The following is a 72,089-nucleotide window of genomic DNA, read 5'->3' on the forward strand; positions in this document are numbered from 1 at the left end:
AATCACTCACGACTCTGTTTTGTAGAAGGAGAGAAAATCTTCCTTTATTTACGAATATAGGTAGTTATCTTCCTGTTTTTTTGCACCGAACCATAAATGATCCAAATCTCCCAGAATATCCTTGCCCATTACTTCACATATCTTCCCAGTTTAAACAAAATCCGAAGTATTCTTACTTTCCCGTGTCTTCGATATGTATGGAAATCTCCCTCTTTTGTCGACCCCAATACACATGATATTCCTGTTTTGATAAACCAAGCCCAAACCAATTCAGATCCACAAGAAACCCCGATCAAATCTCCATCAAACCAAATTCAGAAATTTCGGAAGTTTGAAAGTCCAGCTTCCCGCCAAAAGAACTTTTGATCGAAGAAGAAAAGGGTGTCCCCCTAACCATTCCTGAGGTGCCGATAGTAAAGGCCCTAGGATGCCCCTTAGCAATGAGGTGATCCTTATCCAATTAAGAGGTGCCTTTAGTGATTTTCTCCCACAAGGGTAACAACCACTTTTCGAGCCAATTTCGCCGCAAAAGCTTATTTTTCCAAAAACACCTACAAAAACATAAAAAACCAAATACGTACGAAATCAAGCACTAACAATACACATAATTGAAATCAAAATAGACACATAATTGTGTACATCAAATACCCCCAACCTTATTATTTGCTAGTCCTCGAGAAAATCTAAAATAAAATAAAATCCTAACACACTGTCGCAGGTATCGCGATTGCACTTAGCGTGTGCAACAAGCCTTTAAACCCCTAAGTAGCCCAAGTGGCCAAGTTATAGTCTCGGCCGGGTTAAATAGAGATATACCCACAAAACCTTTACTCCAGACCCTAGATATCTACGCAGAACCTTGGAATAGCACTAAAGAACTTCCTTGGTTGGCATACTCTCATTGACTACAGGAGGAAGTACCCTGATGTGAAATTATAATTGATGTACACGAGTTTGCACTCATATACTAAAATTCATATATAAGTGATAGAGCTCTACTCAGATAGTCGCACTATGGACATCAATATCCGGAGTCAACAGATCACATGGATAGATTAAGAAGATGGATATAAAGAAAAATATAGATGGTTTTGATGTTGACTAAGGTGAACGGTGTTTCCCATATCTGTCTGAAGGCCACTGCCAAGATGAACTTATCATAATGGACTGCGATACTGGTATGACTAATATCAACACAACAGACATATATAAGGGAACCAGTGGTCGACAATCCTAATTCTAGATCAACTCAGCTGGCATATACAAGGGAACCAGCGGTCAATTAAATTGAATAATATAAACTTTTAATTTTCAATTTTTTTTAACAACATGATTGGATCTTTCGGATCCAAGCGCATGATTCTTGTCATCATATTACATGTTAATTCCCGTGGATCCTGCGTTTCACGCTTGTTTAGGCGACGGAGACAAGGAGAACACACACATATTGCTATCCAAGTGTTATTTTATTTTTTTATTTATTCCAATTGGTCCAATTGGTCTGGTCTTTTTCTTTTTGAAACTCAATCACTCTACTTCATACCAGCAATGGTAACAACTCGATTCTTGTGCCCCACCAAATCACTTAGAGAAACATATTTTAAAAATAAAATAAAATATAAGGTAAAAAAGACTCAACGAGATATGGCGAAACTACCATGTTATTTCTAATACCTGAGCTTTGTGCTTTTATGAATATACTCTATATAGATGTTTCCATCCACTCAGATTGGTTCCTCAACTTCTACAACCAAGATGTTTCCATCCACTTAGATTGGTTAGTGCCACCCTTAATAAGCATAAATTTCTAGGCTTTGGAGTGTAATAATGCAACTAAAAAGTTTCTCCGATACCCCCAAACTTAAATCTAACATTGTCCTCAATGTTCTAAATATGAAATTAAAAGCATGAACAAGGAGAAATTGTTACCATTTGAAGCAAAATAGTTAAGGAAATATATTACCGTGTTGCATGAGCATGGGTTACCTCCCAAGAAGTGCTAAGTTTAACGTCTTCAGCCATACATAAGAAAGAATTAATCACCTCGAATCATATAATAATAGTCAGAATAACTGAGGGTCAATTGCATTAAAAAGTATTATCACAGACAAAAGGAAACTACAACAAACCAAGAATAAACATAGCATACTCTTGCCTAGTTTCTTGTTTAAGGTTCAGGTTCAGGTGCTATAAAAGAATCTAAATAAAATATTTTCGTGGGTTGCATTTCCTCATAAGTAAGATCCAAATTATCGGGTTGTAAAGTCTGCAAAAACTCAAATAAGAACTTAGAAGCACATAATAATAACCTGAATAGTTGAGGATCCTTAAAGTCAATCAGGTTTGACTCACACAGTTGACCACAATGAGAGTGATGGTCATTCTTAAGCAAATGTGTCGATTCTAATATCCTAAAGCACTTAGGCTTAGTCTCAAAATTCAATAATTGACACATTTTAAATTCAAACGTTCCCACAATTGGAAGAAAAGTTTTTGGTGGGAAAACAAAGTCAATCTGGGTATCATAACCTGGGTCAACCACATCAACCAGAGGATGGGTTTCTAACAACTGAACTTCTTTATGGACATCACTAGGTTCAGGAAAACGTATATGAAGATAATCTTGTAAAATGGTTGAGGCACATATGTCAAGTCCCAAGTGAGGGATCTTTCTAAGAGTCAACGGTAAAGCACAAGGAGAATGATAATCACCCCCAAACTTAGAGTTTTCAGTGTCTAGATAGACTAGTCACAATCTCCCTAATTTCTAGGTCATCAGATTCCTGAAAATGGGCAATTGATTCTTCTAAGTTATAATCGAGAGGTGCATCCTCACTCATACTTGAACTCTTCGCGAGTATATCTTCTTTATCTAAGACTAATGTTTCTAAACCGCTAGACTCGAAAACAGTATTCTCAGGATAAACCCGCTCTTCTAAACTATCACCGGCTTCGTAAAAAGGAAATACCACATCGTATAAAACGGGGGTATCTCTAGTCAAATCCTCATCCTTTTGAATAGGTGAATAATCATTAAAATTATTTGGATTTAAACTAGAAATAACATTATCATGATAAAGCTCAAATTCCTGATCACTATGCTTACGTAATTCATATTCTTCATCAACAATATCCTCGTCATAATCATCATTATAATAACATGAAAATGTTCGAACCTCATCTAAACTAGTGTTACCAATTCTATCCTCGTCATCTTGATTATGAAAATAACTATCCTCATTTTCAAGGGTATTATTGGAAACACTATATTGGAAATTAAGATTATTTTGAGCAAGTATTTCATTCGTATCAGCCATCAGCTTGAAGCATTCCTCTATAGAAAGTTTACTTATTCTTTCATCAATAACTAAGTTGTTCATCTCAGCTACCTTACGTGTCGACTCCTCTAATTTCCTGAGGGAGTATTCTAAAGGAGGAAGAGGAACAGAAGGATCATAAAAAGGACTGCTTTTCAAAATTTTGATTGTATTTTCCAAAGACGGGGAACTATTGCTATAGTCTTCTTGCTCGTATGACCGATGCGCGTGAGGATAGTAATTGGGCTCACCATGGTATGAACCATAACCTTCAAAAGGTTGATGTTCCCAACCACTATTCACACTATGGTTATGAATGGGCAAATGAAAAATATAATGTCCATGCTATGGTTATTCACACTATAGAATAATTTCCATGCTTCTCAGTCGAATAATCATTGTATCGACTATTACAATACCAGTTCGACATTCTATTGTGCACGTGCAAATGCAAGGTTAACTAAAATTGGTAAGCTCAGGTTACCATAGCAAAATATACCCAAAGGTACAAGGCTGAGGTTTGTGGATTTTCAGCTGGTAACTCCCATAAGGCCCAAGGCACGGGTTCAACTTACTAATCCACAAGTTTTCCTAAACTCGGTAGTATGATGATGCATTTGGTGTGTGCACGCGTTTTTTTTTTGAAGCATGCATTTATAAACTACTTAAAGGACTGTTACACTAGGGTATATATACCCAAGGATTCATCAGTTACATTTGGAATGATATGCCATGAATCTAAAAAAGCAAAGCGATGGAGCACAGCTTGAGCAGCGATCTTCGAATCACAATTGTATCGAGGGGAGATGTTGGAGTCGTTCAATGCTTTCCACAAGAAAAGTTATACTTTTGATGGACATAACAGAGTCCATAAGAACTTAGTTAATGGTAGAGGTGCTCGATTTGTTTGATTGAATATGGTGGTCATGCAGTCACGTCCATATGCTGATGTGCACCGCCGGATGATAACTGTCTATCTCCTTTTTGTTCGTCTTGATGATTCCCAGAGAAGACATATGATACTATTGCTGATAATGTTACTGGAAACCATACTAGAGACTGTTAAGATAAACATGACTAAGTAGAGTCCCTTGAAGGTAGCACTTACAACTAAGAAAAAAAAGTGCTTTATAAGATAGCACTTACAGAAAGTAATAAAGAGCTTGCAAAATACAACTTATGCTTCTTAAACTATGAGAGCTTAAAAAGTAATACAGACACTACAATTACTAGTACACCTTGAACTAGGAAACGAAATACAACGCCGAACGACAAATTACAGGAAAATTAAAGAACTAATTAAACAAATAAACGAACCCTTAGATAAAACCAAAGAACACTGCAAAGGTGTAGAATCCACCGCCCCGAGAAGAGATGCTAATAAGTTACAGAGCTACAAAGTTAAGAGTGGTGGAAATAGAACTCAAGATCTTCTATTGGAGTTCTTTTTGATCATGTTTCAAAAGTGATGGAAAACGCTCTAGTTGAAGCTTAATCGTGAGATCCGACGAGCAAGCCAATCTCAATAATGTTCAAATGAATATGGGGTACACTGGATATGGGTATTGATGGTTAAAAGATCTGTTTATGTTGGCAGGCCCTTAATAACATTAATAGAAACATTTTGTTCTGTAAGAAGGATGAATAAAGATATTTCAAAGTCCCTCCTAGGTAGCCGAAGATCAGTGAAGGTGAAATACGGTTGCATCTTTTGAACCTTTAAGATGTTACCAGACACAACTCCAAAAACACGCTAAGCTACTTTACAGAAAATATGTTGACCCACAAACCCAACGGGGAGAAGAAACTAAATTAAAACAACACGAACTTTCTGGAGAAGAAACTAAACTAAAACATGCCTCAAAATCAAAACAACACGAACTTTCTGGAAATAAATCAAGGTAGCTGAACACGGCAACAGAAAAACTTGCCTTACAAATACAGAGAACAAAATCAAAGAGAGGCATACGAGACCACAAAACCGGAAACCACACTAGTCCAAGACAAGGACAAAAAACAAGGATAACAACAAAACTAAAGAAAGGTAAAACAGAAAAACAAAAAAGAACCTAGGTTTTTATAACAAGGGTTAAACATGAAAGGATGAAAACGGAAGCTTCTGACTGGTAATCAAATGTTTGATAATAAAAAAATTAGGTGGGGTTTTTAAATATTTGTCGAGGGGTTACAACCAACATCAAGATGGATATGACAGCTTTGAAATAATCAATAGGAATACCAGAATAACAGATCTACTCCCCCCATCAAGAAGAAAATGGTTTCTCAAATAATATTTCAGATTTTGTGTTAGAAGAAAAACCATCAATGGGTTGAACAATGATACCTGAAGAAGCAGACCTAGGATTAGGATGTTGCAGAAGAGGAAATACGCTGGAGAGACTTGAATATCATCAGCAAAGTCCCAACAAGATATCTCCAGAAGAAAACCAAATCAGGAAAATTGTAACCAATCCATCAAAAAAATTGGGGCGGAAACACAACGAAACCACTCATCTAATAGCTAATATAACCTACAACATCTCAAGGGACGGCGGAATTCAAGTTTAGCTACAGAAGTTGCAGATATTCATGGAGGATTTTTGATTTAGGGTTTTGATAAGGGGGAAAAACCCAATAAAAAGCGAATTAAACTTGCAAGATTAATGCTAAAGAAACAAGAGGTGAAATACAGAAGGATTCTTACTCAGATCTAATCCCTAATGGACTAAATCTGAGTAAGAAGAGGGCAGCGACGGTGGTTCTCTGTTATTTCTGTTAGGGTTTCAAGAGAGAGAGTTTTTTTTGGTATTTTTCTAGTTCATTGTATTTTTTGTATATAAATAAAATACAAAAATAAAATAACAAACAATATATACAAGTCCAAAAATAAAGAAAATAAAAACTAACAAAAATAAATAAAAATCTCAGATTTTTTGTACTTTTTAGGCAAACTTTCCACTTTTAGCTTCAAGCAAAACCTGCAAACCAAAAATAAAAATACCCAAAGTAAAATATAACAAAAGTAAATAGAAGGACCAAGCAGGGGTTTACACCTCAATATAAAGAAAACAGAAGTCTTTTGGCCTTCCGTTGATCCCAGGAGCACAACTGATGGTGTTTTCCCTCCTGACATTGGTAGACCCTCTAATGGTGTTAAGCTTTTGGGTGGACCTGTGAGTTTGGATTTGGACTTTATTAGCGATATGATGTTGAGTAGGGTTCATAAGACTGTTCAATTAATGACCGTAATAAAAAAACTCAAGGATCCTCAAAGTGAGATGCTATTACTTCACAATTGCACTGGCGTGTCTAGATTATATTTTGCAATGCATACTACCAATCCTGCAGCCCTGCAACCATCCACTGATCTTTTCGATGATCATTTGCTTAAGTATTTGAGACTCCTAATTACTGATGATGGTGCGGGTTTTGGTACTTTACAACAGATATTAGCTACCTTGCCTATGAAAGATGGTGGACTTGGTATTTATACCATGGCGGACACCCGTGCCTACTGTTATCTTGCTTCTCAGAGCCAGACTGCTTCAGTGCAAAAGGTGATCCTTGGTAATTTATTCTCAACAGATAAAGGATCTGATTATCAGTTGTCTCTTCAGAATTTTATTCAGGTATGTGGATTACCTCCTTCTTACTGTATCGATGATACTGCCCCCCTTCCATGCACTCCCTGGCAGTTACCTATTTCGATGCCGTTAAGAAGCAAGTCCCAAACCAATTTTCTTTGTCTGCAAGAGACTCTATTTTGTGGAAGTGTAATAGTGTCAAGCATGGACAAGATTATTTACTTGTTGTACCTATTAGTGGGCTTAATCAGTGCCTCAGACCAAGACAATTCAGAGTTGTGCTTTGCTATCGACTTGGTATCCCATTATTTGTTGAAAATAGTTTATGCTCAAGTTGTAACAGATCTATGGAAATTTTTGGGGATCACGCGCTTCACTATGCTAAGGATGTTGGAATTAAGTTTCGACATGATGTTGTTCATGATGTTATTGCTGACATTTGTCACAAAGCTGAAGTGCCTGCGCGCAAGGAAGTTTATCTTGGTTTTCTGACAGATGATATTGACAGAGACTTGGGGCCAGATGATATCCTTGTTTTCAACTAGGAGAATGGTCAAGATGTTTGTATGGATGTTACAGGTGTCTCGTCTTTCACCGGTGAAGGTGTTCGCTCTTTCGTCCCAGGGAAGACTATTTCTACTGTTGTTTCACGAAAACGTACTAAATACCTTGACAAGTGTGTCTCACACGGCTATTGGTTGGGTGTCTTAGATTTCTCTACTTTAGGAGAACTCGGTGAAGATACTTTGTGTTTTTTCAAGCGTCTAAAAAATTGTTTGGTTAGCAACGACGCTAGTAGTGGCTTGGGTAGTTTTATTTTTCATACATTAGGCATTGTTATTCAAAGAGGAGTTGGAGCCCAGCTTGTTGCTAGGTTACCAACCAAGAGCTTTGTATGATTTTAATCTTAAAATAAAATTTTAACAAGAAATAAAATAAATAAACCTAAAGAATAAAATCTAATACCTAACCTAAAAACAAGTCCGCGTCGGCGGCATCTATGTAATTTTTACAGTGGTAAATAAAGTTCGTTGTTCGGACTCGTTGAGGTTTGATTTAAGACTTAAAAATAGAAAACACTAGGAAAATATATACACAAGGTTGTCACAAATAGCAAGAGATACTGGGAATTAGGATTTCACCAAATTTGATACTCATGTGGTTCACAAATCAATTTTACGCAATTATAGCTCGTATTAGAAAGGTGGATTGACTCTGATTATTTGCCTAGGTAGATCCTGAAATTAATTACTGTATATCTAAAGCGTGATACATCGAAACACTTAAGCTAAGCATGACCCATCAATTGAAATCACAACCATTCGATAGAAATCATAAATCAATTCAATTTTAATGCAAAAAGTCATATAAAGAATTAATAGAATTACCACAATGAAGGAAAATGGCTTCCTCCATTATCCCAGTGATGGGGTTTAGCTCATGATGTCAAACACTCGCTCAAAATAATAATTCATAACTCAAAAAGGTGTTTGTATTGAAGAAATATAGGAAAAGATTAAGCAGATCAACTGCAACGTTTATAATCGTGCAACGTTTATAATAAAACTGCTGATAGTGGCAGAAAGTCTGTAGCAAGCACCGTTAAAAACTACAGTTCCTGTGACAGACCTCTGGATTAGCGACTGAACGCAACTGTCTAATGTTCTTTGTCTTCTTTTCTTCTACAGTAGCAAAGATGATTCTCTACACTTCTTCTTATCGGCTATGTAACCTTCTCTCCTCTTCACAGAAACCACCCCCAACTCTCGACAACCCTTTTGTGACCTCCCAGCCACCTTATTTATATCAAACAGCGGCCAAAATACTCGAGGTAACCTTCCCTTTCTTTTCTCTCACGTCTCGGCTTATTTTTCTTCATTCATTTTCTTCCCCGCGTAGAAAACAGAACCTGAGTTATTTAAATCTCTTTCTAATCAAACAAAATACTAACTAGAGAATATATTTCCCTTAACCGTGCATAACTTACACAATAACTCGGCAAATATCCCGAGAATCACTCACAGCTCTGTTTTGTAGAAAGAGATAAAATCTTCCTTTATTTACGAATATAGGTAGTTATCTTCCCTGTTTTGTTGCACCGAAGAATAACTGATCCAAATCTCCCAGAATATCCTTGCCCATTACTTCACATATCTTCCCAGTTTAAACAAAATCTGAAGTATTCTTACTTTCCTGTGTCGTCGATATATATGGAGATCTCCCTCTTTTGTCGACCCAATACATATGATATTCCTGTGGGAAAATTAGGCGCAGGCCCAAAAAAAATAATATTTTCATTGTCAGACCCACAATTGACTTTAGGTACCGTGACACCCATAGTTATTTCCGTGACACCCATAATTATATGAAATTATTAAAAATGTTTGCATGACGGATTATGCATCCGCATGACGGGTTATGCATCAGGGGTATAATTGGCAACGCAACTTGGATATAACATATCTAAAAATCCGCGCCTTGAAATTTTACAAATTTTATATTGTTGGAAATCTTTTTAAGAGAGCTATGTAACGAGTACAAACAAGAATATCAAATTTTTGTTTTTCACGAAAAAATCGGAGGTGATCATCATTTTAGGCAAAATTTTCGAAAACTTAATACATAACTATTATGCAGCCATCAAAAAAGATGCATAACACATTCTGCAGATGCATTATAACAAGTTATGTAACGAATTATGCAAGCATTTTCTCCTCTGCATAACAAATTATGCATTTGGATAACAAAGTTATGCATTTATAACAAGTTATGTAACCATTGTTTTGGTTGATTTTAGTGCGTACATAAAAAATTGATACATAATGCACTATGCATCCATATTTACGGATGCATATCAGGTTATGCATCTATTTTATCGATGCATAAAAGATTGTGCAACAATTTTCTCGATGCATAATGCATTATGCAGTCATATTTTCGGATGCATAACAGGTTATACATCCATTTTCACGATTGCATAACATGTTATGCATATATTATTGTAGGTGCATCACAAGTTATGCAGTCTTTGTTTTTGTTGGTTTTAATAGTATGCATAATGTGTTATGGAACCGTTTTCTGGACTGCATAACAAGTTATGCAGCAAATTTTGTAGATGCATAATAGATTATGCATCCATTTTTATAAACACTTCCAAGTTATTTACTTAATCATTTGTAATCCTTCTTGTTAAGGTGATTTTGGATTGAAATGTATTTGCAGCTGCTGCACAAAACAAGGAACTTAATACGTCAGTGCTCCATCTCATAGCTCCACTGCCACTATGAATCACTAACTCAATCACCGTCACTTGAGTGGAAATAGTTTTCATTAGCACTAGGCATTAGCATCAGGTAATGACACCACTTGCACTAGTTTTATGCTTTAAAAAAAAAACTAGCACTAGTTTTCATTAGCTCATTCCATGTATAGATGCTAACATTACTGGCACTATATATTTTACCAAACACGTACAAGATACTTATTGCACTCCCCTGAGTTCCCCTTTTTAATGGCTACTTTTCATTTGTACAAATGGAACCAAAATCTCTTTTCCCTTTATATTTTCGAGTAGTAAGTTTTATGGGTCCTCCACCTCTTTTAGCAAAATTCAATTAAGAACCCATACTAAATTTGAGAAATTTCAAAGTGAAGAAGACGAAGAACGGGAAATCAGGGGATCTAGTAATTTGTAAAGAAGAAGAGTCAAATATATTACTCACATCTAACATAATTGAAATAATCAAAAACAAATAAAAACCCTAAAAGTCTTAGGATGTGAATTTTTTGTGAGATTAGGAACAGAAGTTCTCAGATCTAAAATGCTAAAAATTAAGAAGAGTCAAAAATGGATGCATACCATTTGTTACAGATGGGTTTAAATATTCTTTTTTCTACGAAACAACAGAAGAATAATTCCTTACCACGACCAGCATACACAAAGGTATTCTCAGCACATGATTAGAGAATAACATCATTTTTTTCTCGATCTGATTCTAACCCATATGTTCTCAATCTTAAATTCGAAATCAATTCCCACAACCCCATGAACCTCTCCCTTTTCTGAGTTTTAGGTGCCGCCATTCTTCTCTTGGTTTCAGACAGTGCAGGACTAACTATACATATCGACTAATTTGATTTCTAGGGTTTTGTCGATGGATAAGTTTACTCATCGGGTATTCACGGTATAGTGGAGAGGAAGAAGAAAAGGAATTGAAGATGAAGAAGAAGAAAAAAAAGACCCGAAACAGAATTTTATAAATTATGGGTTTGGGAGATATTTTTCATAGAAAATGGGTGCACTCGTGAGTTTTTATGGCCGTGGGTTTCATAGTGGAACAAATCTGAAAAATGGGTTTGTCTGTAGTTTTCACTATTCCTGTTTTGATAAACCAAGCCCAAACCAATTCAGATCCACAAGAAAACCCAATCAAATCTCCATCAAACCAAATTCAGAAATTTCGATAGTTTGAAAGTCCAGCTTCCCGCCAAAATAACTTTTGAACGAAGAAGAAAAGGGTGTCCCCCTAACCATTCATGGGGTGCCGATAGTAAAGGCCCTAGGATTCCCCTTAGCAATGAGGTGTCCCTTATCCAATTAAGGGGTGCCTTTAGTAATTTTCTCCCAAGAGCGTAACAACCACTTTTCGAGCCAATTTCACCGCAAAAGCTTATTTCTCCAAAAACACCTACAGAAACATAAAATAACCAAATAAGTACAACATCGAGCACTAACAATACATATAATTGAGATCAAAATAGACACATAATCATGTCCATCATATAGCCTTTCAAATCAGGGTTGCTTACAATCAAAGCTAAGATAGCTTAATAACAATGCATTTAATATTCACCGTTAGATGAACTCCTCCACCGTTAGATTGTATTAGTATACACAATTAAGATATACTTATATTTAGATATGGATGAACCGTATCCGAACATGTGTAACCAGGTGGCTCAATAATAGTTAACCGAAATTAGCCATATTAACACATATCACTTAGCCATATTCATCTAACACTTCTATATCAAATATGATGATCAATCAATCATGATAGATAATCAAATGAATCTAAATATATTTCAAGAGAGTTGTTCAAATGTTCATCCTCTTATAGGAATATGTATATGAACCATTTGAAACAAAATCGGTTTGGTTTGTAATTGTACAAAATACTTATACAAGAACCAGTTCATGAACATAATGCCATGGTTTGTAAAACTAGTTCACATACCTTAATACATTAAAGTTCCAGGGACTTTAGCTCGCAAACGAACCTGAGTTCATGAGTATGAAAATCACACTTTACCGATTTTATAACTGAACCACTTTGTTCGCAAACTGAGTACACGAACAAGAGTTTCAGACTTTGGCTTTGTTCAGCCGTTCGCAAACAAGGTACGCGAACACCAGCTCCGGACTCGGCCTTGTCTAGCCCGTTCGCAAACATGGTACGCGAACAATATCTTCGACCTTTTCAGGTAAACCAGTTCCCAAACAAGCTTCGCAAACAATAGTTCCGGACCTGAACTAGACTTACATAGTTGGTATACAAAGTACACAACCTATAATATATACAAACATGGTAGTCGTTATAGAACTCTCATTTAATCATCGAAACATCCTTGTAAGACAACAATAATAATATTACACATACCACTAGCTTCAAGTAATTCTCAAGTGATTAATCGATCAATACGAAACTTCCCAAGTTGACATCAAATGATTATCTTACACAAATCATATAAGATGTTCAAGGTAATTTTCACATGATCATCTTTGACTTAATACTTAGTTTCCAAGAAATAAATTGTCTCCAACTAAACTCGTCAAGAATGCGATGAACTTAGCTAAAGCTAAAAGCTTCCAACACATATTTCGAGAAATAGATAAGTGAGATAAACTAGGCTCGAAATATAAAATGTGTATAATGTAAAAGTCTATATATCTATACAACTTAGTCTCATTAGAAGATAAAATAAAATAGACTTTTGAGTGATATATAAGTTTTAGTCTCCACATACCTTTTGTTAATAAAGTTCCTCTAAGCTCTTCAGTAGATCCTCTTCTTCAATTGGTGAATGCCGTGAAGTCTATAGATCACCTACGCAGTCCTATCCTAATCCAAGACATAACTATAAGTAGACTAAAAATCAAGTATATAGTTTTGATCAACTAAACTTGACAAACAAGCTTGAGATATCAACGCTTGCAAGTTCGACAGAATAGTGCTCTCACAATTTCTCTCTTTTTCAATTTTAGTGACAAAACTATCAATACATACGGATTACAAAATAAATAAACTTTGTAGCTTTTGATCCATCATGCTTGATTTTCTTGGATCTTCAACGTCCTTGAATTCTTCGTTACTTCAAGTTCTCCATCGATTGTGAATGTGTTCAACTCAGTATCATTGTCGTTGAAGATCAGTACCATAACAATGTGAAAACGAAGGTTCTCAAACATTGTTATACAGTGTCATAGTGTTATTATATAGAATCAAAGTTCAATTGCATCACAACTTTTATATAATACTATGGTGATATGTATCATTCCCCCTTAGTCAATACTTCCATTCTATAATGAAACCACTCCCCCTTACATAATGATCCGTAAACCATATGTATTTAGTGTGAACTACCAAATAATTCTCCCCCTTTTTGTCAATATAAATTGGCAAAGGTACGAAAACTATGAGATCATAATGAATTCTCAAAAGATAATTCATGACTAAAAGAGAACATATCAACTTTGTTTCGATGATTTCACATAGTCGAAACTTAGTGTATTCATCAAGAAGTTTATGAATATACAAGTTAACTCCTACAAAATTCCACAACCCTCTCCCCACAAAGATATGGCAATTAAGCACAAGTTCATTTAAGAACTCTTCCCCATTTGATGTCACTACCAAGATAACAACATGAATGACTTTACTTTTACAAGAAAAGAAGGATTTCTTTGGACGTTAACAAATCACATGGATTCGTATCCAGTAAACTCGATTAAATTAACCACAAGAAGGTTTTATTAACTAATTTTGCCGGAAATCACTCAACATAAGAAAACTTACGGAGCCATACAATAATTTCACAAAAAATATGGATCAGGGAAAGATAAATACTGCGGAAATTCTCAACAAGTTCATTCTATCTTTTATCAATATTTGCATAAAGACATAATAGACTTAACTTTTAAGCATATATGAGATAAGCACAGTTCACGAATGTAAACACATATATATCTCATAAGACATTTGCAATATATAGAACAATAAGATTAAATACTGCAAGATCATCTTCCAAATAAATTAGAATTTAAATAAATAAATCTAAAATATTGCAAGATGAAAATCGTTGGAAATACCTATGTGTAATCACAATATTTGCAGTACTGAACCCTAATTATCCTTCTTAAACAAAAAAAGAAATTCTCATAAGAAGTTTCATATACAAAATAAGTTCGGACTTCTTTGATAACTTCATACCTCTCCATGACTCCATCATAAAAGGCTTCGTTGATATCCTTGGTTTTTTTGACCGTGGAAACTCCATGTTCAGGAGTTAGAACATTCACCTTTCGATCAACAATGCGAGAAAGATATCTGGCCTTAATGCAATCAGAGATGAGCTTCTTCTGGTTCTGTATCAAGACTTTTTGATTTTCAAGGATTTTGGTCTGACCGTCAATTAAATGATTTATTTGCAGTTGAAGGTTTGCAAATTCGACCTTTGAGTCATCTGATAATGAATTAAATCTTTCGGAAGGAGGTTGAGAAAACTTTTCAGTCCTTTGCTTATTATCATTATTTTTTAATTGAAATTTAGAAAGTGTTCGACACATGGTCACATGACGTTTTTAGAGGATAATGTACTTGCTGTTACAAAAAAAACACATCAATCAAGACCAAATACAATTTTATTTTGCATATGTTGATTTTTTTTTATCAAGATTCAAGTATGAATTATTTGTTTTCTGTTTTTGCGTCAAAAAAATAGTTTATCCAGTCCTAAGTATGATTTTTTTTTTTACTTTTATTTTTCTTGTGTCCAAATAAATAAACTTATGAAAAACCAAATGACGTTATTTCTTTCTTCTTGTGTTAAAAAATAGAAAGATCCATGTTTATATTTATATTCTTTAAATGATTATGGTGCCATCTTATTTTTTTTGAATGCACATGAGTAGGTTTGTCAATGAGTTCATTTCCACCCGGTCGTCGTTGTTTTAACTATGACGTTTACCATGATTAGGTTTCGTTTTACAATTCGTTTCTTTTTGGTACACATAACATTACATGCTTTTTACAAAAATACCTTTGTCAAAATGATATAGAGTCACGTCATGTAAGTTAACTCGGTCAAGAACAAGGAAAACCAAAAGAAAGTCTGGCATATAAGTTAGTTCAGTGGTAAAACAAAATAAGCGAAAAGAAGATTTCACCAGCATGTTCCAGCTCCGGGTGAACTGAGTGATATTCCTTCAGGACCCACAGAGAGAATTGAGATCATTTCCTAGGCACAACATTTCACGATAAAAGCAGGTAAGAATTTGTAGCGGTTCTCATCAGAAAAAATATTTAACGAGATGTATTTTCTCATAACCTACATTGAATAACAAAACGATTAATGTATAAAAGACTAACCACTACAATATTCCAAAACCAAGCAGATGGTAGTTCTATCCACTTGGAAAGATTCTCAGAGACGAATAATATTGTTATGCTCCATTTTATGTTGAATCTCATGTTCTCGAAGTGCATGCCTTGTAAAATGGTCCTTTTGATAATCACTCCATGCCTCATTCATACATTGGAATTTGCATACGACGTATCCGCTTGTTGACAAGTCAAAGGCCTGCTTGAAAAAGTCTTATTATTGAAACCTCAATAACAATTATGTACTAGATAAAATAAAGCATCAAAAGAGAAAAGAAAAATGATCAAAATAATCTACCAAATCACTAAAAAAATGACTAGCAAGGCGATAAGGACTAAATAGAAGAGTATGATAATTGTAAAAAAAGAAGAAGAAGAAAACAACATATATAGTAACGTATATCATGCAGTTACAGGGTTATAGTGTCGACTATACCTTTATAACTCATAATTTGGTTATCTAACCGAGTATTGGTCGAAAATACTTGTGTTCATGCACCACTTAAACAAATTGGTTTTGACAACAATGATCCACGTCTCCAATGTTATTAAAAAAATCTTTCATTTTTTCCGAGCCAACTCGCCTATTACATTACGACCAATTCCAGATACTAAATCTTTCACTTAGTAGGTTTGCCTTTCGTCGACCTCAATTCCCAACGAGTTCTTTAAATATAACCATTATATATAAGAATATCTTATTTTCACATATTTATTTGTCATAAATGTTGCACAAGCATTTTTTAGAGTTGTTTTTTATTGTTGCCAATTACGACTTATTTTTGCATGTCGAACACTCTAATTGAACCTTCGTGTTACTTATTCGCGTTTTTGGAGTTTATTACGGTGGTTTCAAGGTTAGTGAAATTTATGCCAGCTAGATTTAAGTCTCCTTGAGAAATGTAATCTTGGTTTGGGTATCATGGAGCAACAAGTTAATTGTCACCTTGTCATTTGAAATAGGTTACAAAAAAGAAATTATAATCGTGGAGTGAACATGAGTTCCAAAGTTCCAAAGATTCAAATTATTGGTGTTGGGTGTTAAGAGACTTGGCAATTTTAGGAAAAAGAGATTAAAAACAAAAAAGGAGCGTAGGTTGTTAAACACTCCAAAATTGTTAGATTTCAGGTGATGCTCCATCTTCAAAAATAAAATTAAATCAACAGGCATAATAGAAGCTTAATTTATTAAATGTTTTCTAAATTGAGAATCAAGAAAACTGACTCGTGTCGGCAAAATTAAATTGATGTCTTACGTAGGATTATGCCATCTTCCACAAAAATTTTAAAGATAGCTTGGAAAACCTTAAATGAAACCCAACCAAGAACTACTGGGTTCGTAGTGTGATTGGATACTACTTAAGAAGTTCTTTTCGACTTAAATAAATCGGAAAGTAAAAAATTGTTTAGAAATTAAATTCAAAATTACCTTAAAAAAAAAAAAAAAAGTTTTCTGAAGCGAAAGTATTTTATTTATAATTTCTTAGGCTGCTTTGATTCTCCAGCTTCTGATTTTCAATATATTATTTGTCTTCCATACTTCTTGTACGTTTTTCGTAACTTAAGATCCAATATAACACTTCCTCCTGGAAACATAATTTTCAAATCGTATTAACACCTACACAAAAACAAAACTTAAAACAAGCGCAACTATTATGAATTTTGAGATTTCAAAAGTCATCTCAAATTATGATTTTTAACATCTTCGAAAACGTACTTGTATCTTTTGTATCATATGTGTTTTTGTGATACTGATCCAAAATTCTTAATTTATATATGTCTTTAGGTATCAGCTTTTGTCACAATGCATGACTATCGTGATAGACTGGAATGATCATTTGGAGTTCCATTTGGTTCCTACACATATCCTCCACAAACACGATATTAGCTAGAAGGGCAAAGTTAGACATCTTCCTAGTATCCAAATTTCGAAGAGGAAGTCGACTAGAACTTTAATGTCTTTTCACATTATTTTTATAACAAGTGGAGGTAAGGAAATACACTCAATAATTTATTTGAAGCATCAGTGGTTTCATCAGTCAATATCTGTCGATATCACCGATACCACCGCATCATATATTATAAGTTACACATTGTTTTTTTTTCTTTTCTTCTGACTTATCTGAGTCGTCTGGATCTAACTGATATCACCTTATATTGATCAAAGATTCTTAGTTTATTCGTGCTTTTTGGTATTAGTTTCGTATCGCAATGCATGACTATCTAGATAGACGAGAAGGGTACTTTGAAGTTTCATTTAGTTCCTCAACATATCCTCCACAAATTGGATATTGCCTAGAAGAATAAAATCAGACATTTACTGATTACCCAAATTTTGAAGAAGAAAAAACTAACTAGAAATTTAATATTTTTTTGCATCATTTTTATAACTATTGGAGACAATGAAATACACTCAATCAATATCTAACATAATAATTTATTTGAAGCATCAGTGGTTTATTCAATCAACATCCGTCAGTATCACCAACGCCACCGCACCGTATATTATAGGTTACACCTTGTTTGTTTTTTCCTGACTCATCCGAGTTGTCTAAATCTGACTGATATCATCTGACTCATCTGGATCTGACTCAATATATTTGTTTTTTTTTGAGTCAGATGTGACTAGCCATACTCAAAAATATGTCAGTTAGTGACTTGTCCCATAAGTCAGGGGGATTTTATCCCCTGATTCAAATGAGTCTGAATCAGCGATTATGTTGAGTCACATCTAAGTCCAAATAAAAAATATGGTTCAGTCCAAAATCTCATCCAAATATATTAGTTAGTCCACACCCGTTTAACTAGGTACAAATTAGTCCTTTATTTATTTGAAATATGGAAAGTACACTACTAACCCTTCATATTTACAATTTAACCCAAATATTTTCAGTTTAGTCCATAGTGACTCATGATGGCGTCACCAATTTTTAAAAATATAAAAATAATTTAAAAACGATTTATCTTTCGAACCACTCGTCCAAAATTTATAAACTTTATATATTCGGAAAGCTCTTTCCGATAGCTACAAAAAGAGTACCCACATGACTATATGATTTTTACATTTAAAAAAAAATAATTTTCACTTCATTATTTGATGTGTACAAAAAAGTGCACCTGCACGAAAATTCAAAAGTTTATGCAGTCAGTGTTTTACATGTGCACCACTTTGTCCATGCCTAAAAAACCTGCATGAATTAGTCATTCATATCCACTCTCAGACCTACTTTTTCATGGAAATTACACTGGTATGTACAACCTTGTAAAACATTTATGAAACTCTTTATTCATAACCACACACAAACCTACTTTTTTACTGGAATTACACATATGCACCAATATGCACATCCTACAAAACATTCATATATTAAATCGACCATTCATAACCACACATCGACCTATATTTCATTGAAAATACATTGGTGCACATATATTTACACCCACACAAAGCATGGAACAAACAATTATATTCTCCTACAAACTAAACTATTTCATTGGATTTATACAGGTGCAGTAGTATGCACACAACTACCTGTTGTATAAACGTAACATGAAAACTCAGATGGATTTGAACCATCAACCCCCACAAACCTTGTGATAGGCTTGGGTACTCTACCATTTTGAGCTTGTGAGTCTCTAAATTAGATGCATAAAACGAAAAGAAAAAAAAATTGATGCCAAAGGTGCAACTATTTACACATCAACAATCTACATTGTACAATTATGTACACATTAAGAATCAACAGGTGTACAACTATGTACACATTAACAATCAACAAGCTACAACTATATACACATTAAGAATCAACATGTGTATAAACCCTGTGACCCAGGTTACTATCACCAACAACACGACAACCATTTTGGTATCCACACAAAAAAAATGTAAGCGAAAATACTATTAGGACTTTCCATAACCATCTATGTGTCATTTTCTCATATCTGCGTAACTTCGTACACCCTAATTACGAAAAAAAGAAAGAAGATAAACTCACCTAGATTAATAATTTTCCATGCCGTTTGTTGTACATCTTGAGTAATGTCTGCAGCTTTCTCTTTACCAATCCCTAACTGCAATAATTTTCACCCAGCTTAAAATCTTCAACATCACACTTGGAAACAAAATCATGTAATAACTATTCGAATTCTTAAAAAAGTAAAAAGAACCTCGACCGCTGCATCACATGATTTCACTCCTAAATGATTCACCGAGCATAAAAAAAATCAACAAACCTTAGAACAAATGTCATCAGATGCCCCGACGGTCAGAAAATCCCAATGTGAAATGGCACCATATCACTTACAAAAACTCTCCTCAATGTTTATGTTATGCTACTATGGAATATCAGAAAAGAGAGCAGCAGTAATAGTATACACGCTTACAAAAATCCATCATCTATACCTACAAAACATGCATATACTATTGACATAGCATAGTGGTGTATAACTATGTATACACCAATAAAAAAAATCCAACATCCATACCTACAAAACAAGTCATATATATTATTGGGATTGTACAATGGTGTACAACTATGTACACACCTACAAAAACCTAATAAATCCAACATACATACCCAGGAAGAGACCATAAAATAGTGAAAGAGCACAATGATGTACAACTATGTACGCACTTACAAAAAATCCATCATTTATACCTAAAACATGCATATATTATTGAGGTAGCGCACAATGGATGAAAAAAATCTAACAAATCCAACATTCATACCAGCAAAACAAGTCATATATTTTATTGAGATTATACAGTGGTGTACAAACTATGTATACACCTATAAAAATCAACCAAATCCAAGGCCATAAAATCATGAGAGAACACAATGGTGTACAACAATGTACACACCTACATAAATCCAACATTTATACTACAAAACGTGTATATATTATTGAGATAGCACAACATGTATACCACAAAACATGCATGTATTATTGAGATAGCACAATGGTGTACAACTATGTACACACTTATAAAAAAATTCAACAATTATACACATTAGTGATTTCCCTAATTTTTGGTTTATATTACAAATACAACTATATACACCTAAATTTTCAACACGTGGACAACTATGTACACCTAAATAATATAACGTACACATTAGTGCTTCCCCTAATTTCTTAGATTTCAAAATGAATAACACGTGTAAAACTATGTACACCTAAATAATCAACATGTGTACAAATATGTACACATTGATAATTCAAAAACAAAATGTGCACAAACTAGTAAAGTAAGTGTTTAAAGTATGTGTATATTGAGATGAGAACTTGGAGTAGTGGTTTCTTTAACATTTGATAAATATGTACAGATTAATAACTCAAAAAAAATGTGCACCAACTAATAAAATAAGTATTTGAAATGACAAGTGTTCAAAAACAAAAGATGGAAACTCAAAGATGTTAAGGAAAAAAAAACATTTGATGTATTAACCTAGTCATAAACAGGTAGCTAGGAAAACACTTGTAAATTCATCTGACAAGTGACAAGAGTATTAGAATCGTTTCTCCAATCAGGTAACAAAAGTACATACATCCGGAGACCACTTGCTCTAAAAAACCAAGGACGTTGATATAGAATAGTCTTACACTCATAATACACTAAACACGCTGAAAAAATAACACAAATACAATCTGGACTCACAAAGCCTTCGTACTAATTCATCATGGAACAACCAAAAAGACATGAAGGACTGACATCAAAGACCTGCAATTTATTCATTAATTCAATGTTCGCTAATGCCGCACTCACAAGGGAATTAATTATAAACAAACATAAATCGGTCTCATGCTACAAGAAAAAACCTATCAAGATAATTGAACCCTTATACTCGTGCATTAATTAATAATCACACACCTAGAATTCCCGGTGTTCATGACTGATGCAAAGTGGATTAAACCTCTACTAATTGGCATATAAAGTAATCAAGACACATTTTATAAATAAAAAAGTGATCTTGCTGCATTTGGCCTAATAATGAGAAATAATGCATGGATATTCTTGGCAGCTCAAGGGAACCTATCTCGTTTAAAATACAAACTATAGTGGATGCTCTATCTGAAGCAATTGAAACTACTAATAAAACCTATTGACTCGTTTTGTAAACCCAAAATTTCCAATTTAACAAAAAAATCCGCATTTATCCAAGCTGCATGAATCACAAGCACCACTCCATTCTGCCAAATTTTGTTCTAGAATTTCTACCAGATTTCAGTATTTTCAAAGGCAAAATGAAAAATAAACCTCTTACCCCCAAGCTCATAAAATCAATCAAACACAAAGAAACAACATTTCATTCAAATCTACATCCGAAATTTCCCATTATCAAAAGAACCACACAATTACTCAAAGTACATGATATCAATGAAATACAAATATCTTCAAATTAAGCAAGGAAAAAAAATGAAACCTAAATATTTAGGTTTTCGAAATCCTACATAAAATTCTGAAATCGATTCATAAATTAATAGTTGAGATCAAACTAAATGATAAGAATAGGTTATACTTATCTTTCCAATCGCTTTCAACGATGAACTCTTCAATGTTGAAATTGAATCTCATCAAGTTTTCCCCTAGATTGAGTATCTTGAAAAAGAAAAGTATCGTCGTATGATGATTACGAATCAAGTCGAATCAAGTCCAATCAATTGTTTGTTTGATTCCCAGATCTGTGTTTGGAGTTTGAAATTTCATTTGGAAGAGATTAGGATTAGGATTTTTTCTTCGTGGGAGAGTTTTTTTTTAAGAAGAAAAGGTTATATTAAAGGAAATAATACTTACAAGGCCAGTACAAAGTTAATCACATATATTACATGTGAATAACAGTGTCCCAATGAAAAAGAATTTGATTCACAGTGAATCCTCTAAAAACCTCATTCTCAAAACACCACAAAATAATAGTGTTATGAATGAGCAAAATTGTCTCATCAACCAATTTGTGTCTACCACCAAATACTCTTGAACTTCTTTCCTTCCACAGGTGCCATAGAATTGCATAGTTCACCAACCACCAAAGCTTCCTGCACTTTCCTTGTAATTCATTCATCCTCCAAGCCTCAAAATGATTCAAAACAGTAGTATGGAATGTCCAAGACACCCTAAAAGTCTTCACAAAGAAGTTCCAAACCTGAACAACATAAGGGCAGTGCAGAAAAATATGATCTGCAGTTTCATCCACTTGTTGACAGTATACACATAACTTGCTCTGCACATTCACACCTCTATGACTCAACATTGTTAATGTTGGTAGAGAATTGTGAAAATTAGTCCACAACATGAAGCTCACTTTAGAAGGTATATTCTTGTTCCAAAGAAATTTCTCAAAGCAACACACAGATCTATCCTCCAACTGCATATTGTAACACTCTTGCACTGAAAATTCACTTTCCATCAACAGCTCATCTTCTGCTTCTGAAAAATCTGGAACATGCCCTAATTCATTACAAAGGCTATCCCACTGCAGTTGCTCTTGTGTATTCAGTCTTCTTCTTGAGAAACACTGTAATCTTCCTTCATTCACCATTTCAGCAATGGTAGCATTCTTGTTACTGACAACCTTATAAATGTCTGGGAATCTGTCTTTTTAATGGACATTTGAAGTCCATTTATCCACCCAAAATCTAATGGACTTTCCATTTCCCAGTTTAAAAGATAAAGCATCATTCAAAAACACAGCAAATTTCAAGATATTCTTCCATAACCCCCTTTCTTGAGGTTTTGCATCATCACTTGGCGTCAAACTTTCACAATTATTTTTGAACTTTTGCTGCACTATCCTTCTCCAAAGAGCTTTCTTCTTCTTAGCATATCTCCACACCCATTTTGCCTTCAAAGTCTTACTAGTCAATCTTAAATTTTTGGCCAACCAACCAAACACATTTTCCTCTTGTCTTCTTTTGCATCCCAAAGAAAATTCCTCATTAACTGAGTAAGCTTCAATTCAATACTTGCTGGCATATGTATAAGAGATAAAAAGTAAATGGGAAAACTAGCCAGACAACTCCTTATCAAAACCAACCTCCCTGCTTTGTTGAAATATTTCTTATTCCAAGTTGTCAGTTTCTCCTGCATTCTCTGAACCACCTCCTCCCAAATTGAGACATTTCTAGAAGTAGCTCCTAATAGTAATCCCAAGTATTTTATAGGAAGCTGTTCCACTTTACATCCTAACTCCAGTGCTAACTCTTGAATAATCTCATCAGCACCAATACTGATCAAAGAACTTTTCTCCAAATTTAACTTCAACCATGCGAGCATTTCAACAGTGTTCAGAATAATAAGTAGCTTCCTCATCTCCTCCACATCTGCATTGATAAATAGCAGAGTATCATCTGCAAACTGTAAGTGAGAAATCACCAAACCTTCCTCCATTACTTGGAACCCATGAATCTGTCCCATGTTAACAACATCATTCACTAACTTGGATAACACTTCCACCACTAACAAAAATAAGAATGGTGATAATGAATCACCTTGCCTCAAACCTTTTGAGGGCTTAAATATCTCAGTTGAGCTCCCATTAACTAACACAGAAATATTAGTTGAATAAATACACCATTTGATCCATGAAATCCATCTCCTGCCAAACCCATGTTTCTCCAGAATGCAAATTAAAGTCTTCCACTTAATGTGATCAAAAGCGTTCTCCATATCAACTTTGCACAAGACTCCAGGCTTCTTTTTCTTCAATCTGCTATCTATACATTCACTTGCAATCAACACCCCATCCAAAATCTGCCTGCTCTTAATAAATGCTCCTTGAAAATCAGAAATCAATTTAGGCATCACAGTTTTAAGTCTATTAGCAAGTACTTTAGAAAGAATCTTATAAGCACTGCCTAACAAACTTAAGGGTCTGAAATCCTTTGGAGCACAAGAATATTCTTTTTTTTTTTGAAATTAAAGACAAAAAAGAACAATTTAATCTCCAATCCAAACTCCCATACCTGTAAAATTCCTCCATAAGCTTCATGAAATCCTTCTTGATTATGTGCCAGCAAGTTTTATAAACTCCATTGAGAATCCATCTGGACCTGGAGACTTATTTGTGCCAAAGTGCTTAATAACTGCATAAACTTCCTCTTCTGAAAACTCCTTCTCCATACAATCCTTTTCTACCTCATTCAAACAAGGAAAGTCCAAGTTATCAAGAGAAAAAGAAAAATCATTTTGTTCAGCAAACAAATTTGAGTAATAACTTCTCATCTCCAATTTAATGACTTCTTGATCAAAGCATTCCTCCCCATCAATTTCTAATTTTGCAATTGTGTTTCTCTTTCTCCTTGCACTTGCAATTCTATGGAAATATCCAGTATTTGAATCTCCCCACATAAAATCATTCTGCTTAGCTCTAATAAACCACTTCCTAGCCTCCTGAGCTTTAATGTTCTTCAGCTTTAAACAACAATCAATTCTCTCTTGAAACTGGACCTCATTCAGTGGATTTGTCTCCTCCATTAAATCAAAAGCTGCAATCTTCTATGTCAACTCCTTCTTCTGTCTTTTACAAGAACCAAATTCCTGCTGGCTCCATAACTTCAGAAAATGTTTTAAGTTTTGCAATTTTTTGAAGAACACATAACTTGCCTGCCCCTGATACTCCATTACATCCCACCATTCCTGCACCTTCTTCACAAATTCCTTATGTAAAATCCAAGAATTTTCAAACTTAAAGTGTCGATGGAAAATGAAAAAAACAAAAAGTGAATTACGAAGAAGAAATATGAGTGATGGGAGTTTTCGGTTGTGGAAAATATTGATTTGGATTGAATCGTAAAAAAAAAAAGACTGACCTGTTTTAAATTTGGTGAATTAGAATTTCCTGGTACTAGGCTTTGAAGGACAGGACTAAAGAGTGTAAGGCCCAACAAAAATGGGACTAAATATCAATTTCTAAAAAAAAAAAAAAAAAGCCTCTGACATACGACTCGAGCCATGGCTCAAATAACACTAAAACCGGATCATCCGCAATGACATCACCTGTGCGTGAAGCACGTGTAATTCTCCTAACATAAAGAATTTATGCTGTTTATCGGGACGGCGTATTTGAACTTTGTAGTCCGCTTAATACGACTGGCTAGTAATAAGAGAGAGAGAGAGGCTGCGTTGTTGTGGTGTGCTTCCTCGTGTTCTTTCTTCCCATTTTAAACAAACATTTTCTCACTTTCCTGCTCGTTTTATTTATTATTTTCCGGATTCCTTTAAAATTAGTTGTACATTAAATCTAGAAATGCCATTGGACTCAACTAAATCAGAATCTAGGGTTTCATCATCATCATCAATTTGTTCCGAAACTTTTATGGAAAATACCCCATTAGTGTTCCTACTTGCGTGTATAAATACTTCTCTTAAATTTATCAAGAACAGCTAATGATCATCAGCATCATTATCATCAACTAGTAATGGATATTTCGACGACGGCGAATGAAGAAGCTTCTTATGTAAATAATTTAAAAGGATTTATTCTTGCTGTAATTTCTAGTGCTTTTATTGGATCAAGTTTTATTATTAAGAAGAAAGGTCTTAAAAGAGCTGGTCATTCTGGTGCTCGTGCTAGTAAGTACTTCAAATTTTTGATGAGAATTTTTTGTTTTGTTTTTGAAATACCCTAGATTTGTAATTTGACTGTTCTTTTTGTTTGATATGTGAAGGTGTTGGTGGATACGGTTACTTAGTGGAGCCGCTTTGGTGGATTGGAATGATTACTAGTAAGTTTCAGTCTCTTAAAATTTAACAATTACAGTAGTCGAATTTTACTTTCGAGTCAAATGTAAAGTAAATATTGGGACATTATTGCAGTGTTTGTTGGAGAGATAGCCAATTTTATTGCTTTGATGTTTGCCCCTGCTGTTCTTGTAATTCCACTAGGTGCATTGAGTATAATTGTCAGGTACTGAAAATGGTTTTTCCACCATTTGTTTCTTTCATTAGTATATTTCTCCAAATTTTAAACTTGAACGAGCTTTGCTTGAGACCTGAGTTGTCATTATCGTTTCATTTTTGTAGTGCTGTTCTAGCACATTTCATATTGAACGAGAAACTACAGAGGATGGGCTTGGTGGGGTGCGTGTTATGTGTAGTGGGTTCCACTATGATTGTTCTTCATGCTCCTGAGGAACACCCTGTAACTTCAGTTTTGGAAATTTGGGATTTAGCAATACAGCCAGGTAGTTTGGTTCAAACTTGCAAAACTGTGTTGCATCTTTCCCTTTTCTTCTTCCAGTTATTACTTTGGACTAGTTTGAATTGTTTTTCCTTTTGGAGGTTCACTTTTGGATATTTTTTTTTCCAGCTTTTCTTTTATATACGGCTTCGGTATTGGTCACGGTGCTTGTCTTAATGTTGCATAGTGCCCCACGCTATGGACAGACAAACATCATGATATACATTGGAATATGTTCTTTATTTGGATCTTTGACGGTAGGTCACCAGACTCACCTCGTATCTGATATCTTCGACTAAAAAGATATTCACTGCTTTAAATGTGTGTTTCACGTGATTTTTATAGACGAGCCTCACCCAGTGTTCTTATTCTCGACCTTCAGTTGAACTCCTTGATAAATAACCTCACCGATCAGGTTTTTTTCCTTCCAGGTCATGAGTGTAAAGGCTATAGGCACTGCCATAAAACTTACATTGGAAGGTTCAAGCCAGGTTGCGTACTTCCAAACATGGATATTTGCAATGGTTTCGGTTACTTGTATAATGACTCAGTTGAATTATTTAAACAAGGTAATTATCCATTCTTGAGCAGTTTCAATATTGTTTTGGGGATCATAAAACATCTTAGAATGTGTAACTCATTAGTTTGTTCGATACACTATCTCCATGTGGTGCAAGTGAATGCAATCTTCTGAAGACATCAGCCACGTTCCTTTTAAATGTTGCGCTTAGTATTTATAAGTGGTAGTTTGGTACATTGTTTATATCATTATTTAAGCATGTTATGTGTAGGATTACCGCTTATATTGTATGATTAATATGAAAGTGGGAACTAAGAGGATAATATCATAATATAAGTCCTCATTGTCAAAAAAGGCGTTTATTGAGGCGCGCCTTTTTGCACCTCAAATTTTTGATGCCCCTGTACTTACACTTCTTGGCGTTCTGGGCTTAAAAAATCCCTGAACTACACCCCGAGACATTTTTGAAATTTATTCCTTCTCTTCAGTTGCCTTTAAGCATAAGATAAACTCGTAGATATCGATGCTGCTTAAATACATTTGTGGAGTGTGTAGATAAGATTAAAAGAAAATAGAGGCTAGCTAAATTTATTTTTAATGATTTGTAGTAGTGTGAGGCAACGCCTCGTGTTGCCAAAGGAAAGCGCCCCACATCGCCTTAGCATCGAGGTTTTTATAAGGGATAGTTCCATGTCTCCGTTCATTTGTCGTTGACAACTATTTTGAATAAACAAAGACAACTCACATGGATTATGTGTTTTAGTGCCTTGTTGTCCATCTTAAATTTGGGTATCACATCCGTTTGAATGATTCTCTAAAAACTAATTGTTAAAGGTTTCTTCCAGGCATTGGATACTTTCAATACAGCAGTTGTTTCTCCTATCTACTACGCCATGTTCACATCTCTCACAATTTTTGCTAGCGCCATAATGTTTAAGGTAAGTTGATCAATTGAGGAGTCTAGTAAATTTATCTGCATGAACAGGACCATCTATTTTGGTGTTACAGTCGATGTTTGTGTAAAATTCTTACTTTCTTGTAGTGTCAATATGACTCATTTGTAGACCGGAATGAACAAAAGAGATGTGGATGTGTTTAGTGTGCATTCTCTCGTGTATGCATATATACTGTATGGCATTCGTTGATTTATACCCTTTTAAGTCTTACTGTTTGAAAAGTTGACATAAAGTTGATTCTGTTTGAGGCACGCAAGCAAGTCTCGACTTTTATGTGGTCAGAGATTTGAAGGGGTTGTGTTTTAGGAGGTAGTTTCAACTCGTCCTCACAAAAGGTTCAAAATCCTGCATTCACGGATTCCAGCCGCAAAAATAACTAGTTCTACTTTAGACAAGAAAGTATCAATACTTATCATCTCAGTAAATTAACTGTGTCTATTGTTATGGTAGGATTACGCTGGTCAGAGTGCAAGCAGTATAGCATCAGAGCTTTGTGGGTTTATCACTATACTTTCTGGAACTGCGGTGTTGCATAGTACAAAAGATCCAGATCCACCCCAAAATACAGGTACTTTCCTGCATTCATCTAGTATGAAATAACCACTATAATAAAATTTGCATGGAAGATGCAATATGCAAGTACTTTTACATCACGAATCATGACAAGAATGTGGCTTTTTCTCAGTTCAGCAAAGCAAAGTGACCTTTTCCTAAAGACTCTTGGGAGTCGGTAACTCTAACCATCAATATGTTCTTAAAGGAGAGCTAGTTTTTAACTTTACTTATCCAGAAAAGAAAACAGACTGTAGGGTAATCATCAACTTATGAATCAAAACAAGAATACATGGGTGGAATATCAGGAGCATAGAAAATTGTCCTGTCCCTTGTTGGTGGATGATGGCTCAAAAACCAACTCTGGGTTGCATTTGCATAGTTTTTGTAGTGATGCAGTGTTGAAATATTTGAAGGAACCAGCAAATTGTGATCTTCCTTGGTGATTACCTGTTCTCTGGTTCCTGAGCAATAACACAAAATGCCTGAACTCGAGATGATTGAGACAGTCTTGTAATAATTCATCTTTTTCTCTGTCAAATGCAGATTTGTACTCGCCGCTTTCTCCTAAACTATGGTGGCATGTCCAAGAAAAGGGAGATCAGTGGAAGCAGAAGGACGAAGATGGATTGTCTGCTGATTTTGTCGCAATCATTCGCCAAGATTATTTTGCATAGTTGAATGTAGTCGGAATATTTCCACATTAACCACAATCCAGGAAGCCTATCAGTTGCACCAGTTGCAAACTCTTTGTAATGAGTACTTGGAGATGAAGTGAGATGCACACCTGTTGGTATGTTCTTTGGCTCCGCCACTGTTATGCTTGTGCAGCACGACGTAAATTTTTGTTCTTGTATTTGTTTCTCACCCTCACATGGAAGCAGCTTCTGCTAGACAACTGTCTTAACAGAATTTGCTTTGTTGTTTGCAGTATTTAAGTTTTATTACAAGCTTGTGTAGTTTTCTGATGTATAATCTCGGTTGCTATTTCAACCACTCCTAGGTTTCTTTTCTTCTTTTTTTTGTTGATAAAAGGAAATTATGTATTTAGTTGAGTCTTTAGTTAGACCATTGTAAAAGCTCATATTGAGTTACTACGTAAAATATGATAGCAATACACAGTTATCTTAATTATTGATTCCCCACTCTTTAGTTCTCTGTAAATTAATCCAAAATCACTCGGATATAAGTCCCATTTAGGCCAAGAAGTGTAGATGGAAAATGATTTCTGTTCATGATACCAAGTTTCTAAACCAGAGTTGGTGCGACGTGTAGTGTTAGCTCTGTAAGAGAGAGCAGAGGCACCACCAACATTAATATTGCAATAGAAAAGTGTACATAAAAATTGGGCACACCAAAAATGTGCAAGAAAACTCTACTAAACCACATTTATGAATTCTGTTAATCTAATTTAGATTTGTACTTCAAGAACATGCAATGCAACCCCCAACTAAAGAAGGTGAAGGACTTTATAACTTTCTCAATTATAGAATGGAGTAGAGATAGACTTTGGAGGTCTTTATAACATCAATTATAGGGTGGAGTAGAGATGGACTTTAATGTACTAACCAACTCTCACCCACCTTGAATGGTTTTACCGCCTTGAACTTACATCCATTAAATACCCGTCTTCTTCCTAAATCCCCAACAAATCAAACCCCATAATTATACATTATACACATAATTCCAAAAAGAAAATGTCTTAAGAACAAAAAGTTAAACGTTTAGCTCCAAACATAAACAAATGTACAAAAAATCTCACTAAGATTTGATTACTATAAATTAATCCTTCTTTAAGCACACATTAACACACTAACAAGACCCACTGTTTCTTAAGTGAGACTAAGAATAACACCAAAAAGAAACAAATATCCTTTCTCTTTTTCTCTTTTTTTGATTTTGGATTTTCATTCACACTCCTTACAGAATAACAATTTCACAATAAAATCCCTTTCAAAGTAAAACAAAATAATTTCTGGTTTTTGTTTCAGAGATGACAACCAAAACAATTACAAGATTTGGGAGAAAACGAACAAAAACCAAAAGGTCTGTTTGGAATGTTGCAGTTGATAGAATAACAACAAGGAGAAGGCAAACAAAGACCTTTAAGCCCACCACAGCAAGTACAGACTGCACAAATTCTAAAGCTTCTTAGTTTTCTTCTACGATATTCACTCATCTTCATCCATGAACTCATCATCATTCTTGTTTGCTGATTATCAATCACTGGTACCATCATCATTGTACTGTTTTGCTCCTCCAAACCCTTCAAAAATGAAAATTAAAAAACGACCCAGTTAAAGAAGAAACCAAAAAACAGAAAAATAATTGATACAAGAGAAATTAATCAAATCACATATATTCTAGAGAGAAAAGAGGGACTTACCTGAGCTTGGTTGAGTGTAAAAATGGTGAGAAAGAATACTAAGAAGAGAAAGTGATGAGGGTAGTAGAGAAACCCAAAGCCTGACATTACTTTGTTGTTGTTGTTGTTGTGCTTGGACAAGGGAAGAGAGAAGGGGGAGGAGGAGGGTTTTTGAAAGGAGATGTGTGTCTTTTTGGGTAATGGTTTAGTTTGTTATTTTTGTCTTTCTTTTCTAGTTAATGTTTTGGAGATGTGATTAAGTGCTTTAATGAAAGACAGCGAGGATAGAGAGTGAGATAGAATTATTGGGGATGTGCCGTAGCAGGACAGGGATTGGATTGGATCTGATCCTCTGGAATGAGGTTTTTATGTTGCAGCAGGTGGGGTTATGTCTTATGGTGCTAGACTGCTAGTATTTTTAAGAATTGAGTGTGAGGTTAAGGATGTGCTTTTGGCAAGTAAGCTGGTGGTTCATGTTTTTGGACTCCTTTACTTGAGCTAAATAAGCTGGCCGATCGGGCTATATATTGCCATAAAAGTTACATTGGAGGGTACAAGCCAGGTTGGGCAATTCCAAACATTGATATTTGCAATGGTTTCAGATACTTGTACTGAGTAGAATTTTGTAAAAACAAGGTGATTATCCGTTCTTGGGCAGTTTCAGCATTGTTTTGGGATCAAACAACAACTTAGAATGTAAAATACTTTAGGATGTTCAATATACCGTCACCATGTGGCGCAAGTAAATGCAGTCTTCTAAAGACTTAAATGTCGCACTTAGTATTTATATCTGCTAGTTTGGTGTGTTGTTTAGAATGTAATTTTACGCGTGTTATGTCTAGGATTACAGCTTATATTGTATGGTTGATATGAAATTAGGAACTAAGATTAAGTGATTTATGGTACTTATGCCTCTTGGCCTTGGTTTGATATTAACGCCTCGTGGGCTTCAAAATCCCTGAACTACACGCCTAGAGATTTTCTTCCCCCACCAGCTGCTCAACAATTGCCTTTGGATAGAATGATTTTTTTTAGGGACCATGATTTTTTTGAGGTGACCATGATTTTATTAGGCCACCTTCTCTATAGTGATAAGGGGTGTCCTAAAACGTTGAAATGACTAATCTACCCTTAACCTAATTTAATTTAAAACCAACCTAATAACACACATATATATATGACCACCACCTCCTCCCACCACCATCGCCCACCACCGCCGATTACCACCACTACCACCTCTGATTATCACCACCACCAACCATCGATTACCACCACCACCACCACCCACCACCGCCAATTACCACCACCACCACCTCCGATTATCACCACCACCAACCACCGATTACCACCACCTCCTCCTCCCACCACCACCGCCACCGCCTATTTAAGAAATGTAACAACATCAATGCAATCATAATTAAGTTCGGTTACATAATAATTTTATCGAGTATAAAAGACGCCAGCCGCAACCTGATTCTGCCATGGGACCACTCCGGAGGTATTTTCCAACAAACCCTTCACTTTAATTTGATTTTGATTGCTTCAATCGAATAGAAATCATCAAAATAGGGTTTTAATAGGAGTTACAGAGCCATGTTCGGTTAGGCCAATTTTCCAAAAAAACCCTAGTTTACTAACCGAGAGAACACGAAGAACAGCGGTTCTATTGGATTTAAAACTAAGTCACCGAACTCTCTGTTCGGTTGTTTCGCAACAAATTTTAAAACTACAAAGTAACTGAACTCCACCCTTAGAACCGAAAAAAACAAATCCAGTCTAACCGAACTGTGTTGTTGTGGCCACCATGTTGAGTTCCAAAATAACCCAACTTAGCCAATAGAGTTCGGTTTGTTCGCAAAAACTTTTAAAACCACAAAGTAACCGAACTTAGCCAATAGACGCTAGAACTTCACATTTTTTTTTGTTTGTTAAGTTCGGTAACTTCACAATTTTATCGCAGAAACCGAACTCAGAGTTCGGTTGGTTAGTTGTTAGATTCAAATTTGCGAAAGAACAGAACTTTGTAAACTTATATACTCTTATATTACGTAAAGTTCGGTTAGATCAAAAGTGCATGCAGTTTGCGAACCAACCGAACTTTGTACACCAAAGTTCGGTTAGTTGAGAACCAACCGAACATAATGTTGTAACTCCTAGAAATTCTATTATTTGAGAGTTCGTTAACCTGCGTGTTTGGAACAAGTAACCGAACTACACTTTCAGATGAGTTCGGTTACTTGTTCATCTCCCGGGGCAACCGAACTACAGCTTCAGATGAGTTCGGTTACTTGTTCTTCATATAAAGTAACCGAACTGTTCAAAATCCAGTTTAAATCCGGATCATTTTGAAGATTAACAAATATTCTAGGAGAGGATGGAGATGAAGAATTAGATGAGTTTTCATCATTTGAATACTCAAACTTAGTGAATTGGAAAAAAAATATATTTTCCATGTTTTTCTCCTTCATCTTCTCTAACTCTACTCTCTCAATAATTCTACTCAACTAATAATAAACCCATCTTTTAATTTAATCTCACTAATTGTTTTTAACTAAATCATTCACTAATCATCACCCAAAATAAATCAGGAGGGTTATTTAGGTATTAATATAAATATCTAGATAGGGGTGACCTAGATTTACTTCTAATGTCTTTACTCAAAATAAAACCATGGTCCCCAGAAAAACCATGATCCCAAAAAATCGTTCTTTCGATATAAGTGCCACTTGAATACATTTGTGGACTGTGAAGAGAAGATTAGAGTTTGCTTAGATTTTTTTAATGATTTACAACAGTCTGAGGCAACGCCTCGCGTTGCCAAAGGAAAGCGGCTTAGGCAACGAGGTTCATTCATTTTTAAGGGTGCTTCAGTTTGTTTGTCTCCAATCACTTGTGGTTTTAAAACTATTTGAATAAGCAATCACTGGTCGGTGATAGCTCAAGAATCAACTCTGTTTTTTTTTTAAATATACATTTTTTCTAGTGACGAAACTTTTATATATAGCCCTACTACGGAGGCCCTTGTAAAAATATCCTTATGAACTTTACAAATACCCTAAGTTTAATACATTACTAAAATACTCTTTTTTATATAGTATAATACAAACCACTGCCACTAACCACTATTTAAAAAAGAAAAAGAAAAAAGAACACCACTTCTACTGCCCACCACCACCACTGTCCAGCACCGCCAACAACCACCACCACTGTCCACCAACCACCACCACCACCGACCACCACCACCAACCACCACCATCGACCACCAACCACCACCACCGACCACCACCTCCCACTTACACTACCATCACCGCCGACCACCACCACCCACCACCACCACCGCCGACCACCACCACCCACCACCACCACCGCCAACCACCACCATCGCCAACCACCACAACCACTAATCAACACCGCCGTCGTCGACCACCAGCACCGACAACCAGCGCCACTGTCCATCCACCACCGCCACCAACCACCACCACTTTCATCCACCGCCACCGTCACCACCAATCACCACCAATTCCACCACCACCATGTGGAGTAAACTTGATGAAGTTGTCTCCAAATCTGAAGGCAACTAATTCAAAGTTGTCTCCGAATCTCAAGCCAACTAGATAGAGTTGTCTCCACATATGGAAGCAACTCGGACAAGTTGTCTCCAAAAGGAAGTATACGCAAAAAAAAGTGAACCTGGCGTGAGTCGAACACACATCATCTGACATGAAGTCAGTTGTGCTACCGTTGCACCACAGGTTCGTTAATGCAAAATGACATATCAAAATCACATCCAAATAGATATACTGCACCTACTGATGTATAAAACTACACAGATGTTCATAGTCTGTAACACATACATACCTAGTAGTTTGCGCACATCCAACACAAGTTCATATTGTCTCTCGCAACTACCCCCACCACAATTGCTAACACAACAAACCACCTACACCGCGACATCCACTACCACCAGCATTTCTGCAAACAAAGAAAATTGAAAGCTCAACGACCCTGTACATTCACCTAAATATCCACCAATTCAACTGGTTATAACAGCAACTCAACACAACCTAATCTCCACCAGTTCAACTGGCGATAACAGCAACTCAACACAACCATGTGTTACCATTGCACCACAGATTCGTCGCAACTACTCTAAGATATATGTATAAGATAATTTCAGATGCATGAATGGACTCAAAAACATAACCAAGTTGCCTCCGAACTGGAATCAACTAGCTCAAGTTGCTTTCAAATCTGGAATCAACTAGCTCAAGTAGCCTTCAAAAGTGAAAGCAACTTTCTCAAGTTGTCCCTAAAATCTAGAGTCCAAGAACAAGTTTCATATAAACAGAACTTCCTAAAGTCCAAACCAAGTAGATACAAAATTTGAGAGAAGAACTGTGATAAACAAGTTCTCAAACATCTCACTCAGCAGTTCTTCAGGTACCCCATCTCCCGAATATGTGATTCTTCCAAAAGGTAAAAAATTAAAGTTTAAGAACTTTGAAGAGAAATTGTAGAGATATGCAAACACGAACATAGTGCATTCCCTTCATATGCATCTTGTAAGTTAATAACTAGCTATTTTAATCCACATATTCATTAGGCATGGATGAACCAAATAGAGTCCTGACTTGACGCGATATTGGAGTGAGTAAGGCCAGTAACTTTCTAATCTACTTATTTCAGTAACTAGGGAGTGACTTGATACAAAATCAAAGTAAAGTACGGAGAAAAAAACAAATAGGAAGTTCTAATACCTGAGCTGTAGATGAGCAAGATGAAGCCTTTATACCGGTCTATCTTTAGTCATACTGACAGCAATCTCAAGCTGACCGCCATTTGGAGTGGTTCGCAGAAACCAATAGGAAATCAGCCAGGATCTGTTGAAGCCTCACACTATATCCGTACAGTTTTTCAGCCATGATCTCCTCCTACTAATAGTAAAACGGACAACCTTTTCACTGCCCAATCATAACTTGACTTATCGAAGTAAGAAACACTTATTGCAGAGTGAAGTCGACCTTTGCACTGTTAACAACAATGAAACAAAGATGTTATTAGACTACATAAATCAAAGGTAAGCAAATTTATGCCTCAACATGAGAAATTTGTTCAATTCCAGCAATAGAGCATTGTTGTTATACTAAGCGTTAGAAAGCAATCTGAATTTAGCATCTAAATAAACTATTGAAGTTAAAGGTAAACTACATCCTAACAGTTCAGAAAGCTACACATCAAGAATGAAGTAAATGCAACAGAATATGGTGTCCATTGCGCCAGCAACCAACTCAATCATCACTGCCAACTGCAATTTTCTTCTCAGACCACCAGTTTCATTCTTGACAGCAGCTCCCATACTCGAATCCATCATCGAATCCAACCAATTCAGGATACCAAATTCGAAATCACAGCAACAATTACTAAAACCCATTTCGAAACGAACCTTAGAAACATCACCCTTCAATTTCATCTCCTCCATTATCTTCATTGACTCAACATAGATCCCATCGAATCTTCTTCATCTGATAACCCTAACCCTATTACTAACTCATCAATTACAGTGACAAACACCATCATTTTCTTCGACTAATGTCTTCTCTGCCTATTAGAATCAAAGCTCGAGCATCATATCTCCATTTAAACTCAGAACCATTATCATCAATCTCACAATATAGATTCATCTTCTTCTGCTCTCAATTCACCATTACAACTCTCACTTCTTCTTCTTCGACAACCGCCACCACCACCATTACCACCACATCCTCATCATTACTCCTTGAGCTTCAATAAAACCTGAGGGATTGAAGTTAAATTTGAGGAATCCTAAATTAATTTTTGTTTGCTGTTATATTCGATATCTCCACAGTTCCAAATAATCCTTCCCACCACCACCGCCACCATCTCCTTCGGTATCAGATAGTGATTTGTATCAATCACCAGCTAGAATAACGAGATTGAGACAAGATAATTGTAGATCTATACTTAAATCATGATTCAAGTTAGAAAAATCATCGACAAAATTAGGTTTTCCGAAACCTTACAAATCGATTTGAAATCGAGAAACTATTATTCACTATCTCATGGTAGTGGAGAACGTGACGAAGGTGGTGATATTGGTCGCAGCGGAGGCGATTGAGATGGTAATGGTGGTGGGAGCGATGAAGATGACGGTGGTTCAAGGGATGATTATTTTTCTGTGTTCGAAGAAGAAAACAAGAATCAAAGTCGGAGAGGAAGGTTAAAAGAGGAAATTTGTAAATTATGATTGTGAATAATATTTCAGGTATGCCACGAGGGTACGTACATAAATGGATAAGGATACTTTTGCAGGATCCATGAATAGCAGGGGTATTTATAACATTCTCACTTTCTCAAATGTGGCACTCACTTCCACCTAGCTAACTAGCTAAAGTCATGTAGAGTCGACTTGGCTCAGGCCCTTGCTGAAATAATCTACTAGTCATGTTGGCTTTGCACACATGGAGGACATACAAAGGCTGATGTCAACTGATCAATCTCCTTGCCATGGGCAGGTATATATTTTTGTATAACATACTACAGTAACAGCAACTTTTATGGAGGAATCCAACCTATTCTAAATGTGGAAAAATCATGGAATGTCAAGTCTAGTGGCTTTCAAGTTGGGGTCTTCCACAGAAAATCCAAGCAGGGTTCCATGAATTGATGGAAGGGTCCGTGGAATCCATGAAAACGCTAATCAGAATAGTGCAGTAAAAGACAAGAAACGCTATTAAGAATAACACAAAAAAAAAACGTTATTCTTAATAGCACTGACGTTTTTTTTTATCCATAGATTTAAAATGAGTTGTTGAAATCTAACGGTTGAGAAAAAACGCTATTCTTAATAGCACTAAGTGCTATTCTTAATAGCATTTTTTGTGCTATTCTTAATAGCGTTTTTTTTGTGCTATTAAGAATAGCGTTTTCACTATTCCACCACTACACTTGCACTTCCATCCACAATTCCAAATGCTGAGGTGGCGTGGAAGATGGAAGATGAAACTCTTCCACCATAAGACTTGCTCTAATAGTATTACCTACCTCTTCTTCCTTTCTTATTGAAAGGAAACATCTTTCGGACCCGTAGTCAAGTCAATGAAGTTATTAGCTATCAGGGAACCTTTTTTACTAGCAATTCCGTCTGGCTGTCAACAGTACACATAGAGGTGTAAAACGTGCCGGCCCGGCACAGCCCGACACACGAAATCGCGTGTTTCACGTGCCATGTGCCATGCTGTGATGTGCCAATGATTTAAACGTGTTGTGTCGTGTTGTGCTTTACTAGTCAAAAGCTAGGCACATCACAGCCCACGAGCACAACACACGAATAAACGTGTTGTGTCGTGCTGTGCCGTGTTGGCACACGTGCTATAAACAATTTGAAATCACTTAATGTATATATTAAATCAGACATTATCACAAGAATTTAAATAAACAACATATCATTTAAAATTGTTTCAAGTAAAATTAACAAGTTTATTCAATAAAAAGAAATAACTCATCAAATATATAAAATTGGATCATTGTCATGTAAATTAATGTTTTAATCAAATATATGCAACGACATTATAACAACGATATTGAAATATATTTTCCAAATATTTAGGTATTATATGTATCGTTATAAAAATAAGCCAACATAAAATGTCAAAAACTAGCGAGAATAGGGACTCTTTTGTGAAATATACACAAAATGTGATGTATTATGCCTTGTTATATGGTGTACTTGTGCATGCTATGACGTGCTTTTTTAACGTGTTGTGCTGGGATGAGCCAAGTACTAATCCGTGCCGCGTGTTGTGCTGGGCTACTGTGCCAATTAGTCAAACCCAGCACGTCCCATTTAACTAAAGTGATGTACCGTGCTGGGCTGAGTCATGTGCTGGGCTGGGCTCATATTTTAGCGTGTTGTGCTCGTGATGGCACGACCCAATTTACACCTGTAAGTACACATGATCAGTACTTGGTTCCGAGGTTGATAGGCTCTGTGAGTTATTATCTCTCGTTCCAAAAACACTTCATGATTCTGACATACCACCAAACGCATGTGCTCGGTCTTCCAACCCTACAGTACAATCAATGATAACACCAGTGAGGAGGAATATATTCCACAATTACTAAACACATGGGTATTCCAAATAATAGGTAATTTGATTATTTTTGAAAACATTCACGCAAACTAATTCAGTTTATTTATTGTTTTTGATCAATTCTGTAACCTAGAGCAAACACCATGGTGAGTTAAAAAATTTCCACATTCTCACCAGCAGAAATGTATGAGAAGAGTCACCCGAAATAAAATCTAGAGGTCTGCCCCCATCCAAAGTGGGGGCATGAGTCAGCATGACTCACAAACTATCAGCAGAAAAGAAACAGTGAAAAGAAAGAAGAAGAAGAATAAAGAGAAAGAAGAAGATAAGAATGATTCCCTCGATCTGGCGTAGATGATAAGGCCAAAGGTATTACTAGGAAATCCACTTCTTTGATAAGGGCACTCAGGTCGGTCTAGTTTAAAAAAAAACTATTTTTCCCTTCAAATCAATATAATAATATCTCTTCGTTCGGTATCCGAATGACACGTTCGAGTAGTCCATTCTGCGTAACTTTTCGAGACCTATTCAACGATACTAGTTCCATATCTAAATCGTTGTTAGATTAGTTTCTATTAATTATCGTTCGTGTTAAGCTAATCGAGTAATTAGCGGCTAAATCGTCTCTTGACTAGTCTGATAGCATTGACGATCTTGAGGGTCCTTACAGCCCGTTGAAGATCCCACACTGCTTATTGACCGCAGGTTTAGTGGGGAATGTTTTGGTCTTTGAATATTTAGTTAAAACCTTAATCCTTCTGGATGACCACAACGGTGCCCGTTAAAAACTCCAAACTGATAGATAGCTGCAGTGCTAAGTGAGGATAATATTAGTGAAAAATCGGGTAATTACAACTTTGTCATTAGAGTCTTAAGCTAGAACTTTAATCATCAATAATGCAAGTATAAAAGATTGGGAAATTGAAGAAAAAATGATTCATTATCATGAAGAACTTCATCATCAACAAGTTGCAAGCATTTTAAATGAAGATGGATGACTTAAAGAGTCAAAGAGATAACTCATGAGGTACTCATCAAGCACTGCAATATGCAATATAAGGTAGTTGAGCTCAAATTATACGTATTAAGATTGATTGGTAATGACTTACGTAATGTAAATTTTAATTAAGTGATCATATGATTATACAAGGAAACCTTTTTTTTTTCTTTTTTGCTAAATCACATTTTTTCATTGATTGACCAACAAAAGAGTTACAAAATTACAAGAAGGCTAAAGATATAAAAAGACCTAAAAAATTAAAAACCAAAACAGGGCTAAAACAGGGATAATTAGATGCCTAAGTTGTTAACCACTGAATCTATAATATTTAACTTCATGCATTTCAATTCTTTTTAAGAAGTTGGGCCTTCCTAGATGATATATTCTTGCTCCAGCTGGTAATGCAACACCCTTCTTGGCCAGTAAATCAGCAGAGAAATTGATTTCTCTATAGCAATGTTGAAAAATAATATCATCAAAGAACTGAGTAACATTCTGCCATCTTGTTTTGATATACCATGGAGCTATATTTCTCTGAAACTGCTCTATTATTGATTTAGAGTCAGACCTGATTATGACTTTCTTGGATTTCAACTGAACAGCCCATTCCAGTGCACAAATAACAGCATAGGTTTCTGCAATAACATTAGTTGCAATGCCTAGACCTCCAGATAGTGTTCCAATCACCTGACAAACTGCATCTCTAGCAATGACTCCAAAACCTGCATCTTCAGGGTTGCCAAATGATGCACCATCACAGCAGAATAATGTGTAATGTTCATGAGCAATGGTCCACAAACATTCCTTGGTACAAGTAAATTCGATATTACTAACTCCAAGTTTGAAAAAATATATTATCTGTGTGTCAAAGTTGTGATTCCATCTATTACCTTTCATCCTTGTGCACCTTCATGCACTGATTGGAAAATTCTGCTTTTAAAGTTGTTCATATGAGTAACACCATCTTCAAAAAGAATTTTGTTCCTTTGAAACCACAGATCTCTCATAATGGCACAGGTTGCAGTTAACCAAATCTCTTTGATAAGTGGACTTTGATTTGCTGCAGCAGAACATACTTCAGAAAAGGAGGTTGGCATAGAGAAGTTAAAAATAACACATATCCAATCCCAGATTTGAACACTGAATTCACATCTCCACAGTGTGTGATCCATGATATCTTGTTCTGATTTGCAAACACAACATCTTGATGGCATTTCATATCCTTGAATCCTCATTACTTCACCATCTACATAAATACCTTGTTGCAGCTTCCAAATATTACTTGATATACTGGGATGTAAATAAGGCTTCCAAATAACAGATGACCATGATACTTTATGTTCTTTGAACCTCATTTTTTCCATTGCCATTGCAGTGTTGAATTCTCCACTATTGTTTAAGCTCCATACCATGAAATCAGTTCCACTTCCAATTTCAGGCAGTTTATCAGCATGCAAAAACTGTTGCAGTTCAATAGGAATATGCCAATTCTTACCAGTAATCAAATCTTGAACTTTCATCATCAAATTATTGTTATCAAAATCAGTATAACCAATTTCTTGAATTAAGGAAGAAGTACCATACCAAATGTCAAACCACACGGAGATATCAGCTCCATTACCCACACACCATCTTACATCTTCTTGTAGAGCAATCCAAGCCCATTGTAATCCTGATCTTACTGAAGATTGTTTCCAACTTGTGAACCAAAAACCATATTTATTTTTGAATTTAGCAGTGAAAAAAAGAGCCAATTCATCTGAAGAAGAGATCAGTTTTCACATCATCTTCATAAGCAATGCCCTATTAATAACACCAAGCCTTCTAATTCCCAGCCCTCCTTCATTGTATGGAACACAAACTTTTTTCCAGGATAGAGTTGTATATTTTATAACTTCACCATCCCCTGACCACAAAAAGTTCCTTATTAACCTCTCACAAATTTTAATAATGGAAGATGGCCACTTATAAACTGCCATATTATATAAAGGATCTATAATACAAAACAGAATAGGTTTTTGAGCTTGGACGGATGGATAACATTGTGAGAGACAAACGTTGCATCCGACCATCACAATCTCATCCCAGCTTAAGACATCTGACGGATATAAAAGTTGTAACCTATTTTGTTATGAATTTTAATTGATTGGTTCCCTCATAATTAGGGTCATAAACTTCATATTGTGAATGTACATTGATTGAATATCTTCATTCAAATAAAATAAATGCAACGAATTTCTTTTAAGAGTGTTCTTTATGTCTTTAATTTGGTAGATAAAAGCTGGCTGAAGTTCACTATTATTATTTTTTATTATAAATACAATTTATTATTATTATTTTACAAAAATCATGCAAGCTTTGTCAATCAAGTAGAATTGAAAAAAAAATTTACTTTTGTAGGAATTTTTCTACTTATGATGTTACGCCCTCCCTCATTTGTTGTTAAATGGATTGATGATGCAATCTTAAAGATGTTGTATATGTCCAAGTTTGATCAATCTTATGTTGTTTTAGTTTTGGCCATCAAAAATAAAATTATATAACACGATAAAACAATTTGACTAGCAAGATTTAATTTCAGTTATTACTCTTATATCATGAGCATTTTAGACCAACTTTAAAAATTATTATATCAAATTTCCAGGTTCATAAATTCTTATATGTGGAATTCAACCTAACGAAACCTAATTAAATATAATTTTTAATTGGATACATGTCGAATTATGCAGAACTTTACTGAATCATAGGCTTGAGATATGTCAAGTTTAAAAGCTACATTACCTCCTCTTCTTTTCTTCTTCATTTCATTCACCATCTATGAAGCTAACAAAACTTGTTCATGAATGCTCCTGCCTTTGATGTAAGCATCCTGTTGTGGAAATATCAACTTCACCATTAGTCCATTCATTCTTGTAGTAATTATTTTGGTAAAAATCTTGAATAAGACATTGCTCAACCCAATTGGCCTGAAGTGGCTTGCTTGTTTTGCACCTGGACATTTAGGTAATCAAGTAAGAAAATTTGAGTTAAATCTTTTGGGGATGAACCTTCTTCTTCAGCAAAATTATATCGCTTCCCTTAAGTCCATTTGAATTATATCCCAACAGACTCTGTAAAAAATTCCAGAGAAGCCATCTGGTGCTGGGGAACTATCTGGATCCATTTCAAGAATAATTCTTTTAATTTCTTCCATTGCAGGAATAGAGTCTAACTGAAAAAGCGGGGGTCTAACAACACCACCCAATATTTCTCTTAGGAATCTGTATGGACAAACTCCAATATACTTTTTATGAGAATCAACTAGACAGTTAGACTCAACCAATAAAAAGATATATCAAAGAGTTTATATCTCAATCTCTCGATATGATCTTACTCAAGCAAATGGAAATCTGCGAGTCTTTATCAAAGAGAGATAACTTGGACGGTACCAAAGACCAATGTCCAAGGATCAATAAATATCAATCAACAACCAAAGGTTGGATTTCCAATTGATGATCTTTGACGCACAACTTGTATTATTTCATTTATATAAAAAATATAATGCGGACAAGAAATAACACAGACACCAGAAGTTTTGTTAACGATGAAACCGCAAATGCAGAAAAACCCTAGGACCTAGTCCAGATTGAATACACACTATATTAAGCCTCTACAGACACTAGCCTACTCCAAGCTAACTTCGGACTGGACTATAGTTAAACCCCAATCATTCTCCCACCGATCCAAGGTACAGTTGTACTCCTGCGCCTCTAATCCCAGCATGACACTGCGCACTTGATTCCCTTAGCTGATCTCACCCACAACTAAGAGTAGCTGCAACCCAAAATCGCAGACTTGATAATAAACAAATTTGTCTCACACAGAAAAGTCTATCAAAGGATAAATCTGTCTCCCACAGAAAAACCCTAGGTTTTGTTCTTAAGATATAAAATCAAGGTGAACAGGAACCAATTGATAATCCGGTCTTATATTCCCGAAGAACAACTTAGATTAATCAATCACCTCTCAACAATCCTTCTTGACTACACAAGCGGTTTTTCGAGGAATCACAAACAGTGAGACGAAGATATTTGTGACTTCTTTATCTTGCCTATCGGAGAACTCTCACGATATCAAGCCAATCAAAGATTGTACTCGTACGATAGAAGATGCAAGATCAGATCACACAACTACGATAAAAGTAGTATCGGTCTGGCTTCACAATCCCAATGAAGTCTTTAAGTCGTTAACCTGGTTTTAGAGAAGAAAACCAAAGGTTAAAGGAGAATCGACTCTATAGAGCGCACTAGTGTCACACAGACGTGTGGGGATTAGTTTTGCACAATGTTAGATGTCTCATATATATAGTCTTCAAATCAGGGTTTTGCCTTAGTTACAAAGCAATCCATATTCACAGTTAGATGAAAACCTGATTTAGATTCAAACTAATATTTCTCAACCGTTAGATCGAAAACTTAGCTTGTCACACACACTTGGTAGACGTTTACTGGGTTTGTGAAACCCATGCCCAAACGTGTACGCGTATGTTGGTTCAACATAGTAACCCAAAAGGTTAACCATATGAGCATTTCATATTAACCTAGTTCTTCTTCACCATAACTAGTTCAATTGACTCAAATGAACTAGTTAGAGAGTTGTTCAATTGCTATGAGATCTTATGTAACTACACAAGACACAATTGAAACAAAGATGATTCGATTCGATGAATCGGCTCATGAACTTTATAGCCACGGTTTGTATAAAGCATTCCTTAGTAATTTAAGTTTCATGTTCAGAGCACATCTTTAGATCATAACCACTTAAGCTCACAAACAAGTTCGTGGACTTAAGGCAACCGGCAGAGTTTTGCAAACTCAGCAGAAAATCTCGGTAAAGAGACTTCCGCCAGTTCGCGGACTAGGTTAGCGAACTGAGTTCGCGGACTAAATATGTAAACGAGTTTTTGGAAAATCCCAGCAGAAATTCTCGGTAAGAGAACTTCCGTCAGTTCGCGGACTGAGTTCCCGGACTGGGCAAATCCAATTCCTCCAGTTTCTCTCAATCAACAAAGTTCGAAAAGTTCAGCTTAAGGAATACATGGTTATGTATTCTAAACTCTCATTCCAATCATTGAGACATTCTCAGAGGACGTTATATAGCCGTTATTCACAAACCGTTTCACGTCAGAGCAATTCTCAAAGTAGTTTAAACTTTTCATGACTTTCGTCACTAGGTGAAGATAAACTTGATCAAAGCGAAATGCTTTACCAACACACGATTTCGAGAAAAAGATAAGTAGTGAATACCCAGCTCGAAATGTCAAATGTGTATGATCCAGTCTATATAGCATACGATTTTTTGTCTTATAAGAAGTAGGATATATAATAGATAGACTTTTCAGTGATAGATAAGTTCAAGTCTCCATATACCTTTTTTTTGATGAAGTTCCACGGTTCCTTGAGTGGATCTTCGTCGTTGTATGATGAATCTCCATGAAGTCCTTGAGCTCAACTACACTTTCCTATCATAGTCCGAGACTTAGCTATGTAGGCTAGAAATCAAGACTCATAGTTTTGATCACTAACATTGACAAACATGCTTGATATAGCAACGCATGCGAGGTCGACCGAGCTATGCTCTAACAATCTCCCCCTTTGTCAATTTTAGTGACAAAACTATTAATACATATGGAATACAAAAAGATAAACTTTAGTGGCTCCTATTCCATAGTCCAATCTTCAACGTTCCTTGAAATCTTCGTCCTTCCAAGTACTCCAATGATCCCAAAGGTTGTAAGTTTAGCACCACCGTTGTTGAAGATCCGTAGCTATAACAATGAGAGAAATCGAGATTCTCGATCATTATTATACAGTGTCATAGTATCATTATGTAACATCAAAGTCCAATTGCATCACGACTTTAACAACAATACTATGGTGATATGTATCACTCCCCCTTAGTCAATACTCCATCTCGATCATGGAAACCACTCCCCCTTACACAATGATCTGAAAACCATATGTATTTGTAGTGTGAACTACATTATTTCTCCCCCTTTTTGTCAATAAAATTGGCAAAGGTAAAAGAACGGGATCATAATGAAATTTCCATAAGAGACATTTTCATAGACTAAAAGAAAAAATACATACCAACTTAATTTAGATGCAATCATAAAGCCGAAGCTAAATGCATTCATCAAGGAGTTTTAAGATACAAGATAACCCCTATAAAATTCCATAGCCGTACACCCCACAAGATATTATCGTTAAGCACAAGTTCAAAAAAACTCTCCCCCATTTGATGTCATTCCCGAAAGAATAACAAGAGCGACCTTAATTTCGAAAGAAAAGAAGGATTTTTAATTGGACACCAAAAACCATGGAAATGATTTTCTATATACAAAACTCAACCAAATTAATTACAAGCAAACCCATGATTAATTTAAGCGGAATACGCAACTAAATCAAACCACAAAAGTGATCAATTAAATTGATTGTGCTCAACATAAGAAAACTCACGGAGCTACGACTAAGATAACCACACGGAGATGACTACCTTAATCGTTCAAATACTCAACATAAGGAAAAACCTTACGGAATATACGACTACATCAACCAATAGAACATGATTAGTATATCCGTTCATATACTCAACACAAGAACTTGTAGGATATATGAAAAATTCAACTAGATTAATTACAAGAGAACCTATAATTAATCTAATTGGAATACAAACAACCAAACTAATCACGAAAGTAATCAATTTAATTGTCAATTGTTTTGCTCGACATAAGAAAACTTACGGAGAAATAACTAAATAACCAACCAAGATGATTAATTTAGTTCATAGTGCTCAACATATAGCATCTTATAGAACAACCAACAAAGCCAATAAGAATAATCGACTTAGTTGTATCGTGCTCAACATAAGACACACAATGGAGCCTTCACAATAATACAAAAAGAATGAATCAAAGAAGATCAATACCGCGGAATACATACAAGGATCTATTCTATTTCTCCATCACTATATGCATAATGACATAATAGACTTTATCCTTGTCACACAAAAGATTTTATCCTATTTTTCATCAAATAAATGACGGCATAGGCATAAATTTTGTATTTGTCAAACGTCCATTCGTCCTTTCATCAATACGAAAACCAATTCATGAACGACTTTACTTTTGACAACATATGGGACCTTCAAGTTCACGGACGCAAACAATACATATCCCATAAAAATATTGCAATGCTTCACAATCAAACAGATTAATACTGCGATAACAATCTTTGCCCTTAGAAGGTAGAATCAATCTTTTTCGCACGGATTTATACCAAGAGTGGTTACCAAAAGCGTATAAAAATATTTCCTTAACGAAGAAGAACATACAAAGTCATTGACGACTATGCACCATAGTTCGCATGAGATGATTGTGAACACTCAAGAATATATAGCAATGTGAACTACTGCCCATTCTCGAACTTGCTTCTTTGTGATTCACCAACATCACTCTTGTAACAGCCAAAAAATAGCTTAGAATAGGATTTCTCCAAGAATTCCAGTGCCCAAGTCCAAGAGAATAGAACAAGTGCAACGAAACGGAGCAAACACTAAAAAACAAGAGACAGGACAGAGACCAATATTAACTCATCCAAATTCAACAATTCTCATCTCCATTTTGAAGTGAATTCAATAAGGAAGAGAATGCAAAAAGAATGAGGTAAATACGAGTTCAGACGAAGAAGTTACGACCAAAACAAGTTTACCGAATATCGACGTCAAGTATGCATACGGGTTTGCGAACTTAAACCCCTGGATTTTGATTTTGAATGCTGTTGTGCATACTTGGTATGTGTACCATGTAGTCCAAACATCCCGAACTATTATTTTCAAACCTAAACATTTAAGAACCTTAAACACATATCAAGTTAGGTAGAAATGAACGATAAGCAAGATTATTATAAGTATTCTAAGCAAATAAAAGTACAAATCTTTCTCAAGTTTATAGACATACCTTTTTAGATGAATCCAATCGAATTTTACCGCCTTATTGAACATAATCTGTGCGCCCCAGTTGTTGTGCTTCCCTCACCGTATACATAGCAGGGCATTCTTGGTGAGGATGCACTTTCAACACACTAAAGTTGTGTTGAGGTGAATAATGTCTTGCTCACCAAGGGTGACTTTTGGATTATCATGAAAGAGATCGCTTTTAGAACCTTTCACATCCAAATCCATTTCCAAAAACTCTTTAAGTTCCACATCATGGATACTGCTTTCTCCATAGTCATGGAACTTTCTGGAGATCATTCCTTTTCACACTCAAAACATCATGACTTTCTTGGTATCCACTTTGAGTGCGTTTAGGAACGACCGAAACCTTCTTCCCATACTCTCTTCAAGATTTTCGGAAGAGAATTGGATTGACTATTCTTTTGCAAGTTAGTCTTTCTCCAATTGGGAGCATCATATTGTCTTCGTCTTTACGAAGTTATCCTTTGATAACCATTACGATTGTAAAAGGATTCGTACGACGTTTATAGGAAAATCTAGGTTATCACAGCACTGATTCCTTTGCCTAAAGGTTGGACATTACAACCTGTAACGTTAAGAGGATAGTCTTAACGTATGATCTTGGTTTCACAACTTCTTGTGATGCCCAAACAAGAACATCATGAAGTTTCTCATTCCTTATACGGAAACGACATCTCCTTTCCAGGTGACCTTTATTTCCAATAGTGGCAAACATAAGGAATGTTCTTACCTCGATCTGTTGTGCTGACTTTGGAGGTTGATACTTTTCTTTGAACCTTAACTGCCGGAGAAGGTATTTCACTTTTCCATCAGTGGAAACCTTTTGTTGAGAAGAATCACTAGCCTTGACAAATTTTACCTCTTTGCTAATACTTGGAGCATCTATTCCCTTATAGCCCAATCCTCGTGTATCACGATGATTTTACTTGCTCCTAGCATAGTGGTTAATTTGCTTGAACTAGTATTGAACTTTTTCAAGTCATCTTCCAACATCTTGATTTTATCAAGAGCAGCAGCTAAATCAGCCTCAAGGCGTTTTTCTCGAGGAGACAAGCACTTTCTCTGTCATCAAAACTTTGTTGAGAGTTAAACCTTGCTTCAGATTCCGCAAGTTTCTCTTCCAACAAAAAGTACTTTTGATAAAGATTATCACATTCAAGTGACTTCATACGTAGGTTTTCCTCAGAATACTTTAGGATCGATTCGGTAGAACGATTCGAAAAATAAACACATGCGTAACATCTTCTCAATTTCTTGTTTTCTCGACAGAGAGGAATCAGAAGAGGTGTGACATGAGAAGTTGTAATCTTCTGCATATTCCACGAATCCAAAAACTTAACATACTCTGAGACTTCCTCATCAACATCTCTATCAATATCTGAATCACCTTCATCATAAAGTTCATCCAACTGTTCTTCTAGGAGAGTTTCCCAATCAACAGTTTTTACATCAAGAGAATGTTTAGATATTGACTTAGATGTGACAGTTCTCTCAGGTGAATCCAAGCTTTTAGAATCATCTGGTAATTTCTGAACTGCTACATTATTAGAGATTGACTCGTCCATAATCAGATCGCTACAAACACAGACTTATAAGGTCTTTAACGTGTTTGTCTGCTCTGATACCAATTGAAAAAGCGGGGGTCTAACAACACCACCCAATATTTCGCTTAGCAATCTGTATGGACAAACTCCAATGTAGTTTTTATGAGAATCAACTAGACAGTTAAACTCAATCAATAAAAAGATATATCAAAGAGTTTATATCTCAATCTCTTGATTTGATCTTTACTCAAGCAAATGGAAATATGTGAGTCTTTATCAAAGAGAGATAACTTGGACGGTACCCAATACCAATGTCCAAGGATCAATCAACATCAATCAACAACCAAAGTTTGGATTTCCAATTGATGATCTTTAACACACAACCTGTATTATTTCAATTATATAAAAAATATAATGCGGAAAATAAATAACACAGACAACAGAAGTTTTGTTATAGAGGAAACCGCAAATGCAGAAAAACCCTGGGACCTAGTCCAGATTGAATACACACTGTATTAAGCCGCTACAGACATTATCCTACTCCAAGCTAACTTCGGAATGGACTATAGTTGAACCCCAATCAGTCTCCCACCGATCCAAGGTACAGTTGTACTCCTACGCCTCTGACCCCAGAAGGACACTGCACACTTGATTCCCTTAGCTGATCTCACCCACAACTAAGAATTACTGCAACCCAAAATCGCAGACTTGATAATAAACAAATATGTCTCACGCAGAAAAGTCTATCAAAGGATAAATCTGTCTCCCACAGAAAAACCATAGGTTTTGTTCCTTCTTAAGATATAAAATCAAGGTGAACAGGAACCAATTGATAATCCGGTCTTATATTCCCGAGGAACAGCCTAGATTAATCAATCACCTCTCAACAATCCTTCTTGACTACACAAGCGGTTTGTCGAGGAATCACAAAAAGTGAGACGAAGATGTTTGTGACTTCTTTATCTTGCCTATCGGAGAACTCTCACGATCTCAAGCCAATCAAAGATTGTACTCGTATGGTAGAAGATGCAAGATCAGATCACACAACTACGATAAAAGTAGTATCGGTCTGGCTTCACAATGCCAATGAAGTATTTAAGTCATTAACCTGGTTTTAGAGAAGAAAACCAAAGGTTAAAGGAGAATCGACTCTAGCGAGCGCACTATTATCACACAGACGTGTGGGGATTAGTTTTGCACAATGCTAGATGTCTCCTATATATAGTCTTCGAATAAGGGTTTTGCCTTAGTTACAAAGCAATCCATATTCACCGTTAGATGAAAACCTGATTTAGATTCAAGCTAATATTTCTCAACCGTCAGATCGAAAAACTTAGTTTGTCACACACACTTGGGTAGACGTTTACTGGGCTTTTGAAAACCATGTCGAAACGTGTACGTGTATGTTGGTTCAACATAGTAACCCAAAAGGTTAACCATATGGGCATTTCATATTAACCTAGTTTTTCTTCACCATAACTAGTTCAATTGACTCAAATGAACTAGTTAGAAAGTTGTTCAATTGCTATGAGATCTTATGTAACTAAATGAGACACAATTGAAACAAAAATGATTCGATTCGATGAATCGTCTCATGAACTTTATATCCACGGTTTGCATAAAGCATTCTTTAGTAATTTAAGTTTCATGTTCAGAGCTCATCTTTAGATCATAACCACTTAAGCTCACAAACAAGTTCGCGGACTTAAGGAAACCGACAGAGTTTTCCAAACTCAGTAGAAAATCTCGGCAAAGAGACTTCCTCCAGTTCGCGGACTAAACACGCAAACGAGTTTTTGAAAAATCCCAGCAGAAATTCTCGGTAAGAGAACTTCCGTCAGTTCGCGGACTGGGTTCGCGGACTTGGCAAAGCCAATTCCTCCGGTTTCTCTGAATCAACAAAGTTCGAAAACTTCGGATTAAGGAATACATGGTTATGTAATCTAAACTCTCATTCCAATCATTGAGACATTCTCAGATGACGTTATATAGCCGTTATTCACAGACCGTTTCACGTCAGAGCAATTCTCAAAGTAGTTGAAACTTTTCATGACTTTCGTCACTAGGTGAAGATAAACTTGATCAAAGCGAAACGCTTTACCAACACACAATTTCGAGAAAAAGATAAGTAGTGAATACTCATCTCGAAATATCAAATGTGTATGATCGAATTTATATAGCATACGACTTTTTCTCTCATAATAAGTAGGAGATAGAATATATAGACTTTTGAGTGATAGATAAGTTCAAGTCTCCACATACCTTTTTGTTGATGAAGTTCCACGGTTCCTTGAGTAGATCTTCGTCGTTGTATGATGAATCGCCATGAAGTCCTTGAGCTCAAATATACTTTTCTATCCTAGTCCGAGACTTAGCTATGTAGACTAGAAATCAAGACTCATAGTTTTGATCACTAACATTGACAAACATGCTTGATATAGCAACGCATGCGAGGTCGACCGAGCTATGCTTTAACACTAACATTACTTGATCTTCATTAGTAACAGCTGATAGAATAACATCCAATAAGCCCACAACAATATTAACATCTTGAAATTCAAACTTTTGTTGAAAATGTTGAACTAATGAGCTAGAAATATGTGTTTGATCAGAAATAATGTTTCCATTACCATATAATAGTTCACTTATTAAGTTCTTGGCCTGTCTAATCTTCATTTTAGCATGAAAGTATCCAATATTAGCTGCTCCATCTTTGACCCATTTTTCTCTGGATTTAAGCTTCATAATAGTGTTAGCTTGCACTTCTCTAGTGGCCTGTTCATTTTGAGCTTCAACTAGTTTAGCCAAAATATCTTCATTAAAAGGGTTTTTATCAGATAACTCCATTGTAGTTTTAACCTTAGCTTCAGCCTCTTTTATCTTAACTTGAATTTACCAAAGACACTCCAATTCCATTCACTTAGAACCTTTTTCAAATTCTTAAGCTTCTGTATAAAAATAAAAGCAGGATCTCCAACTACAGGCTTGGACCATGCTGCATCAACCACTGACATGAAGGATGGATGATCAATCCTCATTTTATGAAATCTCCAAGGAATGTTTTTGGGCTTAGGGATATTAGCACCACCCCCCTGATAATGGTGCATGATCTGAAACAACTCTTAAACCAACCTTGTACCACCAATCACCATATAACTGCAGCCATAATTGGTTAAAAATAACTTTATCAAGAGTGCATAATATTCTGTTCTTCCCTTGTTAACAGTTGGACCAAGAAAATTGCAGTCCTGACTTAGGAGCTTGAATTAATTCACATATATTAAGACAATTGATAAAGTCCAACATTGAAGCTCCATTTGGTTTTTACCACCAACTTTCTCATCTGGTGAAATTATTGCATTAAAATCACCTAACACAATCCATGGTTTTTTGAGATTACTGATTAATTCCATTTCTGACCATAAAAATTTCCTTTGAATCTTTTTAACATGAGCATGAACACCTGAAACTAAAACATCTCCGATACTTATTGTGACCATTTGACTTGAAAGAGAAACAACTTGAGGAGTAGCTAAACATTTATTCCAAAATAACCATAAATTACCTTTATTTGTTGATGTAGAATTGTGAATCACCATGCTCTATATTCCAGGGAGATTCAGCACATTACAAAATGAAGCAGTACAAAAGACTTTTAGTTCTGCAATCCAAATTAAAGAAGGACTAAATTGATTAACCAAAGACCTTAGTTTGTCTTGATCCCTAGGTCTTCTCAAGCCCCTGACATTCCAATATAATATCTTCATTTGTTGGGAGGAGGATTTCTGGTACCTCCTTTACCTGGATTTTTCCTGAAGTTGTATTTGTTATTAGTAGGAACAGGATTAGTGACCTTAACTGATACAAATGAACTTTGAGAAGTAGAGGGAGAAACATTGACCATCTCCTTTTCGACAATCTTAGACCAAGAAGTTACTTTAACTGTTTCATTTGACAATCTACCTATTTTTCCATCTATGAAATTAACAGTACTGTTCTGTAATGAATTTTCCTCCATGACCTCCAAAACTTTAGGAACTTCCAAAACCTCAGATTCCATTGTAATATTTTCTTCTACACATTCAAGGGGGCTAAATATTCCTTTATCAATAATAGTATTAGTATTAACAACTTGGATAGTTGGAGTAACATGAATAGTATGAACTAAAGAGTCCTCATTGATACATTCAGATCTGTCACAGATATCAAATGGTTTTATAGTTGATAGTGTAGATGCAGGTTTCCGTGAAGTAGGTGTTTCAAATTTGTGTTTTGTTAAAGAAGTACTAGGCTGCCGAATAGGTGATGAAATTACCTTTGTAGGTTGATGAATATGATTTCCTGCAGAACTATTTGTATTAACTTTGTTTTTCTCCACCCGACATTATGTGATGAAATGTCCTACCATTTTGCAAGTACTACAATATTGAGGACAATCTGGAATAGAAACTTCTTGAAAGAAACCACCATATTTAGTACCAATCCAAACTTTATTTGGAACTGGAAATGCAAAATCTACTTCCACTAAGACATTAGCATAATATCCCACATCACATTTAGTTGTAGCAGCATCAATTTTAATTGGAGTACCAATTTCCTTACAAATCTTAAACAGAATTGGTTCACTCCAGAATTCAAGACCTAAACCTGGAAAACGCACCCAAACAAATGCCTTAGAACTCCTCTGATTAATAGGTCTAAAATTATAAACCCAATTCTTGACTTTGAGAACTTGATCTGTAACTTCCAATATATTTGATTTGGTATAAGCTCGATCAATCTCATTATCTATATTGATTGTGAAAAAACCCTTCGTAAAGGTATGAGTTTACAATCACCAACCAATTTCCATTGACTTCGAAGAATTATAACAACATCAACAAATTTAATTTTCTGTAAATTCAACCTTCCAATTAAAGAAAATCGCCATGGATCTAAACTCTTTTCAGACAAATCATCTGGTAGCTCAATCGAAGGAATTTTCTTTCCAACAACGGAAGATGACTTATCATAGCCAGTATCGAGATGAACTGGTGTTTCAGAACAATTATCCATGATAAAACACTTGAATTAATGCTTAATAATCCAAGAAGACATGATAATCAATGAAGTAAATCGAACATTCACCTGAAATTAATTGAAGTAGTGCACAGAAAACAAGATCGAAGCATAATTTTTTTTCCGAGTTGAACACCGATCCAATCACCCGATACGCAGAGCTCAACTCAGTCGAGCGAAAATTAATGTGTATTTCACACTAAGTCCATAAAATATGAGGAAAATTACCTAAGAAAATTGTCGAATATCCAGTTCTAGAAAAATAATTCGAAACAACGAGAGTATTGCATATATAATGGTAATTTCGAATCCAATGTAACGTAAGTGATGTAATTACGTGATGGCATTTCCATGAATAGTTACTTGAAGGTTTTTATTATGTGATGAAAATATTCATAATGTAATACTCGGTTTCGAAACAAATATTTTTTGGTCTTGGAACACAACAAGAAACATTGTTCTCAATTGCTTCTACTTATGAAACGTTTTTAGTTTTCACTGATTCTACTATAAGTCATATAGCTACACGAGTTTACACCTTGGTTATATATTTTTTGGGATTGGTAAACTAGTGCATATTTGTGGTTAAGTTTGATGCACATTTGATTAGGGAAGTGTATTGAAAAATTATATTAGACAAATACGTTTACTCGGAAACAACAGATTATTATTATGGTATTAATATGATATGACTTATTTTCCAACTAAGAGGGTGTTACGAATTAGCTTTTTTGAATTAATTAAGTTCACAAGTCATATGTGTAAATGAGTATCACATTGTGTCAATCTTTTTTTATTTGCTTGTGTTATAAGCTTAAGGCTATGTATGTACATTTGTATACTTGATTGCTTAATATAAATACTTTTGTCTCTACCCTAATGAGGCAAGGAAGCCTAATTACTCTCACATGGTATCAGAGCCTGGACGCTCCTCACCAAAAACCTAATTTCCCTAATATTCTTTCTTTCCTTTTTTTCTCCGTCTTAAACATGGCGTCGCCTCCTGATAGACGCATTTATGTGTCTAATTTGTCCTCAATGTTTCGTATTGCTAGTACTTGTTTTCGTCCTTATTATGGTGTTTTGTGTGTTTGTAGGTATTTTTGGAAAATAATTATTGTTGGAAAATTCGGCTCGAAAAGTTGCACAGAGCACCCCCGGAGGACATTTGTTATTCGGACTCTCATGATTGGTTAAGGGGCACTCAATTACTAAGGGGCAACCCAGGTCACCCCAAAAAGGCAGATGCTATTCGCACCCCCAGGATCGGATAGGGGGACACCATCTTAAAAAATTTGAATTTTCATTTTGGCGGGAAATTTTCTTCTTCAACTGGCAGATGTTTCGATCGATTTTTGGACGTGATTTTCTGCGATTCAATCGCTGAAAATTTGTGGAAAGATGTGATATAACCATATTAAGCTATTTCAGGTGTTATATCGGGCCAGAATTGGCTGAATCAAATTGTGGAGCAAAACAGGGAGCACGTCATTGTATGGAGACTGTCACGGGATTTGCATGAGTTGGAATGAGTTTGCGTATGCTAGGATGACTCTAACAACCATCTGGAGTGTGAAGGAGATAAATATAGTAATTTGGAAGCTTCATAAATCGTGGAGAAATCAAATATCTAAATTATTTCCTAAACAGACAGTGAAGAATAATGGAAGATTATATGAAGTTATGGCGAGATATTTTGGCCCTGTGGAGTATATATAGGGTGTTGGGAACTCAGAGAGGGTCTGTCGAGACTTAGGGAGGTTTAGGGAAGCTCAGAAACAAAGAAAAAAATTTACATAGAAACTACCGAGTTGCAGTCGAGGAAGAAGGTGAATAGTGAACTCGAGTTGAAAACAGTCGCAGAAACCGTGGCCTAAACTTTCAAATCCAAACTCTTTGTAACAGTTTTGTAACAATTATTCCAACAATTAATAAAGTTTGCAACAGTTCACTTTCGTTCTTCCGTTACAGCGAGTTTTGTAACAATTATAACTGTTACAAACTCACAGTTTCATACCTTTTCACTCTTTTGAGCCATAAACCAATCTTTTGAGACCATGATTGATATGAGGATCTAAACCCATCCTCTGGGGCGACGGAGGAAGCTATTCTTACAATGAAAAAGTGGTAATTTCTATTTTAAATAATTTATGCAATTTAAATTATGATTTTTTTTCCTAAAACAAAAGAGTTTTTCCAATGATTTTTATTAAGCAATTGTTATTTTAATTGATGGTATATGCTTAACTTTGAGTTCTTGATATTCCATGCTTTCAACTTACAATTGTTCTTTTATAAAATCTATTTTTGCAATAATTAGAATCACTTAAATGGGAAATTGTATAATAATAATAATAATATCACTTTGGAATTGATAGAATAGTGGAACCCTTAGCCCCAGTTTCTCCAAAATCTTGACATCACTTTTTGAATTAAATTTGCAATATTTATTTAAATCTAAAAATTCTTTCCTTCACAAGTCTGAAAAGAACCTATTATTTACCACTATTACAACAACTTTTGGAAAGGATATTACCGTGTTGCGTGATAAGGGTTCGGATTTCATCACCGTTCTCTTCTTGCCCGCCTTAGGAAAATGAAACCAAACGCGAACCTAAGCTTAAAATTTTGAATAGAACGAGACCTATAGGGTAACGAGCTTAATAGGACAGTCATTCGAAAAATATTGGTTACTCTTTTGAGCATACTTCGAAGTTCAGGATGGTTTCTGTGAGTTGAATGCGTGACTGCGCCGCCTTGAATACCGGTGAGGCCTTGGTTATCAAAGCTCCACTGAGCTTCCCTCGCCTCTATTCAACTCCTTTGACTCGTACTGATTCCAGAGAATTTGCTCAGATTGTAACGAATTCCTATTCGAAGGATTAGAAGCTGGTCTAGAAACAATCTAAGTGGAGCCATCATGCTTTTTGTTTGCTAGAAATCAGTAGGTTTGTTGTGGTGAAGTCAGCCTTGTTTGTGTTTGCATAGAAACTCCCTTCCGTTTAGGACTATTTTTTTTTTTAGTGTATGCCCGAAAGGGCCTGGAAAAGAAATACTTTTGGCCGTTTGATTAGTGACTGTCCTAGAAGTTCTTCTTGTGAAAGTGGGGAGCTCGAAGACTCTTCTTTTGAGAGCCCTATTTTTGGAAACTTCAGTTTTGAGAATCTGTCTCTTCATGAGGAAATTACCCCTAGTATTTCTGTTGTGCCAGCAATGACAACTTTGAAAGATTACATGTTCCCAACTAGGTCCACCCGAGCCTCTTGCATTAAATTGCCAGCCACTACGACTAATTTCGAGATAAAACCTAGTATTCTCCAGATGATCCCTATATTCTTAGGAAAGGATGATGAGAACCCTTATTTTCATATTAGGGACTTTGAGGAAATTTGTGGAACAATTAGGATAAAGGACCTTACCGATGAAGTCTTGAAACTTAAGATGTTTCCCTTTTCTTTGAGAGACAAATCCAAGACCTGGATGAACAACCTACCGTCTGAATCCATAGAAACATGGCAGGAACTTATTGCTGCCTTCTATATGAAGTTCTACCCTAAGCATAAAACTGCAGCTGTTAGGCAGAACATTAGTACTAGTGTGCAACAAGAGGGAGAGTCTCTTTATAGATTTTTAGAAAGATTCAATGATCTTCTATCCCAGTGTCCTCACCATGGATTTGATAAGATGAAACTTGCAGAGATTATTTATAATGGTTTGGACTATTCGACCAAAGCTATGGTCGAATCTATGTGCGCTGGTGAGTTCACTAGTAAAAATGCTGAAGATGCTTTTACCTTCTTAGGAGTTATCGCTGAAAAATCCCAACAGTGGGAGTCTTGTGTTGAACCCCCTAAAAGACTCTTGGTCAATAGAAGTAGCACCAATGTGGTAGATACAAGTTTTGGTTCATATGCTAAGTTTGCTGCTTTATCTAGAAGGTTAGAAGCTTTGGAATTGAATCAGCCTAAAAATAGGTCCCTTGTTGAACCTAATAGAGTCGCACAAGTCTCTAATTGTGGAATAGAGCACGATAACTCATTTTGGGAAGGTCAGGTTAGTGAGGAGCAAGATCATGCTGTTTATAACAATGCTAGGTTTGAGAACCGTGAGAAGTTTGATCCTTATTCAGAGACCTACAACCCTGGTTGGAGAAACCATCCTAATTTTTCTTGGTCTAAAGGCCAGAATCAAGGCCAGTCTAGTAATTCTCAGCCTCCCCCAGGTTTTGGCTATACTAAGAATCCTTCAGCTCCAGCACAGTTTCAGAACCCTTCAGATCAGAAGATTATGAATTTAGAAGAGTCTATTGCTTTGTTGACTCGTAACATTGTGCAGTTTCAGCAATCTGTTGCTCAAGGTTTAGAAGAGAATAAGAGAATAGGTCAGGGTGACTCTCAGGATATTTCTGAGTTGAAAACCCAGGTTAGTCAGATAAATGAGTCTTTAAGAGAAAGAGGTAAGTTTCCTAGTCAGACTCAACCCAACCCTAGAGGAATTAATGAAATAGGTGAAAGACCATCTGATCATGTGAATGCTATTAAAACCCTTAGGAGTGGTAGAGTGATAGACAACAAGGTTTCCATGCCTGATAGTGAACATGTTGTAGTTCACCCTTGTGAACCAGAAAATGAGGAGACTTATAGAGTCTCCAAAGAGACCAATGTGGGTCCTGATGATCCCTTCTTTGTTCCCAGAGCCCCGTTCCCCCAGCTGCTAGTTCCAACTAAGAGGGAGTCCAACTTTAATGATATATTGGAGGTTTTTAAGCAGGTAACTATCAACCTTCCACTACTAGATGCAATTAGGAAGATTCCCTCTTATGCCAAGTTCCTTAAGAACTTGTGTACGCGAAAGCGTAAGCTCAGTGTCCAGAAGAAAGCCTTCATAGCTAGTCATGTGAGTTCTATTATTCAGATTACCACTACTCCTAAGTATAAAGACCCAGGGTCCCCTACCATTGCTTGTACAATAGGTAAATACCGTGTTGAGAAAGAGTTGTTTGACTTAGGAGCCAGTGTGAAATTACTTCCGTACCATGTGTACCTTAAGCTAGGACTTGGTGAGATGAAACCTACCCAGATAACACTTCAATTAGCTGATAGGTCCGTTAAAGTTCCTCGTGGTGTGATCGAGGATGTTCTCATAGAGGTTGACAAGTTTATTTATCCAGTGGATTTTATTATCCTAGATACCCAACCTGTCCCTGACCCAGAGAACCAAATACCAGTGATTTTAGGTCTCCCATTTTTAGCCACGTCTAATGCGATCATAAAATTTCGAAATGGTATTATGAATCTATCTTTTGGTAATATGACTATTGAGTTGAATATTTTTAATGTCAATAAGCTACATTCTGAGCTAGATGACACGTGCATTGAAGAGGTCAATATGATAGGAACCTTAGTTCCGAAGTCTGTACCAAACACCGAATCGGAAGATCCATTAGAGAGTTTTCTAGCCCGTTTTAGCATGGATTTCGACGATGATAGCAACATTGAACAAGTAAATGCTATGTTGGATTCTATTCCTATGTTAGATACCGATAGATGGAAATCTAGGTTTGAACCAGTACTAGCTACCGAATCTACCTTAAGCCCTTATTTCGAAGAGCCTAAAGATCCTCCTAAGTTGGACCCCAATTATGCATTTGTAGGCCCATCTGAGATTTTGCGTATAACTTCCGATTTGGATAATGATCATGAGATTAGGCCAGTAACCGTGCTTCAATACAATAAGGAAACTCTAGGGATGACCATAGAGGATATGAAACATATAAGTCCTATAGCTAGTATACCTCAAAAGTATTTAGAGGATGAACCACCTGATTATAACTCAGAGAAAGCAATTGACCTTTTTCAGGAACCGGATGGTCTAGAAATTAGGAATATTGTGACTAGTTTATCTAGAGACACCCAAAACTCTAAGTTTGGGGGTAGTGAACTAGAAGAAGCTCTAGAGTATTTTAAATACTCTCCGGATCCAGAAATTCAAGCCATAGTTAAAGGTCTTACGGAGAATAGTGATTACCCTAAATTTGGGGGTAGAGATTGTCAATTATCCCCAGTAGAAGTCCCTAACTTGGGACTCAAGCCTGGTGCATCTGAGGTATCGCTTGAGTCTATTCAGACTCCACAACCTGATCCGCCTGATACTGTTCAGGAGGAAATCCATATATTAGAAACTCATTTTTCGGATGAATTTATTTTTCAAGACACTCTTATGAAGCCCAACTGGAGGCTCTGGATAGATTCGGTTGTCTTGCAAGAAACCTTAGATGAGGATGTGCTCCTTCTGTTCATTTTTCTGAACCAGTGCAGTTGTCTCATATTGGTGTTAGCTCTATTTGGTATTATGGACCCACAACTTTTTCGGCTATTGGTATATGACTTTGGAAGGTGAAGATCCTTTTTGAGGTATTTGATGTCTGGCTGAAGACTTTAAACTTAGCACTTCTTGGGAGGTAACCCAATCTCACGCAACACGGTAATATCTTTCCTTAACCCTTTTTGCTTCAAGTGGTAACAATTTATCCTCGTTGATGCTGTTAATTTTATCATTGAAAACATTGAGGACAATGTTAGATTTAAGTTTGGGGTATGTGAAAATCTTTTAGTTGCAATAAATAAATACGCTCCAGAACCTAGAGATTTATGCGTATTCAGGATGGCACTAACTAATCTAAGTGGATGGAAGCATCTTGGTTGTAGGAGTTAAGAAACCAATCTGATTAGATGGAAACAACTATAGAGTCTATTCATAAAAGCACAGAGCTCAGGTATTAGAAATAACATGATAGTTGCACCATATCTCGTTGAGTCCTTTTCATTTATTTTTTTTTATTTTATTTTTTCATTTTAAACTATGTTTCTCTAAGTGATTAGGTGGGGCACACGATTCAAGTTGTTACCACTGCTAGGGTTAATTAGAGTGACTGGGTTTCTAAAAAAAAAAATACCGGACCAGTTAGACCAATCGGAATAAGTATTAACACTTGGATAGCAATATGCGTGTGTTCTCCCTGTTTCCGTCGCCTAAGCAAGCGTGAAATGCAGGACCCGTAGGAACTATCGTGTAATCTGCTGACAAGAAGCATGCGCTTGGATCAAAAATATCTATTCATGCCGTTAAGTTAAAAAAATGGTATTGTTCTGTGTAGTTAACTGCTGGTTCCCTTGTATTTGCCAGTTTGTTGATCTAGATTTAAGTTATTGACCACTGGTTCCCTTGTATATGCCAGTTGTGTTGATATTAGTCAGACCGGTATCTCAGTCCATTAGGATAGGTTCATTCTGGCAGTGTCCTTCAGACAGATATGTGAAACATCGATCATTTGGTTAACATCAAAACCATCTACATTTTTCTATTTCCATCTCATTTTTCTATCCATATGATTAGTTTGACTCCGAATATGATGTCCATAGTGCAACTATCTGAGTAGAGCTCTGTCACTTTATATGAATTTTAGTATGCTTGAGTGTAAACTCGTGTACAACAATTGGAATTTCGCATCAGGGTACTTCCTCCTGTAGTCAGTGATTGTAAGCCAACCAAGGATATTCTTTAGTGCCTTTCAAGGTTCGACATAGATAGCTAGGTTCTGGAGTAATGGTTTTTGTGGGTACACCTCTGGTAAACCCTCCCGAGATTAACTCGGTTTTATTTTTTATTTTTGCTCGAGGACTAGCGAATAATAAGTTTGGGGGTATTTGATAGACGCATGTATGTGTCTAATTTGTCCTCAATGTTTCGTATTGTTAGAACTTGTTTTCGTCCTTATTATGGTGTTTTGTGTGTTTGTAGGTATTTTTGGAAAATAATTATTGTTGGAAAATTCGGCTCGAAAAGTTGCACGGAGCACCCCCGGAGGACATTTGTTATTCGGACTCTCATCATTGGTTAAGGGGAAACCAATTACTAAGGGGCAACCCAGGTCACCCCAAAAAGGAAGTTGCTATTCGCACCCCAGGATCGGATAGGGGGACACCATCTTCAAAACTTTGAATTTTCATTTTGGCCGGAAATTTTCTTCTTCAACTGGCAGATGTTTCGATCGATTTTTGGACGTGATTTTCTGCGATTCAATCGCTGAAACTTTGTGTAAAGATGTGATATAACCATATTAAGCTATTTCAGGTGTTATCTCGGGCCAGAATTGGCTGAATCAAATTGTGGAGCAAAACATGGAGCACGTCATTGTATGGAGACTGTCAAGGGATTTGCATGAGTTGGAATGAGTTTGCGTATGCTAGGATGACTCTAACAACCATCTGGAGTGTGAAGGAGATAAATATAGTAATTTGGCAGCTTCATAACTCGTGGAGAAATCAAATATCTAAATTATTTCCTAAACAGACAGTGAAGAATAATTGAAGATTATATGAAGTTATGGCGAGATATTTTGGCCCAGTGGAGTATATATAGGGTGTTGGGAACTCAGAGAGGGTCTGTCGAGACTTAGGGAGGTTTAGGGAAGCTCAGAAACAAAGAAATTTTTTTACAGAGAAACTGCCGAGTTGCAGTCGGGGAAGAAGGTGAATAGTGAACTCGATAGTTGAAAACAGTCGCAGAAACCGTGGCCTAAACTTTCAAATCCAAACTCTTTGTAACAGTTTTGTAACAATTATTCCAACAATTAGTAAAGTTTGCAACAGTTCACTTTCGTTCTTCCGTTACAGCGAGTTTTGTAACAATTATAACTGTTAGAAACTCACAGTTTCACTTTTCACTCTTTTGAGACCATGATTGATATGAGGAGCTAAACCCATCCTCTGGGGCGACGGAGGAAGCTATTCTGACAATGAAAAAGTGGTAATTTCTATTTTAAATAATTTATGCAATTTAAATTATGATTTTTTGCCTAGAACAAAAGAGTTTTTCCAATGATTTTTATTAAGCAATTGTTATTTTAATTGATGGTATATGCTTAACTTTGAGTTCTTGATATTCCATGCTTTCAACTTACAATTGTTCTTTTATAAAATCTATTTTTGCAATAATTAGAATCACTTAAATGGGAAATTGCATAATTATAATAATAATATCACTTTGGAATTGATAGAATAGTGGAACCCTTAGCCCCAGTTTCTCCAAAATCTTGACATCACTTTTTGAATCAAATTTGCAATATTTATTTAAATCTAAAAATTCTTTCCTTCACAAGTCTGAAAAGAACCTATTATTTACTACTATTACAACAACTTTTGGAAAACCATCACTTCCTTCTTCACCTACACAAGGATCTTCTTCTGGTAATATCTCTTCGATCTCTACATTCTTGAGGTCTCTTATTTTTGATCTAACTTATCTCTCTGACCTTGTCTCTTTCAAACTTGATGGAAATAATTATCTCTTAGGGAAGAGTCAAATGATTCCTATCTTAAAATCCAGAAAACACTATCAATATATAGATGCTGATGTTATTCCTCCCAAGAAAAAGGATCCCAAATATATTGATTGGGAAACTATGGATCAAACCCTTTTGAGTTGGATAAACGCCACTTTAACAGAGGCTATTTTTGCTGATCTTCATCTTCTCACAACCTCTCGAGCTGTTTGGGTCTTTCTTGAAAATAAGTTTGCTTCACAATTTGTTGCAAGGGTTATTCAACTTTTCTTGGAGCTACAAACTATTCAGCGTGGAAATCAATCTATATATGAATACCTTATAAAAATAAAGAAAATCAGTGATGAACTAAAGTGTTATTCTTCTCTAATTTCTGATATTGATAATGTTTTCCATACTCTTCGTGGATTAGGGCTTGCATATGTTGCGTTTTATGTTGCTATCACAACTTGCTATGAAGCTCTATCCTTTTCAGAACTTCAAACTCTTCCATTACATTATAAAGATCATCTTAATCATGTACAATAAGTTGCACATCCTTCTAACGATCTCAACAATCCAAGTGGATTTGCTGTAAGCCAATCTAACCCTTCGTACTCGTCAAATGGAAATAACAACGAGAATTGCAGGAATAATACTTATTGAATAAGAGGGGGTCTAACAACCACACCCAATATTTCGCTTAGCAATCTGTATGGGCTAACTCCAATATACTTTCAAGAGAATCAACTAGACAGTCAGACTCAATCTTGAGAAAAGTATATCCAAGAGTTATGTCTCTATTTATTAATTCAATCTGCAATCAAAAAAATAGGAATTTGTGAGCCCGATTGAATATAAGAAATAACTTGGACGTTATCAAAAACAAATATCCAAGTGTCAATCAATATAATCACTCTAACATTTATAAGCCAAATGGAGGGTGTGGTTCTGGTCGTGGTTACCACAATGGAGTTCGTGGTTCTGGTCGCGGTTACAACAACGGAGGAGGACGTACCTTCGGTCACGGTTATAAATCACATTATTACAATCACCAGTCACCTTCTGTCTTAGGTGAACCACCATCTTTCTTCTAATATAATGCTCCAATTGCTTGTCAGCTTTGTAATCAGCGTGGACATCTTGCTCATCAATGCAACCAACGATTAAATCATGCGTATCAACCAATTGATTTGCCCCAATCTTTTTCCGCTATGCATATTTCCACTCCTCATGAGAAACATTGGTATTCTGACACGGGTGCCACTCATCATATGACTGCTGATCCAGTGCCATGAACCAACGAACTGATTACACATGTAACGACAAAATTGTTGTTGCAGATTGTACGCAAATTCCGATAGCCGGTTCTGACAACATATATTTAAAGGCTCCATCCACTTATTTTAAGCTAAACAATGTTCTACATGTTCCACATCTTTCTAAAAACTTAATTTTTGTTGGTAACTTCACTCGTGACAATAATTGTGTCTTTAGCTTTGACAGTGATGGATTTTGTGTTCAGGATCGGGACACGAGGATGGTTATTCTTCTGGGGCCAAATGAAGATGGTTTATATCTGATTCGGCTAGATGGTCTTGGTGGTGTAACTTCTCCTTACTCTTCTCCTTCTGATTTTTCTAGTCTTCGTGCTAGTCCCATTCTTTGGCATTTTCGGTTAGGTCATCCACATGATCGTGTTCTGTAGTCATTAGTTTCTCAGAAACTTGTCTTAGTTGATTCTAAAATAAAGCAGGACCATATATGTCCTACTTGTGTTAGTGCTAAACAACACAAGCTTCCATTTTTGTCTAGATCAGTATCCAGTAAGGAAATTATGTTTCAAATACATTCAGACTTATGGGGTTCTCCCCTTTTATTTCAAATTATGGTTTAAGTATTTTCTCTTATTTGTGGATAATTGTTCTCGATTCTATTGGTTATATTTATTGTACGACAAGTCTCAAGTTTTTGATTGTTTTAAAAGATTTAAACAAATGGTTGAAAATAGATTCTCAATTCGTATCAAGGTTTTTCAAACCGATGGCGATGGTGCATATATTTATAACTCTTTTAAATGTTCTTATTTGAAAATGGGATTACCCGTCAATCTTCTTGCCCAGATACACCAGAAAAAAAATGGATTAGCTGAGCGAAAGATTTGCCATATCACTGAAACTAGTCGAACTTTACTAGCTCGATGTGGTTTTCCAGAAAGATTTTGGGCAGGAGCGTTCACCACGACAGTCTACTTGATTAATAGTATGCCATCTCCTGTTTTAAACAATTCTTCTTCATACTTTACTCTTTTGAAACATATTCCTGGATATAATTTCTTAAAAGCCTTTGGATGTCGTTTTTATCCTTATTTAGGTTCTCGAGCTTATCGCAAACACAAGCTGGAACCTAAAACTTGTCCTTGTATTTTTATCGGTTACAGTGAATCTCATAAGGGTTATAAGTGCCTTGATGTTTCATCTAATCCTGTTTATATCTCTCGTTACGTTGTTTTTGATGAAAGTCTTTTTCTATATCTGTCTAATATTTCTAGTCGCTCTTCCCTCTCTTCTATTTCACCTATCTCCTCTACTCCTGTCCTTCTTCCATTAACTGATTTAATTTATCCCATTCATCTTCTTCCTCTGCTCCTCTGGCCTACATCACCTAATCCTCAGAATTTTCATCCTTGTCTTTGCCTACTGTTTCCTCCGCGGATTCTACAGACTGTCCTTTTCTTCATTCCTTGTCTTCTTCGCCACCACCATTACCATCGGATGAACCATCTTCCCCGGCTTCTCCATCGCCTCATGTTGAGGAACTTCCTCGTTCATTGGGTCCTACACAATTGACTATTCATCTCATGGTAACCAGATTGTGTGATGGTACTCGAAAACCCAAGATTGTAAATCTTATTCCGCCATAAAGTACCCTATAATTGCATGTTTTTCTGCTACCGTAACTAAAATTCCATCAGAACCCACTTGCTTTACCCAAGCTTCTAAAAATCCTGAATGGCGTGTTGCCATGCCGAATGAACACACTGCCTTGTTACAAAATGGTGCCTGGACTAAAGTCCCTTGTCACCCATCAATGAATGTAGTTGGTTGTTGTTAGAGCATTGCTCGGTCAAACTCGCAAGCGTTGTTATCTCAAGATTCTTTGTCAAATTTAGTTGTCAAAAATATGTGTCTTTATTTCTAGTCTACTTATAGCTAAGTCTCGGACTAGGATAGTTAAGTGTAGTTGAGCTCCAGACTCCATGGCGATCATCTTACGAAGACGAAGAACTAATCAAGGAACCAGTGGAACTTCATCCGACTAAAAGGTATGTGAATACTTGAACTTATCTATCACTCAAAAGTCTATCTACTCTATCTCCTACTCTTGAGACAAAAGTCGTATAAGTATGATAGTTTTCATATAAACACATTTGCTATTTCAAGTCGAGTTTACTCGCCTATATTTTTCTCGAAATATGTGTTGGTAAGCTTTCCCTTTAACCATTTTTTATCTTTACCCGTGACGAAAGTCATGATGACGTTTCAATCTTGAAAACGGATTTAATGACGATAGTTGTGAATAACGACTATTATAACATTATATAAGAATGTTTCAATGATTGAAATGTAGAGTTGATATTACCATCTATAGATATAAGCATATATAGTGTGTTCGCACATTAGTGTATAAATCCATGTACCGGAAACCAAGTATGTGCATATGTGTGCATACGGTATTGGTGAAGGAGACAGGTTGGGTACGCGTACCCGTACGCGTACTAGAGGAACTTTTCCTCCCGGAAAATTCTGTTGAGTTTGGAGTTTACGAACTCATAAACCAGTCACCTTAGGTACGCGTAACCGTACGCGTACTGGCGGAACTTTTCTACCCGAAAAATTCTGCTGAGTTTGGAAACCAAAACTAACTCAAATCCGTTAGCTACGGTATGCCTACCCGTACGCGTACCCAAGCTGGTTATTTCTCAAATCGGTAGTTCATGAACTTAAAACAATAAATTATAAGGAATGCAATCTTTGCAAACCGTGGCTATATTGTTCATGAATTGATTCGAATGTATCAAACCGATTTTGTTTCAATTGTGTCTATGAATAAAGACCTAAGCAATTGAACAACTCTTCAACTAGTTCTTATGAGTCATTTTAACTAGTTATGAGAAAGATAAATACGATTAATATGGAAGAGCTCATATGGCTAACCATTGGTTAACTATTTGTGAACCAACTAAGTGTACACGTTTAGGTACGGTTACTCAAACCTAAATGAAATACATTACATTTGTGTGTGACAATCTAAGTTTCGATCTAACGGTTGAAAGATATTACCTTGGTTGAATAATCTTTTTCATCTAACGATGAATATTGAATGCTTTGTTACTAAGCTAACATAGATTGCAAACCCTGATTTGAAAACTATATAAGAGAGAACAACTAATCCCCACACCTCCTGTGTGATATAGTTGTTTTTGCTAGAGTCGATTCTCCTTTAACCTTAGGTTTCTTCTCGAGACCCTGTAGGTTAATGACTTAAAGACTTCATTGGGATTGTGAAGCCAGACGAAACTACTTCTCTTGTAGTTGAGCGATCTGATCTTGCCATTTTATATCGTACGAGTTCAATTGAATAATTGACTTGAGATTATATCTCCGATAGGGCAAGATAAAAAGAAATCACAAACATCATCGTCTCATCGTATGTGATTCCACAATATCTTGTTTCTTTACCATACGATTAAGATTATTGTGAGGTGATTGATAATACTAGGTTGTTCTTCGGGAATATAAGTCTGGGTTATCAATTAGTTCATGTTCACCTTTATTTCTATCAAAAGACAGAACAAACTCTTAGGCTTATCTGTGGGAGACAGATTTATCTATTATCGTAGACTTTTCTGTGTGATACAGATTTGTTTGTTCAAGTTTTCGACTTTGGGTCGTAGCAACTCTTAGTTGTGGGTGAGATCAACTTAGGGAATCAAGTGCGTAGTATCCTGCTGGGATCAGAGACATAAGGAGCGCAACTGTACCTTGAATCTGTGTGAGATTGATTAGGGTCCAACTACAGTCCAGACCGAAGTTAGTTTGTAGTAGGCTAGTGTCTTTAACGGCTTAATACAGTGTGGTGTTCAATCTGGACTAGGTCCCAGGGTTTTTCTGCATTTGCGGTTTCCTCGTTAACAAAACTTCTGGTGTCTGTGTTATTTCTATTCCGCATTATAGTTTGTTATATAATTGAAATATCACAGGTTGTGCGTTGTATCGATCAATTGTGAAATCCAACCTTTGGTTGTTGATTGGAAATGGATTGATCCTTGGATATTGGCCTTTAGTACCATCCAAGTTTATATCTCTTGTATTTGATAAATACTCACAGATTTCTATTTGTTTGAGTATAGATCAAATCAAGAGATAAGGATATTTACTCCTTGATATACTTTTTATTAAGATTGAGTCTGACTCTCTAGTTGATTATCTTAAAAGTATATTAGAGTTAGTCCATACAGATATTGTTAATCGAAATACTGGGTGAGGTTGTTAGACCCCTGCATTTTCAATTGGTATCAGAGCAGGCAAACACGTTTAAAACCTCAAAAGTCTGTGTTTGTAGCGATCTGACTCTATGGACAGAAGAACTATCTCTGATAAATGCGTCACCAAAAATAAAGACTCTGTTTCTAATAAGTCTGTCAAAGAGAAAAATCCTTCAATCTTTGTTACAGACGAACCTAGTGTTCAAATGAAACAGACTTACACTGACATGTGTTGTTCTGATGAATCTAACTCTGTTATTCAAGAGGAAACATCTAGAGAGAGTAAACTAATTCTAAATCTTATTAGAATTCATGCTGATAGATTCAACAGTTAAAAAAACATGTCAATGTTCTTCATGGTGTAGTAAAAGACTGTGACTCCAGGGAAATGGCTTCTTATAAAGAAAATCCTGAGGTTCGATCATCTCGTATCTTACTTGAGGAAAAACTTAAAAAGGATGCTTTAGAAATTGAACATCTCTTGAGTAAACTCTCCATTCAAGGATGTTCAGAAAAGTCTACTATACCGTCTACTTCTTTGCAAACTGAAAGAGCTCCAGTTTCAGAAGTATTCTCAGATTCTCTTCCCACTCAAACTAATATGCCGGGGATTCACACATCAGTTGGAAGAAAGAAATCTCCAAACGATAATGTTATGTATGCAATCTCTAATCACTCCCGTGATCAGAAAGTGTGTCTCTTTTGTGATTCAAAAGGGCATATAGTGCAAAAAGGGAAACTCAAGTTAAAAATCAAATCGTTAGTTCAACTTCAACACACCTTAGATTTAATTATTAAAGGTGTAACTGACATTCGTATGTCTAAACCAATTGGTTTTAGTAAACATCCTGTGATCCCTACCAGGAAGGTCAGTTCAATGTGTTCCTCAAATGCACAAAAGCATAATAGACCGTTTAACAAATATCGTCCAAGAAGAACACCTATTCTCTCTCCTATCAGAAATGGAGATAATAATAACCCTGATGTGAATCATGTATCAAGTGAAGAGTGCAGATGTGAGAAGATGGATGACACCCTAAAGTTGGTTATTGAGGGATATAAGGAAATCATCAACAAACTATGTACTCCATCTAGACAACACTCTTCAGGTAAGAATCCTAACTATGTGTCGTATTATGATAGTAAATTTTATGATAACTTTTCACATCATAACAGTCTTCTTCAAAAGTACAGAAGAAAGGGGTTTAACCAAAAACAATATTCATTTGATGAGCTAAAGGCTCATACTTGTGCTATTTGATCACAAGGTTGAATTCTCTCACACAAAAATCCTGGTTGAGATATATGCTCAGGTATACTTGTTGACTATGGTGTTTTCAGATTCTCAAGCTATTTTCTTATCGTCTTTAACATGAGTATCTTTGCAAAAATGCTTGCAGAAGTATTTGTTTTTTATTGTTATTCTCTTGTTTGGTTAAACAAGGTACTGCTCATGTACTCTAAAATTGTTTCTCTTATGAAACATAGATTTTTGGAGTCCTTATGATTTCCTCATATTGCAAGAGTTTTCAGCAAGGTCGTGTGCGTACGACTCTTGTTCTTCTTTTGGGTTGAGATTGAACTCGTACAGGTTACCCATGTGACTGTCGTGAATCAATCAAGGAAACCCTAAAAATCCCTTCCCTAAGAAACCTTTAAGTGAAAAAGCGGGGTCTAACAACCACACCCAAAATTTCGCTTAGCAATCTGTATGGACAAACTCCAATATACTTTCAAGAGAATCAACTAGACAGTCAAACTCAATCTTAAAAAAGTATATCAAAGAGTTATATCTCAATTTCTTAATTCAATCCGCAATCAAACAAATTGGAATTTGCGAGCCTAATTGAATATAAGAAATAACTTGGACGGTATCAAAAACCAATATCCAAGTGTCAAACCAATTTAATCAACAACCCAAAGGTCGGATTCACAATTGATTTAACTTACGCACAACCTGTGATATTTCAATTATATAAACAAATATAATGCGGAAAAGAAATAACACAGACACCATAAATTTTTTTAACGAGGAAACTACAAATGCAGAAAAACCCCGGGACCTAGTCCAGAATAAACACACACTGATTAAAAGTTGTTACACCAATTTCCTACTACCTATTCGGACTAGATGTAATACCTGCTTCAGCACTTGTAGAACTCCTAGCAGAATACCAATTCTCTTTAGGAATTCTTCATGCAAATCTTCTAGCAGAACCCAAGGCTCTCTTTAGAAGATACAACAACATGATTGATACGATTTGATATTTTATTTGCATAAAACACCGGTTTGATTTCCCTTTATATGTGAATCAAGGTTTTGGAAATCTTGTGTTCGTTTTGAACAACTGCCAAATAA

General features: G+C 35.8%; 2 protein-coding genes and 1 long non-coding RNA gene across 3 annotated transcripts; 1 reads left to right on the forward strand and 2 right to left on the reverse strand.

Annotated features, from left to right (window-relative positions):
- Window positions 1-22,385: 22,385 nt before the first annotated feature.
- LOC113359512 lies at window positions 22,386-24,361 on the reverse strand. The gene is made up of 2 exons (XM_026603128.1): window positions 23,595-24,361; window positions 22,386-23,151 (listed from the first exon to the last, which is right to left on the reverse strand). Exons 1-2 carry the CDS (start codon window positions 24,359-24,361, stop codon window positions 22,386-22,388), a joined length of 1,533 nt encoding a protein of 510 aa, XP_026458913.1.
- A 1,291-nt stretch (window positions 24,362-25,652) lies between these two features.
- LOC113356323 (probable magnesium transporter NIPA6) lies at window positions 25,653-29,904 on the forward strand. Its single transcript, XM_026599437.1, has 9 exons — window positions 25,653-26,131; window positions 26,227-26,283; window positions 26,375-26,465; window positions 26,582-26,742; window positions 26,868-26,995; window positions 27,170-27,307; window positions 28,104-28,196; window positions 28,665-28,782; window positions 29,313-29,904. Exons 1-9 carry the CDS (start codon window positions 25,978-25,980, stop codon window positions 29,441-29,443), a joined length of 1,071 nt encoding a protein of 356 aa, XP_026455222.1. The 5' UTR covers window positions 25,653-25,977; the 3' UTR covers window positions 29,444-29,904.
- A 607-nt stretch (window positions 29,905-30,511) lies between these two features.
- On the reverse strand, window positions 30,512-31,383 carry LOC113361308. Its single transcript, XR_003365061.1, has 2 exons — window positions 31,153-31,383; window positions 30,512-31,032 (listed from the first exon to the last, which is right to left on the reverse strand). It is a non-coding gene; the product is annotated as an uncharacterized LOC113361308 (long non-coding RNA).
- Between the last annotated feature and the right edge of the window lie 40,706 nt (window positions 31,384-72,089).

Source organism: Papaver somniferum, chromosome 3 (genome assembly GCF_003573695.1).
Source record: "Papaver somniferum cultivar HN1 chromosome 3, ASM357369v1, whole genome shotgun sequence".
NCBI classification, from domain to species: Eukaryota; Viridiplantae; Streptophyta; class Magnoliopsida; order Ranunculales; family Papaveraceae; genus Papaver; species Papaver somniferum.

What these genes read in the sequence shown, in the direction of transcription:
- LOC113359512 (XM_026603128.1), bottom strand. Translation starts at nt 24,361, where the DNA reads ATGCCTAAATTGATTTCTGATTTTCAAGGAGCATTTATTAAGAGCAGG. An exon ending in TATTTCAACAAAGCAGGGAG is followed by an intron (nt 23,152 to 23,594) that starts GTTGGTTTTGAT and finishes TTAAAAAGACAG; the next exon opens with ATTCCCAGACATTTATAAGG.
- LOC113356323 (XM_026599437.1), top strand. Translation starts at nt 25,978, where the DNA reads ATGGATATTTCGACGACGGCGAATGAAGAAGCTTCTTATGTAAATAAT. An exon ending in GTGGATTGGAATGATTACTA is followed by an intron (nt 26,284 to 26,374) that starts GTAAGTTTCAGT and finishes ACATTATTGCAG; the next exon opens with TGTTTGTTGGAGAGATAGCC. An exon ending in AGATCCACCCCAAAATACAG is followed by an intron (nt 28,783 to 29,312) that starts GTACTTTCCTGC and finishes TGTCAAATGCAG; the next exon opens with ATTTGTACTCGCCGCTTTCT.